The 72,089-nt window shown below is 48.1% G+C and overlaps 2 protein-coding genes across 2 annotated transcripts; both read right to left on the reverse strand.

Moving 5' to 3' along the window:
• Window positions 1-21,545: 21,545 nt before the first annotated feature.
• On the reverse strand, window positions 21,546-50,946 carry LOC144148312 (uncharacterized). The gene is made up of 2 exons (XM_077679865.1): window positions 50,146-50,946; window positions 21,546-21,620 (listed from the first exon to the last, which is right to left on the reverse strand). Exons 1-2 carry the CDS (start codon window positions 50,944-50,946, stop codon window positions 21,546-21,548), a joined length of 876 nt encoding a protein of 291 aa, XP_077535991.1.
• Window positions 50,947-52,855: 1,909 nt separating this feature from the next.
• On the reverse strand, window positions 52,856-53,659 carry LOC144148313 (uncharacterized). The gene has a single exon (XM_077679866.1). It carries the CDS (start codon window positions 53,657-53,659, stop codon window positions 52,856-52,858), a length of 804 nt encoding a protein of 267 aa, XP_077535992.1.
• Window positions 53,660-72,089: the final 18,430 nt, after the last annotated feature.

Below are 72,089 nucleotides of genomic sequence, written 5' to 3' on the forward strand. Positions count from 1 at the left end.
ACCGCGTTCGCATGGTTGAAACCTAAGCGCAACGCAGAGATCTCGCGAGCCGGATAGCTGACACACTCAGGCTGGTCAACGTGGCTGCCTTAGTCGGCTAGGCCTACATAATCTTAATTTCAGTGTCCCCTAATTGCGTCGTCACGACCAGTAAACATAATTATGGTACTTTCCTTCCCTATTAAATTTGTTCTGGTGGCTCCCCCACTTTTTATTACAACGAAATCTGAAAACGACAGTCTTGCCACGTCTTCAAGAGACCGGTTTTTCTGCAATGTTGCAAATTCCCATAACACGCCCTCTCTGTCAAAAGAAGCGAGAAATCCGCCCACAATTGTATGCAGCCCATAACTTAGGCAATAATCCTAAGAGCAAATAGTGTATTTTTTCTAGGAACCCGGTTTAAGCAGTCTGTTTTCCCACACGGAGTTTTCGGTTTGTATCCTCCTTGTAATGCCAGTAATTTTAAAACTTTTTTATAGGTTCTTTGATGTCAAAATTTTAAATTATTTGTTTTTTGAAGGTGCTAGAAATGTTTACATGTATATTTTTTATTAATACTTCTGCGGCATCTCGAAACAGTAATAAAATTGTATAAAAAAATGTCAGAGTTGCAAGAATTTTAAAAAAGGAACTAGACCTTGCTCGCATTTTTTTATATCTTTTCCTCAATAAACCAGAACAAATTTTTTTAACAAGGCTTTTTTCTAATCATTGTTATTCGTGCCTACGAAATGTGTATTTGAACGCTCGTGGCATTCATGTGGACTGATTCTCTAGTAGGTTGTTTCCCAATAACAGACATCTGTTGAAGTGTGGTGAATGCCCGCACTATTTTATATGTTGTTATCACTCTTCGCTGCGCCCTGATATGTATTTTGTAATAAACACTATATTCACACCTTTGTTGTTTGAGGCGATTTATTCAGAGCCTGCTTTCTCAGAGAGATATTGGTTCAACGCTGAATAATCCTGGATCGTGAAATTCTTGTCAAGGGGTTTAAACTATGCTTACACGGCCAAAACTCCTAACACGCCCACCACGCTGCATCCTCAGAGCAGACGGAGCTCGCACACAGGCGGCATTGAACATTCAAATAAGCATAATTAGGCCTTGAATTCCTTTAGTCAACCAGGAATAGTGTGCCCCTTTTTTTAAATTACACGCGCCAGAGAAAACATATTGTCCTCATATATGCTTGTTCAGCTAAAATATCGTCAAAAGAACAGTCTTCTGCCTCCCCTCCACTTAACCGACTCTCCCTTCTCCCCGCCCAACTCTCATGCTATTCCCCCTTCTCAAGGTCTTTCGATGACAAACACTCAGGGGTTTTCCTACACCGAATTCAATTAAAGCGGATAGTTGGGTGAATTGGTTGCTGCTGACTAATGAACGCATACTGCTAGCGAACTTTAGCACAGGACGAAGAAAGAAAAGACGAAACACGCGCTAGTCTTTAACTTGGTTTATGCAAAAGGAACAGGAAAACAAGCATATATGTACATGATTCGAAAAAACAAAAACAAACAAGAACATGATTCCGCAAAAATGAAACGGCGCAATGTTTTCACTCGCTCTTATCACTTTTCCATTGATGCACAAACAACGCCTGGTCACATTGCAGGACATGATCTTCACGGACACGTGTGCACACCAGTCGCCGATTGCGCGTGATCATGGGACACCCTCTCTCTTACAAAAAAGTGGATTTCACTTGTTGAAAGTGACAAAAATGGGGCACTGACGCAGTTCTCGCCCTGTCTGGTAATCACAAAGCCTCGAAAACTTCTTTATCAGTTTGAGACACGACTTCTAAACAAGACGCTCGTCTGCATGAATTCGGGCGTGCACCCGCACCTACGCCAATGGTCAGCAAGGTGGCCAGCTCCCGTCTGCGCACTCACAGCTGCGCAATGCTCGTCCAGCCCATCGTTGAGGCACCTGCCGGTTTGACCGACGTAGCACCGTTTGCAGTCCAAAGGCATCCGGTAAACCACACCGGTCGCGCACTCCAAAAACTTTGTTGCATGTTTTGTGACGCAACAGGGCTCATTGCATGGCTCATTCCCCTTTCGTACCATCTTGGAAAGTTTCTCTCTGGAGCCGAGAAAACCATCTGCACACTACATTTGCCACCGACCTTCTTTAGGCGTTGGGACACCTGGTGCACGTATGGCACAGCCACGACCGGGGTTCTCTCGCTCAGGCCATCCACACATGGTGCTTTTTCGCTCTTCACCGCCTTCAAATGGCTCTCCGCCCCAAAAACCACCATTTCTGATGGGTAGCCCGCCATTTGCAATCTTTCAGCTTGCTGCAGCAAGCTCGCCTGCATTTTGTGTGGGCAGGACCTGGTGAGTTCCGCCTTCATAGCATTCTTTGCTGTTCCCCGCTTCACGAGCTTCGAGTGGGCCGACCGGTGTGGGGGGATGCCTTTTTGGCGACGAGGAGCATATCGCCAAGACGGCTGACCATCACCAACAAGCAGGCGCACATCCAAAAACTCCAGAACACCAGATTCCGGCATCTCGTGGGAGAACTTCAGACCCTCTGCGCACTCAGCATGATGACTCAGCATGGTCAGCATGATGACCTAGGCCACTTGGCCGCCCACTGCGCCAGACATGGGTGCATTTTACTAGCGAAACATAGACGCGGACGGAGAAGAAGTACACAGGACACTCGCTAGTGTTCTGTGAGTGTCCTGTGTACTTCTTCTCCGTCCGCGTCTATGTTTCGCTAGTAAAATGCAGTCAGATAACCAACTAGCCCAACTTTATGCCTTAACTGAGACATGGGTGCTCTGCGAAATGTGAAAGCACCACGATCCTCTTTAAATCTTCAGAAACGATCACCCGCGAGATATGGGAAGCCTACGCCATCCGAAAAGAAAAAGGCTGTATAAGTTCGCCATCGATTGCACTGTCGACAAATGAGATGGCACTACTTGACAGTTCGTAGGCAAGCGCATGCGCATGACAAATATTGTATACATTTTCAACGAGATTGAGTAACTCCACCTTTCACGTCAACTGATTTTTTCGTTTATAAGTTGTGTTTGTGGTGATTAATAAATCAGTTGGTAGTGTGCGCTTAATTTGTGTGTAATTCGTCGTCTTTGTCCCGCATAGCGCCAGCAATGTTCCGAATAAAAAACCAACTAGCCCCATTTCAAGCTCCTGTTTTTTATTGGTCATACGAAGAACCCACAAGGCATCCAGCGTGCGACCGCGACTGGTTACTGCGTAGCTGATGGTGGCTTATACCCACCTATGTTTTCAATCCAATTTATTTTAACAAAACATGTTGGCAAACGGGGGCGTACACTAGGTAGAGTGGTTAGGGCACACGTTAGAGCCCACGTACGTGTGCGACTGCGTCGCAATAGACCAAGTCACGCGTAGGAACGCGGAAAGGCGATCGCCCGAAGGCATACAACAGATACATTGCTGCCGACAATGTTGCACTGCGGAAGCTAACCTCGCGGGCTTGTTCAAAGGGCGCTTACGATCCGTCAATGCTCTTCGAGTGGGCACGTCTCGGGAAGCGGTCTCTCATTCGCTACCATTGATAAATCGGCATAAGCGTGAAGCATTTCTCCACAAAATTATGTGGTTTTTGTGCACAGCCACGCATAGAGGGCACTTACCAGACATAGAGCAGTCGATACGGTGTGGGTGCACTTGCGTCGACATCCACGGCGGCAGCCAACTGCAGTGTCGGACGTTTGTGCGATGTACTGTGCCGCGGTTTCATCCTCCGGTGATGCGAAGTGATCGGGGGCAGGTAGAGCGCCACCACATAATGTGAATGCGATTAAAATATTTTTTCATGCCAGTACCGATAAATGGGTTAGAACACGGGTGACGATAAACGAGACCCAAATGTTCGTTTTTCTTCAAGGTACGGGCGCGGAGCTCATGTTCTAGCACAGTGACCACGGACATGGCGGCTTTCAGTGATGCCAAGCGAACGAATCACCCGCTAAATCTTTCTCTGCATACCACCTATAGGTGCCGTACCAGAACAATGAATTCAAAACAGTGGGCGTAACGGTTAAGGGAGAATACCTCCGTAACCTCAAATTTGGTAATGACGTTGCTTTGCTACGTATTTCTGCGGACGAATTCCAAAGCATGATTCCCGCACTGTACAATCAGAGTGGAATTTTGGGTCTGAAAAGTAATATACAGAACAGAAATGTAATGCTGCATAAGCTTCAGAGAGCACAAACGTTCGAGGCTGGTTGCAATGTAGTTAGAGTAGATATCACATACATCTAGTAAGGCCAATTCGTGACCCCAGATCTCAGCCTTGGGGCAGATATAATTGGCAGAATAAGAACTAGTTGGAGTTGGTTAGGTATGTATTCTCAGATAATAAACGGCCGCCTACCACATTCTTTGAAGAGGAAATTTTATGACAGCTGCATTGAACAGGTACTCATCTACGGGGCAGAAACTTGGAGGATCAGTGATGACTCACTGAGGAAGACTCAGCGAGAAATAAAACGGTAGATGAAAGGTGTAACATTAATGAAGAAGTGAGCGGAGTATGTCACGAAAGACGAGTGGGATAGGTACATATGAGGTTGAAATTAAAATAAGAAATGGAGTTGGCAGAGAATGTAATGAGAAGCAAGATAACCATTGTTCAATAATGGTAACTTATTAAATTCCCATAGGAGGCAAGCCTTGCAGCGGGCGGCAGAACGCTATATATACAGATGAGATAAACAGGTTTCCGGGGATATAATGGTCCCAATTAGCACATGACCGGGATGTTTCAAGATCTATGGGAGAGACATTTGCGCTCAAGTGGGCGTAGATAGGCAGGTGACGATGATGATAGGTAAGCGTCAGAACAACCGTAGCAACCGATGGCGCGATCGGACAGGCTTTCCCTGCGCAACACAGCAGTCACCGGATGGAAAAGAAGTCCTGCCGCACCTTATCTGTCTTGAAGAAGCTCCGAAGAGCTATCTCCCGCGGGAACTGCGTTGCTCGTCCCAGCGAGATAGAGGTTGTTTACCGTCCGAAATGCGCCCAGGAGGTCCAGTTAACTACCGAACGGGTGGTTCTGTGAGTTGATTATCGCGAAATGGTCGCTGCGCAATCACGTCAGTGGGGACTTCGGACAGATTTGCACGGCCCAATGGATTGTGGATTGGCGACGATCTGAACTGGGCTTTGGGAAGAGGAGAAATTTCCGCGGGGCGCAATCTCAGCTCACGATAGGATACGCACAAGTAGGAAACGAGGGATGTTTTGTTCGATCAAATACTTTTGCCGTGGCTTACATACTGGAACTACCCGCCCGTCATCCAACAAGAGCGGAACGTACAGGTTTTGAGGCAATCTTACGTCTTGAACGACGAGGTCATCAACCCGCTTTTATTGTTACAGAGAGAGTGCGATGAGGACTCAATGTAAATGACTAAATTATTACTGCTCTTAAAATTAGACTTTGAATTCTGATATTTTAAACAACACCGATAGTTGAGAGGGGCCAGCAACACTGTTGTTGGTTGCCCTCCTTGATACCATCCTTGATAAACATGCACGGGCGTTGCCCCCAAAACCGGCGCGGTGTACAATACCCCATGATTGTGTGCACCGGCACGGACCGTTGACCGAAAACAAACTCAGTGGTTCCACATTAGCGCCAGCTCAAGGGCTGTTAAAACAACTCATAAAACCATTAGTAAAGCAACTTAAAACGACGCCAGATGAAAACAGCCAGATAATATTGAAAGCAAACGATGATATATACATACAACTTATATCCCTAACTCATATGCGACAAGGTGTTTCCACTCTTCTACGGAACAACTACCTACAAGCTGCTTCTCGTCTTCTTTCTGCGATCCAGAACGTGAGTTCGTATCCTATTATTACACGTTCCCCCCTGCCGCTACGCAAACCATGTGGGCCATTTTATGCTCAAGGCACTACATTTACTGTTCGTGATAATTTAATCGAACGAAACAGATGAAAGCTGCAAAATTACTTTTACTGGCTGCCAGGCAGCCTTGCTTGCTGTACAAAACGTTTATGCGTGGGAAAGTATGTCGGCGTGCTCATTTCAATCTCTGGCTGTTATTAGCGTCCCGTACTGAGTACATTGCATCATTGTCTGATGAATTCGCAAGCAGCTCCTCCTTGCAGCTACAATATACAGCTGATTCCGCCTTTAGGGGAGTGCGCTGATGCACCATTGGTGCAGCAGACGGTGGAGGAAGCCACTGTGCCAAAGTTGTTTGCGATGCCTATTGGGAATGCACCCTGGCACTCCGTCGCCCTTATCGGTGCGCGACGGACAACCAAAAATGTCCCCGCAGCAGTGCACACCGGTTTATCGAGGACAGATGGTGCACATTGGTGCGGTTTGTCGAGGATAAACAGACCCCTAGTGCGCCATGGTGAACACCGGTATGGTCTATCGAAGATGCTATAAAAACTAAAAGATGTATAAAACTGAGAAATTTCGAAGCAGTAGTTGTATGCGGAGTGCATTCAGCACAGCAACACTAATGGAAGATAATGTTCACAGGAGATACATCCTACAGATGCGACAGAAAAAAATCCAGGGGAACACACGCGCACTTGTAGGAATTTACAATCAACCCGTTTGCGGATGTCAGCAGACAATAAGAGGAACACCCCAAAAGACGACGTAGCCAATGACCTCATTAAAAAGATGTAGGGGACTTGCACATTGCACTTTAATACCAAGCCCTTGCCGCAAACAAATAGCCTATGAGGCTACTGTTGAAGGTAACTAACAAATGCCGCTGCTCAGTGTACTTATCTTTTGCTCATAAAAAAAACAAATGCGGTACTTGTTGATTCTGCCTTACATGTGCGGTCTACTCACATTATTTACAACTTGAGGGGACCTGGAGAGTAACTTTGAATGACAAGAAGTTATGATTTATATGACTCCAGACAGGAAGACAATTCACGTTATGGTTGGGCACGGAAGTAAATCACATTTTTATACACTTTCACAATTCAACTACGCAAAACAAAGAGAGCAGAGGTGAAAAGCACCCAACTAGTTTATTGGAAGTCTGCTGCTGATCCAAAACCAGGAAGCATGTGCCTGTATCACATGACTGGTCATTTTCAACCTATGAAGTGACGTCAAAAATTAGTGTTTCAAGAATGGCCAAACTCTGAATACGGTGCCCTCTGAATACGAAACTACGGTTCAGAAAGTTGATGTACACTAAGTTTTTGCTTGATTTTAAGGTGTGTTTGCCACCCGCAAATTGTTTCTTTTTTAATACTAAGTTTTACAACTCCCATAATGTTAAAAGGACCCACATTTTTATCTGGTGGTGCGAAAGTAGCAGGTATTTTCCAATGTGGACAAGTGAAATTTTGAATCAACTGAATGACTGAGTTCATATTGTGTGGCCTATAAATACATTGAATGCGTAAAGGCAGGTTGAAATAAAAAATTTGAATTTTTATAATAAATGAGAACTACAAATTATAATTTTTTTAGTGTACGGCGTCTTGAAAAAGTTGCCATTTAAGATTTGTTCTCCTGTAGTAACAACTTCCTTCTAATCTAAGAACTTTTGTAGGAACTTATCCTGCAGTACAGGTGTCCACAACCTAGATGCATAAACAGCTGTTCCCCAATTTTGAAGAAGCAGCAGATAGGTGTTTGCAAGGCATGTTTCCAGTTCTGTGAAGCAAAAAAAAAAAGAAAAAAAAAGGCGGCGTGGTCTAGCGGATAGCGCGTCGGGTTCCTCGTGTATGATTCCGGGCGTCAGGGGTTCGATCCCTGCCGGTGCTGGCGTTTTTTTCTTTTTTCTGCACTCTACGCAGTTCGTCCTTGGGGAGTATCGGAACGGACCATCCGGGTGGGGGACTAACCGTTCGTCCCCTCGCAGTTAGTCCCCAAAGGGACTAATGATTGTGGCAGAGGCCGTTAGTCCCCGAAAGGACGAACTTTTAGTCCTTTTTGCCTAAGAGTGTAGGATATGCTTCAAAATCTTGTGTTTGCCAAACATGCCAATGCTTGTAACAATGAGTCGTCTACTTTTTTAAGTACTAGTGTAATTCTATTCGATGACGCTTTTGCTTTAAAAAATACCTTATAAAAAACAGGGTATCAAACACGAAAGGGTTTTAATTCTTTCAACTCTAAACTGGTGGTATTGTTTGTGCAAAATTTAATAAGGCATGCCTAAAACGCGTTTTTTGTCACAACTTCCGCTCACTTCTTGGTCTCTGGTGATTAAAGGTGATTTTCGTATTTCCGCCGGTGGAGGGTATTTTTTCAATGCATCAATGGAAGACGTGAATATAACGCATGGAGGCGCAGCGAAGAAACGCACAGGACAGCGGCTGGTCTCACAACAGCGCCTCTCTGCGCAGTATGTTTTTCGCATTTTTTCTGCTTTGCAATTCGTCTCGCTTTTTGTTTCGTAATCGGTATAGATTTCCTCTCTAGGTAACAAAATTCAGTTGTTAGTCCAGTGACGGTCCAGTGTGTTTCTTCTTCCCGTCTCCGTGTCTTTTACGCTGGTTTCGTTCTTGACGTGTCTTTCAAAAAAAAAAATCGCCAAAATTGCCATATTTGTGGAGTCAACTCTCATTCAATACGGTTCGTGGAATTTTTTCCCAGTAATTCCAACTCTTTACACAAGGAAACCGCGCTGACCGAGTTTTACACGATTGCAACCTAAGCGCAACGCAGCGAGCTCGCGAGACGGTGTCATGACACACTCAAGCTGGTGATCTTGGATAGCTAAGCCACCACGGTAAACATAATCGTAACCCTAGTGTCCTTTAAATGCCTCGCGAGGACCAGCATGACTATATTAGTACAGTTGTTTTTCTTTTAAATTTATCATGGCCGCCCCTCTACGTTTCAGTACCACGAAATCTTCTACCCCTAGCCTTACCACATCGTACCTCCGCTTTCTTCTGCAATATTGCAAACTCCGACGAGACGCCATCCCTTTAAGAAGAAATAAAGAAAATTGTGTACCCAGTCGTATGTAGCATATATACATGCCATTGGCCATCTAGAAAACAGCCACCTAGAAAACATTGGCACCTCGAATTTTTCTCTTCTAGAGAACCAAGTTAAGCAAACTGGTTTTCCCCAAAGAATTTTCATTCACACTTCCCGTTAACTGGGTGTAATTTTGAAACTTTTTAAAATACGGCTCCAGATAAGGCATGAAAAATTATAGTTTTCTAAAAATAATTAAATTGTTTTGTTATTGTGTCTAATTTATAATTATGTTTGAACTCCGCACAGCGTTGCAACAATAAAAACAATTTTGAATATTTCAACAAAGTAATACAAAAAATAGTATTTTGTGGCTATTTTCGTGACATCTGGTTCTTAGTTGAGTGTACAAACTATTTATGAAAAGTTTGTGAATACACAGCACTTTTCTACTCGGCAGTTTGATGTTGGTTTGGATAAAATGAAATTTCTGTGTATTTATGAGGTTTATTATTTGCGGGGATTAGTCTGCGTGTTTAAGGGGTAGACAACCGGAGACAATCGCTTAAGTTTGTTGAATGCCGGTGACAATTGGAAAACTGTTTTAGTTCCGTTTTTAGGGCCGCGCACTTGCCGCTATTAGCTGCACTCTGTTATGGTTTCTGTTAAATTCTCTTTTAACACGTGTGTTGTTTGAGACAATTTAATGGGTGGCTGCTTTCTCGGTGTATTGTTGAGACAGCGTTCCTTCATTCTGGTTCATAAATCTCTTTCCACGCAGTTTCAGCTCTCTACACAAGGCAAACGCGCGGACCCCCTCCACCGGGCTGCATCATTAGCGAAAACAACGCGAACGCGAACAGACGGGTTAACACGTTCAAATGAGCCTGCTTTGGCTTTGACATGGTTCAGCCTTTCAGGGCAGTGTGCTGTTAATATGATGTAGAAGCGACACAGGAGAAAATGCCCCAATATCTGCTTGTTCGGCTGAAATACAGCCAAAGCAGGCACGTACCCACAGGAGTGCAGGAGGGGCCGGCCCCTTGCCCCCCTCCCGAAATTTTCTTGCGCCTTAGTCCCTCCCTCCTCTGGCCACCTCGTTTCTCTCCAGAACACATTGTAAAGCGCCGCCATAAAACTCCTGGGATTGTTAGGTCACTTAGGCGTTTTTGTTTTCGAACTGAGCGAATAACACCAATTGGAATCGTAGAACAAGACGTACGTTTGGCACTACACTTAAATGCAATCATTTTAAAACTACTAAATAACATGTTTTACATGGTAGCGGAAATTAATGGCGACGAATAATTATAAATTATGCAGAGAATTTGAGCATAATTAGGGCAAACTCGGATTTATCTTGTAAGTCAAGTTGGTGCAGCATTTTTATAAAAACATTTTGCAGTTGACTTCCAAGAATGGTACAATGCAGTTTTAAGAAGAAAAAAAGGCTTCAAGAACAGGAAAACTGTGCATGAAGAGCCAGTGAGTCCTTTTGCAGCATTAGCAGCTCTTTTCGAATTATTTCGTAGGGCACTTTTTTTGGGCACGTATCAAGACACTCAGAAATCTTTTCATTGCCTTGCCGTAACTTTCCAAAATGCTTCACAAGAATTCTGCTCATATCTTCTTCACCTTAATGAAGCGGCTCCTGCGCATAGGGAGGGGGTGTTTGCCACGGTTTGTAGGCGGCGGAAAATTTATTAGGTTGCCAAATGGTAAATATGATAGTAATACTTACATTACTAACCAGATTCACTCGGTAACGACAAAGGAGACGAGATTGGTTCCTTTATTCGTGGACGTCTGGCGGCTGTTCTTTTGACAATATCTTAATTGCTGTCTCAACTCATAAGCTAGCTCCTAAAGCCAAAAAAGAAGAATCTGATACAGACACCAACAAGACAGCTCGAACAGTCATGCGAAAGCGAAATCTTATTCGGCGAATGAATTTGGCTCATTTTGATACATGCCACAGCAGGATTTGGCTAATTTTCGATACGGACTTCGATCTGCGTACACGCTTGCAGGGCCTCATCTCGACTATTTTTTGTCACATTTCTACTAGGGGAAAATTGCCGGGATTATTTTGCCAGTGCAGTTTTATCTGACTTACTTTTGGTTTTCTTGATTTGGCTCATTTAAAAAAAAGAACGCCTCATTTGGTGGCCAACGTTGGAGTTAAAAAAAACCGCGAAGTTTATTTGCTCCGTGCTATGTGGTAGCAGTAAAGCACCAGAGGGCACAATCGCCGTGCCGTAATCCTCCCCGATAAAAAGAGGTGTGCTCATGAAAAGCGCCTGCAGTCTTACCTTACACTCTGCCAATAGGAGTTCGCCACGGCTGCTATGACCGGACTGCGTACACGGCGCTACAAAGCATTAGGGCGTTCGTCGGTATCGGCTCGCGCCACGTGTCAAACCCCATTGGTAAAAGTGTTTCATCAGCCCTGCGTGAACCGTGCCCCTTCACCTCTAAGTGACTTTAGCGGGAACGAGCAGACATGTCAGGGCACGCGTCTTCCTGAGCCATACCCGCCTCACCGATTCCGGTGAAACACCAGAAACTTGTTCGGAAGAGCGGACCATGAAATCTGTAATCTGCGACCACGGTTGCTCAAGCCTCACCAGGGGCACTTCGTACGGAGAAAAAGGGTCTTCTCGTGCCGGCGGCCAGTTCCCATCCTCTCTCTCGTGGTCACGTGGGACAGGAACCAAAACAGCTTCGCACGACGTCGGTTTCACTCTGCGTGAGATTGTGGGTATGTGATTAGACCAGACATTTGGGCGTTGAATTCGATAGGAGGACTCTAGGTACTTTTGCTTGACCAAAAAGATGGTGTTGGTAGCAGCCGAGGGTTGCTTGTGTCGCTCTTGGGGTTCCTGTGGCTGTTTCTAGCATAGCATCCTAACTTGTACTCAACATGTAAATACGTGTATAAAGATTTTCTCCTTCATCAGCAAACATCGGTATCTTTATTAACGTCTCCGGTAATCAGATACGCTACCAATATGGATTCCCGAACCTCGCAATCGAGACAACTAGTGAATGCAGTGGGGTTAGTCCACGCAAATCCAAACACGGCAGACACGCCACATATCGGAACACGGTGTTGGACTTGCTTTAGCGTTCCCACATCGTTGTTGCTTCGACCGTGTAGTATACAGTGGATTTATTTGGATCGACCATTTTTAATAAAAAAACCGTAGATAAATTGCCCTCGCAGGTACAGGGTGATTTTATGTATTTTAAGTTACGCTTCAACAGTTATCAGCCCAGTCACCCGACGTAGGCACATATCTGCTGTGGTTATGTGAAATTTTTTCCTAATTTTGTGCCACTCGCGCAGTATTTCTAAGACCGCGGCGTCTGGCGCTCTTCGCTGATGTACGGTGGCACAAGCAACTTCCTGAATAACCTTACGATCCGGGTTTGTCACTAAATATGGTAGAGGCGTAAGCAAGGGATACAAACTAACTTTGATCGCTCCGCCAATGTATCTTTCTCTCTAACTCTTCCAGAACTAACTACAAACCACTAATCGATATCTTTATTTTCCATTTTTGCTTGTGGGTAACTTTTCTTGGCAGTGTCGTTTCTGCATGTCTTCCTGTGACGAGTCTATTCGATGTGATTCGTTGTTTCCCAAATAAGGGTACGTGTATCTTGCAGTCGTATGTATAAAATTCAAATAATTTGATTGATAGATAGATCGATTGATTGTTTTTTTTGTGGTGTAAAGTGTCGATGCTACTCCAGCGATGAGACACGCCGTCGTGGAAGGCTGCGGAATAATTTGGCCGCCTGAGGATCTCTAACGTGCTCCAAAATCCCAAAGACACGGGTGTTTTCCCTTTCCACTTCATCACAAATGCAGATACACTTCATTTCATTTCTCTTTGCAGGTTTACAAGCATTTGTAGTGAACGGTGGCTGTTCATCGCGTTTGTACTAGTAACGATCGGTGCCCTGGCCCTCCCCCAAATCACACAGAATGGCAACCTTGGGTTGCGCCTCCCCCTGAAACATATTCTGGGTACATGCCTGCCCCAAACGATGTGTCTTCCGCCTGCCCTGCCACGTCACTGCCACTCCCCTCACCACCACCCACTACGAACGCTGTTCTCACCTGTCTCTGACATTTGATAATAAACACGGAGGAGGTTTCCTGAAGCAAATTCAATCATACAGTGCTCGCAGTTGCGTGCTCATTCTGTAGAAAACTTTCGTTGCACATGGCACTCCAGCCACAAGATCAAAGTTCGTGAACTAGGCTTTTCGGAAGCGAAAGTTTTCTTTGAAGGGCCAGAGGTGTATGTCCACGAAACTAGTGCATACCTACATAGACTGGTCGGTCGACTGAAAGCTCTGATAAGATCTCGGGACACACGGCGCCTGCGTGAATCCTCACTTTCATTGTGTCACAAAGGCTACTTAGGGCCCTGTTCTCGGTGCACGAAATTCTCCGTGAACTGTGAATTTGCCGCAGGTTTCTCTGACTGCATACAAATTTTGGTCCCGTGCTTTCCGTCGACAATGTCGTTGTGGGTGGTTTCGAAATTTTGGCATTTTTTAACATTACTGGCATGAACAGTTCGCCCTATTTCTCTCTTAATAATTCTTATTTGATTGATTGATTGATTGATTGATTGATTGATTGATTGATTGATTGATTGATTGATTGATTGATTGATTGTAGGGTTTAACGCGCCGACGCAACGCAGGCGATGAGGCGCGCCGTAGTGGAGGGCTCCGGATTAATTTTGACCACCTGGGGATCTTTAACGAACGCCGAAATCTCGTACAGACGGGCGTTTTTGCTTTTCGCCTCCATCAGAAAAGCGGCCGCCGCGGCCGGGAATCGAACCCGCGACCTCGTGCTCAGCAGCGCAACGCCTTAGCCACTGAGCCACCGCGGCGGGTAATAATTCTTATTTGCTGATTCTTAATAATTCTCGGATGGCAATGCAGCACTAGGCGAAATGTGGTGTCCACGATAGCGTATGCCTGTCTTTGATATTCAACAACAATACGGATTGTAAGTCACGCCCTGTCTATCATTGGCTGAAAAGGCGTGACGGACTTGAAACTGTGTTGGAGGGAATGTTTATGTCACGCGTTGGCAACTTCAGCCTGCCTAAAAGTGACGTGTTGTTACGTAAAAGCTTCAAAATGGCGACTGCGAATGACGTGAAATAGAGCAAAATAATGACACAGACAATCGGGCCGGTGAAATCCCCATGAATTTGCAGCAGGCGCAGTTTCACACGACGCACGGTTTAAAACTGTTTTCTACGACAGCAATGAGTTCCACTCTTTCGAAGTTAGCTATAGCGGAGCATAAAAATAACGTCCTGTTTTAAAGCGAAGCTTTTTACCTCTACCCCAGACTGGCTCTGTCGCGAGCGTTGGTGTCAACAGAAAACTCCCGCAAACACAAAAAATAATTTACTGGTGCCACAAGGAATGGACCCCGGAATGAATAAAGAAACGCAGTGAGAGACCGTTGTGTTACTGATGGATCTATAGGCCCATGCACGGAAGTGAGATAGACGGCGCACTCACCGACGACATCTGCGGGTTTATACCCTACGTTTTGCAGAATGCCACGTCATAGCGTCAAGCGACCAGTGACGCGGCTGTGCTCTCCGCCCACGGAACGTGTAGTGGCCGTGTGCGCACCTTGCACATGCTCTAAGAGACCATTAAAATTAAAGGAAGCTCACACCAACGAATGGCACATCACTTCTGCTTCTTTGCCGCCGATATCTAGCGTACATCGGCGGCGGCAGGCACGAAGGAGAAATGAGATCGTGTACCACCTGGTTTGAGCTTCCCTTATTTTATTAAAAACAGTTTTCAATTATTTGCCGCACCAATGCAACTCAACCAACCACAATTCATGAATCTTGCAATGATTGAGTGTTAGCAAATATTATCGCTTCGAAGCAATAAAGGGCGTAGTTAGATGCATTTCACTTGCCTCTCCTTTCACTTTTTGAAGAACCACGGGTGTGAATTGAAGTGCCATCGCATGAGTAATCATTGTGGCCGTTGTTTACAGCTTCGCTTTCCAGCCGCCTTCACAGTGTAAATTGGCGCCCTTTTTTCTATATATGTTTGGCAGTTTTTTTAAACATATTTGTTTGGCGTAAGAGCGACACAAGAGGGCAGTACAAGTTTACCGATTACAAAGGATCGTACGCATGCAATTTGTGCAAATCCTCTTTGTAAGCTGGTGGGCCACATGAAGAAATTCAAGAGAAGAAACGCAAAGAAAGCTTAATGTTTTCTTCATTACTGGGCTGATTAAGTTAGAGTTTGACGAATGAGTGAATTGCCAGCATCAGCACGCTTCGCCGTTATCGGGTGTAGCCCTTCGCTCTCTTTTCGCGTCCTACGACTGACACTCGCGCCCGTCTTTTTCTGTGATAAACCATAAACCTGCCGCATACCAGCAGACGATATCCTGATGGTGGTGTCGGGTGGGAAGGAGATAACGCTCCAAAGCTTGCTTTTAAGCAGACAACCCAGCTATGCTACTAAAGGCGATAAAAAGAAATGAAAAGACGAGGCAAAAAGACTAACTGATAGTCTTATCTTAGCACCCGCCTTTCCACCGCTTTTGTATCACTGTTACTTGATCGCCATGTGGTGTTGACGGCCAATTTAACTTGAAGAACTGCGTTTGTTTTACCCGCCTCAGCCGCCGTCCTAATTTAAAAAAAAACATGCCAGGTGTTCTTATAGCTTTAAAGCGCAATATTTGGTAATTTGTTTGTGATCTTTTAAGCTTAGCATCAAATTACAGTGCTGCAAAAGGAACGTTTGACATCTACCTAAATATCGTCGATTAACACGTGTCATTCACTTCGTGTTGTTGATTAATTCGCTTTCGGCTACAAACAACTAGCCTCCTGGTTCGGTCAGTTGGTGGAGGGAGTGCTACGGGTAATCGGTGGTCCCGGCTTAGAATCCTGGACCAGGACGAAGTTTTCTTCAACTCCGAAGTTTCTGAGGAAGCTGTATTAGCATTCCTTTGTAGCCGTACGGGTGCATTCAGGTGGATGTCAAACTTTTTCTTGCAAAAACGTACTCTGCCTCAGAGATTTCCCCTAAATCTGCTCGAAATTACAGTGAATGTCCTTATAGCTCTACGCGTCATACGTCAAAAAACAGGGCGCATTGGCCGGGAATTCATGCAGCCGCCATTAGGGCGCTGGAAAATCGCGATAAAGCAAAAGCTTTCACATAAGACAATCCACCCATCCATCATAAGGAAGGAGTTTAATCGTATGCCTTTGCCTGATAAACCATGTATCAGTGTTCATTTTGATCTTTTGTGGACGCGTTTATTTCCTGCGCTAAAAACGCAACGTGGGCTTCTTTTTTCTTTGGTGATTTCGACTTTTGAATGTTTGACGACCTATTGCACACCGTTTTACCGAAGGTTGGACCCACTTTTTGCGCAGTTTTGATCTGAGAAGGCGTGCACGCTTTCACACGTTTCTGCAAGAGGGGATGGTAACATTTATTTGAATTTTGATGTTAAAATGTTCTGAAAGCATTGTCTTCCGTTTGCTATTGCGAAAATGGCGCACACAACCATTTGTATTTCAACGGACACTGCATGTACGAGTCGTGTATTCCGGTTATGCTTTATATATATCTATCAGAATTCCTCCTTGCTCAAGCGTATTGGCCGTACAAAATGTCTACCAGAGGTGGTAGTTTGGAAGTTGTTTTGCGCGTACAATAATCTCTTTAGCTTCTGGATAGACGGTTGAATCAGCGACAGACCAAATGAAACACTTATTGATCAGAAATGTCGCGTTTAAGGGTCCTAGAAAAGACATTCGCCTTGGAAACTGGTACTTTTTTGACAGAATTTAGGAGCTATGGCCTTGTTTACATTGCTCTGACTGAAACCCCACAAGCGCTACTGCGAAACACTACCTCTGACGCTGAAGGTCATCGAATCCTCCATGGCTGTGACGATTCCTTTTCGTTCGATTGCTGTGCAGACCACCGTATTGAAATTCCTCTTGCCACCAACTGTGCAAAACCAACAACATCTGAGAAGAAAGAACATGAGAGGCGCTTCATGCAAGAGCATATGCTGACTGGGAAGCAAGACAGTTACACATAAAGTACAACACCGTGCGAATACCAAACACAAGCTTTTCTGTCCTGCTATCCCACGCCGCAGATATTACCAGGACACGCAATTTCTCTAAGAGGGCAAAGTCAGCATGGCCATTACAACGGGGAGACCGATCGCCTGATGCAAAACGCAGTCGCTTTCTCGTGCACGCGCTGGTTCTTGTGCTCGTACTTCCCTATTGTAGACTTTTTCTTCCCTAATTTGATGTTCACAGATCTCTTCATCCGGCCTACATAAATTCGATGGTTAGATAAAAGGGTAACGTAAGCCCTGATAACAGAAAAAGGCACATATATCTTCTCTTTGGCACTGCAGCTTGGCTTTTCTGCACCATAGCCTTCAGATGCCCCAGTTTTCAGTACCCACGCATAATGATTTCCCAACGTAATGTTTGGCAGAGAATACTACACGTGAGCCATCACTCATTCCATAACCCCTGAGAGAGAGAGAGAGAAATAACATTTATTTGGTATCCGGCATGTGGGAAGTCTCCGGCCACGCAGGGCGCGGTTGATCCCTGTCTTTGAACTATGGCTAATACGCCCTATAGTTCCGGGCTTAGACCCCGAGGATTAACCCCTCGGGGTCTTAACCCCTGAGTCTCTGTTATCGGCATTGAATAGCTCTAAGGTGTCACCACGGGTGTTCTAATACATTTGCGCCGTCGACTCGGGCCTTGTCTTCCTTCCTAATACGAGAGCAAATTTTTGAAGTTTGTGAATTAGGACTTCGGGAAACCGGAATAACTGAATAAACCCCTTCGGAAGAGACACTACTTTGCATTATGGGCTCGCACGACATTGAATATGGCAAATTCTAGCAAGTAAAAACGATGCGGTTATTAACGGCTTGAGTGTTTGTGAAAGGAAACTTTGAAACGGGTCTTTGACATAGGCAAATAGGCCCACCAGACGCTAGCGATTTATAATATCGCTGATTGATTGTGAGGTTTCACGCGCGGAAGATACACCGGGACGATAAGGTGCACGGTAGTGGAGGGTTCGGGAATATTTTGGCCACTGTAGATTGTCAACCTTTGCAAAATCTTGCCTCATGCATCCTTCCACTTGTGAAAATTTTTATGCCCAGCCAAAAGACCATCCACGTCCCGAAGGATATAGACTGAGTGCGCCCAGTGTGTTGCCTAAGTTATAAAATTTGGCCACCTATTTTCTGCATCCTCCAAGTTTCCTTTGTGTTTCCATCCTCTATGTGTCCAGTAGATCTCCCAAAGGCAACAGACACCATACGTCCTTTTTAGGTGCCCTGCATATCTCGAAGGCAATAGACAGCATTCATCCCTTGTGTGTCCCCTATATTTAAATTGGGCCCCTGACTTTTTGCGTTCTCCATGAATCTTTTATGTTTTCATCCTCTTCGTGTCCCACAAGCTTCCGCCTTTCGAGTTCCCTTAGCGTGCAGTCGAATAAACGCGCACTGTAGCCAGCTACCTACAGAAAAAAATCCGGCACCTCGACAGTCCATGGTTCATGCTGCAGTTGTTTGCATAAAGGGAAGCCGACGAATATCATATGAAACAAATTTGCTCTTGCACACCTCACGATTTTATTCAGGTTGGATCCATAAGTGCTGTTGGCAGCTGCCACACCAGGCGTCTCCTCATCTTCAAACTTATAGTTGTTATTCTCGCGCTTGCCACATCGTTTGTACCACCCGAACAATTCTTCAGTGCCCTACGACGTATGAAAACTTTCTTTGAAGGACATAGTGACAGGATACGTTGGTTCATCTACTGCTATCATAGGTTTACGGTGCACTGATATCCAGTTAAGGTTGAGCATTCGTAATTCAGAAATTTGAAGAACTGACAGCGGAGAGGTTGTCTATGTTTGGCCAGGAGGCGGACTCTTAGCCTTCAACCCAGCGTCCGGGCTAATTGTGACCCATGCGGCATATTCTCCCCTGGTGAGCATGGGGAAACATCACTGCGTTGTTGTTGCCCTAGCAACGCCACCGCCATGTTGGCATTGAAGGCGTTATATTTGCCATGGTAACAGTGCGAGGGCGCGCAGCTTGCGTGGGGGAGAGGTAACGCTCTCCCCTCTCATGTCGGTTGGATTCCTTCCCCGCTCCCCGTTTCCCCCCCATTCCCACCCGGCAACCGCCGCTGCCGCCGCCGCCACCCCGCTGCCTCCAACGGGCAAGCCTCGCTCCGACGGCACGAAGCCACGCCGCTTGAGCAGTAACGACGCCAGCTCGAATATCACTTGAACACTTCATTCGCGTTACGTGCGCGAACGCGACGTGCGGCGAGAAACACTGATACAACACCCAATACAACACAGAAACACCGAATACAATACAGACAAGGTTGCCTGTCTTCAAGCACAGCACACGCACGACACAAGTCCTACCCTTCAGCTCAGCTTCACGTACGGCATACGAACGACGTTCTCACCTTTTGCTAACAGCACTCAAAGAGTCTTCGCGTTACGATGCATCCTGGTGTTCTTGGCGTCCCTTTTGCAGCACCATAATGTCCGAGGGAGCACATACGAGAAATCGCCCACTACCTGAGACACGCGTCGGCCTCGCTGCTCGCCGTGCGGAAGCAGCCACTGCGGTGACCGTTATCGCGCATGCGCGCCCCCCAGTCGCGCCGGAGAGAAGCGGAAAGAAAAAAATGAGCGGAAGAGTGTTTCCCCAGCGCCACTGCCTCTAGGCGCGCAATAATAGAACCGAAACTAAAAAAAGTAGCATTGGCCTGGTTTGGCACCGCATGACAGTATTCACCAGTTCGACCGTCACGAAATAGTACATGCTACAACTGTAGAATGATTACCTTTTCTTGCAATTTCCGAGAATATTCATGGGTAAAAAGGTATGGTTCAAAAAACTAAATTATTTACGCAAAGCATTTGTATTTCCCAATGTTTTGAATTTTATATGGGTGCCTTATGGTGGCCGCTGTAGAGAAATTGTGAGCCTGAACTTGGCATACGGGAGGTTTAGCAATGGGAGCGGCCAATATCGCTTTCATGCTTCGTTGTGGTTTCGACATAGTGCGCTATCATAATCTTATTTTCATCTTCCTTCTCGACGGGTGATCATCATCTTCGCTGCAGGAACGGTTGCTGTTCTTTCGTGGCCTTGCCTTGCGCTCGCAAATAAAGCGGGCCTCAAGCGTTCTCGTCGACTCCCTCAATTAAAGGAGGGTGCATTTGATCCCGCCGTCTGCCTCTCGCGGTCGGCCCACTGGAGCCCCCATCAGGTCCGCGGTTACTACTGCCCACCATCTCTATGCAGCACGGGAGCGCCCATTCGGGCAGGAACCCTGCGGCCCCGGTCCATCCTGCCATCATAATCACTACTTGTCAGCGCGATCCTCTGTCTTTCTCGGCCTCCGGGGTGACGATGTTGAATATTGGCTGGATCAATTCAATCGGGTAGGTGCTTTCAACTGATGGGACGATACATTCAAGCGGAAGAATGTCTCCGTTTTCCTGACTGAAGTAGGGAAGACCTGGTTTCTCAACAATGAGTCAGCATCCCTGATTGGACAACCTTTGTAGAAGAGCTCCGTAAAATTTTCGTCACGTTGTCGACACGGTACGATTCTGCCAAAAAAGAAACTCGCGGCCAGGCTGCAGCAGCCGTACGAGACCTAACCCTTGGTATATCGAAGATGTAGTCGCGCTTTGGTGACGAGCTGAAAGTACATCACGTCATGAATGGAATCTTTTCTCTTCCCTTTAATGCTTAGGCGGTACAGAACCCTACCACGATTGCTGACGTGCGCACAATCTGCCAGTGTCTGGACCACCTGCAGTCGAATCGCATTCAACAAGATTGTTTCCCTACCAGCTCCTTTTCGGATTCTGAGCTCCGTACTTTGATGCCGAGTGTCATCCGTGAGGAGCTACACCAGTGTGACGGAACCTACCTCCAGAACACTGACGTCCACTCAAACAGCCTGCGCGACTTCATAAAGCAGGAGCTGGCATGTATCAGCACCGTTCGACAGCCCGGTCCTCCTGTTTCGCTACACCCCCAGTCCTACTCTAAAGCTCTTACGAGACCAACCCTGGCTATGGAGCAAAATCACTCCTCCGACTGATCATGGCCAATTTACCGCTTTTTCTGCACCTGTACCTTCGCCGCCTTCCTTTCCATCATGGCGAGCAAACCGGCCAACGAGTGACCGGCCAGTATGCTACTACTGCAGCATACGAAGCCACATTTCACGTTTTTGCTGACGACGCCAGCTGGACGGGCGCTGTGGTTACGCACCATATCAACGCGACACCTGCTGCGGCTACGCCCCTTGTCAACGCATCTACTCGCCCCCTCCGCGCAAACGTTTTCCTCCTCGTAATGCTACCAACTTTTCTCAAGACTCGCGCCAGGCTAGACGTCGCTCTCCTTCCCCCTACAGTCTCTCTATCACCCTTGCGCCCGGCCTCCCACGTTGGTGAGCACCGAGTGGGAAGCTAGAGGCGGCAGTTTCTGGGGGTGAAACTGCGTCACAAAGGAACAGTGCGAGTCCCCCTTACCGGCCATGAAATACGTTGACTGTTGCAGTTGAGGACATTAGCGTTGAAGCAGTTGTACACACTGGCGCCGGCATTTCGGTAATTAATGAAAGTCGGTGCTCTAGACTACGCAAATTGAAAACTCCTTACTCTGGTCAGCTTTATGTGGTGCGAGTTAGGCTATGATTTAACCCTCAGGACATTGTACAACGGGCGTGCTCATCAACGGTAATCTTCATCACGTTAAGTTTGCGATACTCTCTCCATGCCCTCATCAAATCATTTTAGGATCGCACTTTTTGAGATCCGCATCTGCTGTTATCTCCTATGGGAAACCGACTATTGACATCACCAAAACAGAACTTGGTAGTGTCGCTGGCGATCGAGAGCTACGCTCGACATCTACTTCCGACTTTGCCCTGTCTCCGGGCGAAGAAACCGTAATCTCGATATTTTACGAGTGAAAAAACAGCGCTAAAAAGACAGGACAAGAAAGGACACAGGACCACGGCGCTGTCCTGTGCCCGTGGTCCTGTGCCGTGGTCCTGTGTCCTTTCTTGTCCTGTCTTTTTAGCGCTGTTTTTTTCACTCGTAATCATGAACCAACCAGCCCAAATCCGTACCTTATTGCAGCTCCATAGCTTGAGCCGACATCGTTGATGGTGATGTGTTATTTGCGCCAATCGGAAATTTCTTCATGAGAGGACTGCTAATACCCGCGAGTCTTGTCTGCTTTTCAAGTGGGTCCGCCTTTCTCGCAGCAGTCAGTAGTACAACCAAGACAATTTTGGTACCTCAAAACGCCACTATTGCTTTCTTCCCCGCGATGAAGCTGCAGTAGTTCTTCCTCTCAGCTCCTTATCACCTACGAATAATGCATGACATCCCAAATTGTAGTCTTTCCCCGCTGGTGCAGTTATCAACCCTAACTTTACCACAGAGAAAACCGGACAACTGTTATCCTGCTTGCCATACACCAGACTACATTGCACTCTCACAATTCGGTTCTTGGGCAGACTTCAGCTGCCACCCATCGGATTAAAGCGGTCTGTTCCTGCATCGTTCGCCCAGGCCCGTACCGTGTTCGGAAAATTATCAAAGAAAACATCGACGACGTGCTGAAAAGAAACATAGTTCGTCCTTCCGCGAGTTCCTGGTCATCACCCGTGGTACTAGTTCAAAAGAAAGACGGCTCTGTAAGTTTTTTGTGTGGATTATCGGGCACTCAACAAAATCACACAAAAAGATGCGTACCCGATGCCTCGGATGTATGATGCTTTAGACACCTTGCAAGGAGCAGAATATTTTTCTAGTCTTGATCTTGGATTCGGGTACTGGCAGATCCTCATGCATGAGGCGGACAAAGAGAAAAAAATTACGATCACCTCCCCTCGCGGGAACCCTGGTGTGATGCGACGCTGAGGGGGGTTCAAGCGCAAGCGGAGAGCAACCGTCGAGCGAAAGGCCGCCGGAGAGCAGCACACCGGTTATATGCGCAGCGCGCCCGAAGGAGAGGAGACCGCGGAAGAGAGAGTACTGAACATGCGCCGGCGCCAGTGTGTCTGCCGTGGCTATGACGCAACACAATCCAACACAATCCACTACAATCCAATCCAATCCAAATCCAATCCAATGCAATTAAAGCCAAGCCAAGCCAATCCATTCGAATTCAATCCAATGTCCCTCGCGAGAGAGGGGCATCGGAGAGGAGAGGGGGGAGAAGCAGAGAGCGCAGCTCGCACGGCGAGAATGGGGGAGGAGCGAAAGACAACAACGCCGACGACGCTGCATGGACAAGGCGAGTGAATGAGATGCAGTCGCATCTAGAACCGCTTTCGCAACATCTGATGGACTCTACAAATTTATTGTAATGCCGTTTGGGCTTTGCAACGCCCCGGCCACCTTCGAGCGTATGATAGACGATGTTCTCTGTGGATTGAAATGAAAATCGTGTGAGTGCTACCTCGACGACATTGTTATTTCTTCTTTTCTTCCCCGTTTAGACGGCACCTCCAGCGCCTGGATCAAATTTTAAGTTGCCTCAGTAATGCCGGCTGCAAATCAATGGAATAAAAAAGTCAGTTCGCAAGTAAATCCATAAAAGTGTTGGGTCATATTTTGAACAAAGATGGAATTCGTCCTGATCCCGATAAAATTACTGCCGTCATAAATTTCCCCCAACCCCTCCGTCAGAAAGAGCTTCGTTGCTTCTTTGGATTGGCGTCGTACTTCCGCTGTTTTAATCCAAACTTTTCTACAATTGCTTCCCTGTTGCACAAACTCCTCGCTGCCAATTCATAATTTGACTGGTCAGAAGATTGTCAGAAAGCGTTTATGAAAATTAAGCAGGCCCTCACTTCTTCTCCTGTGCTCCGCCATTTTGATAAAAACACCCCAACAACAATCCACACTCACGCCAGTCGCCATTGTATTGGGGCTGTGCTCTTCCAATGCACTGCTTCTTCCAGGAAACACGTAGTTGCGTCTGCCGGTCGCAGCTGATGCGAGAAAAAGCTATACCATTACCGAGCAGAAGTACTTCGCTTTTGTTTGGTCTATAAAAAGTTCCGGCCCTACTTGTACAGACGTAAGTTCACTGTTTTGACCGACCACCACGGACTCTGCTGATTTTTGTCCATCAAAAACATAACCTGATGCCTTGGCAGCTGGATACTTCGCCTACAGGAGTACAACTTTACCATGATATACAAGACCAGCAGGAAACGCGCTGATGCCGACGCTCTTTCGCGTTGTCCACTGTCCTCCAAGGAGGACAGTTGCTTAGCGACGGCTCAGGAAGTGGCAGCTATCCCTATTGCCATCGCGGAACATGTCAGTACGGAACTCCCATCTCATCTCGTCTCTTTTCAGTGTTCTGACACGTACTGCTGCCACCTGGTTGACCTTTTGGATGGTTCAGCTCGACCATCCAACAGTTGGTCACGCCGCCAACTTAAAACATTTAGACTCTTGAATGGTGGTGGCCTTTACAACTATAATTACGACCCTACCAGCGACAAGTGGGTCTCCGTCATGTCCCGCTGTTTTCCGTCGCACGTTTTGCGATTTTTTATGACCACAATACGGCGGGACACCTTGTCTTCCAGAAGAAGTACGACCGCATCAAAATCTGTTGTTTTTAGCCCGGCCTATCAACCAGCGTTCCGAAGTATGTTGCGTCATGTGAACCATGCCAACCCCGCCACAGCAGTGGACCACTTGACCCGTTAAACCTAAACTGCGGCTGTTCCCTCGAGTAGCGCTTCACACGTCGCATACTTCTTTTTGCGAGCCATCTACCTGCGCCACATCCGCAGTGAGTTGTTCTCAGTGACCGTGGACAAACGTTCCTTTCTGCTCTACTTTCCGAAGTGCTCCTAGCCGCTGACACCGCTCACAGAACTACGTTGATCTACCACCTTCAAACAAACGGTTTGACGGAGCGCTTCCATCGGACTCTTTCGGACATGCTTTCCTTCACCATTGGCCCTGACTACACCAATCGGGACACCATGTTAACGTTTGTTACCTACGCCTCCAACACTGCTGTGCAGCAAACTACTGAATTCTCCCCATTTTTTTCTTGTCTATGGCCATTTCATTCTTCTGTACTTGATGCATCTTTCCACTCCGCACCTATTCTACAAACGGAGAATCTTTCCAACCATTTTGTTTTACGAAGGGCTCACTGACACTGTCTTGCCCGTTTGAACACGGCGGCCTCTATAGAAAACCACGTCTCTCCACGACGAGAAGCATCATTCTGTAACTTTTCAACATGGTGAAGGAGCTCTGCTGGCCCCTCCCCTCCGTATTCCCTGATTATGCCAGGAGATGTTTCCCCGATTCATCGGCCCTTGCATGATCCTGGAGCAAACCTCACCAGTGAATTATCGTTCGACGCCTAATTCCGGTGTAACTGACCGTCGGTGGCGTGGAACTGAGATCGATGATGTATCCCGTGTGAAGCTTTTCGTTCCGAGAATCCTCGCCTTGACAGTGCCGACCAGGATGGCCGCTTCAGCAGAGGGGGAGTAATAATGTGCGCGTGAACTTGGCATACGAGAGGTTGAGCAACGGGAGGGGCCAATATTCTTTTTATTCTTCCTTGTCATGTCGACATTGTGCGCGATTATCATCTCATTTTCACCTGCATTCTGGACGGGTGATTATCATCTCCGCTGCAGGAACGGTTGCTGTTCTTTCATGGAAGTGCCCGGCGCTCGCAAATCAAGGGGACCTCAAGCGTTCTCGTCGACTCTCTCAATATTAATAAGTACATGTCATACTGACCACGCGACAGGAAAGAATTTTGTTCATATACTGTCCGAGGTTATGATGAAGACAAAACTCTTGCCCCATTTGGAACATACGAGTGGAAAATTGTAGTTGTACTTGAGCTAATTATAGATATCCTGCTTCAGCCTATATGTTGTATTTCACCCTTTTTTGTGATTATTAATTCTGTAAGCTTTGTCTTCGTGGCATGGATGTGCAGACGTTGTATGTTCACGGTAAGGAGGCGTATAACCAGATGATCTCAGTTTGTCCTACCCCTCAACGAATCGGGTTGCTCTTACAATATACTTGTACAGCATGTAGTGCTTTTTTGTACATTGACATTAATAATGTACATAATTTTACGGGCTACCGTTGCATAGTTGAGAGTGCACATTTGTAATCAAGACACTAAGTAGCTTTATGAGTGCTGTCCAAGCGTTTGTTATGTTGGAGTAATCATTGATTTTATTTTGTTACGTTTTAGGCCGGCTGTTCGGCTGGTTCATTTAGTCTAGCCATGTGCAATACTGCATAAGCACGAGTACTGAAAAAAAGGTGCGGCGTATCTACGGTATGATTTTTGTTGCTCGCCACAAAAAAAATAGTTCGGGCACCTCTGTAGGAGGAAGTTCAGCTTAAAGGCGACCTTCAAAGTCCACGTCATCGTCCTATACTTCCTCGGCGGCATACAGGAATACGGGTTGTCTGGCATGTTGCAAATTATAAGACGAAGTTTAACCAAGCTAAAGCTTAATTATCCAGCGGGATGGATAACGCTGCGCTCCCAAGGTTAACGTAATGCAATGGTTTTATGAAGCTAAGGAGAGCAGTGGTAGGCGTGGCTGCAGGAAATTAGAGATTTGTTACTGCTCAGCCTGTCGCCACTCCTGTCCTGACATGGTGGCTGACCAGTTCGGTAAGCGCCTATATTTTTTTAATGCCAAGCGCAACCCCTGCTTCACGATTACAGCGATTACTGTCTATGCTGAGCTGCTCCAGCTAAATGCAAAACCGAGGCAAGCGATAAATCGTACGCCTGTGAAAAGTAAAAAAACTTAACGGGCAACACCAGAGACACGAAAATACTATCCTCCAATTCAACTTTTCAACCGGCAACCAGGATAACACTACAGCTTTTTCACTAGAATACCCAAATTACCAAAACCGTACACTATATGTTCGCCATGCTACAACAAACATATTAATGGTCAGATAAATTGGAAGGGCAGGAGAAGAAAATCATTGCTCGTAACCCTCTCTCATATCTCAATCCTTACAGCAGGTCGTCGACCATGCCAGATGAAGTAACAATAATTATTGCACTGCAGAAGAATAGGCGCACGTCTCAGTAGTAATGAAAGCTTACATAATGGCAATGGAACTGTATGGGCTAGCAGAAGAAGTCCAGCTGATTTCTTCAAAACATTGCGCCCCTGTGGACTCATCTGATAGCAACAGTCTTGCCAAAATAAACTCCCCTGCGGAATGTACTAGCTTTGGGACCTAGGAAGGTCAACTCACGATCTCTGTCTCCACGCCAATAAGAAACTATTGACATACATACAGCATCCCCTCTACCAATCGAAGAAGATAGGGAGAGCCGCACAAATCATGGCGAGCACAGTGAAATTGGCACAGAACCTTTATTTATTACAGATAACTAATCGCCCTACAGGACAAGAAACTATCCTTTGTCATGTCGTCAAACAAGCAAAGCACATGACATCCTGTCATCTACATGTCATCATGGTCGATTGTACCATGGCACATCCGTCCTGACGAGACAGCTTCACTAAAAAAGAGGGACTCCTTTCCCCTCCATCATGAAAGATGTAAACTTAATTCTGCTATCGAACTTGTACACGCACATGCATTTGGAAAATAGTGTCTGCAAAGACACGCTCCCTGATCTTTTGATAACCAAAGGGAACAACAAGTCTATGCCGTCTCATACAGGGGAGCCCCTGGAAAGCACACAATCTCCCCGCGCCCACAATAGATGGAAATATACACGCTGACCAATTAATTAATGCTGTGCTCATAGAATGGCCTAAATTTTGACAGTGACACAAGCCCGACTTGACGGGGCAACCAACCAATCCTGCATGCTAGACGAGTGTCCAAAGCTAGCGAGAACATGAATTGCGTCACAAAGAAGATTAACAATACCACGTCACCCCCCTGTGGAGACCCCGACATTCTCCGCTTATGGCAAGCAAGAAGAAGCCTCCTTCCATAAGCCAACGCGGGGTACCAATTAGCTATCTCGTAACCACCGTATATGAGACATGGAGGAGAAGCAAAGAAACACACAGGACTGCCAGTGACTGAGAACTGCGTATCTCGGCACCGTCCATTTTTGCATTTCTTTCTCTTTTTCGTTGCTTGCGTTTAGGTTTCCATATACTTTTCCTTTCTAGCGAACAAAATTCAGTTCTTAGACCAGCGGCGGTACTGTTTGTTTCTTCTTTCCGTATCTGTATCCTCTACGCTGGTTTCGTTCATTAATTGGTTTTACAACTCCACCAACTTGCAACACTTCTGGAGTCAGCTTTCATCCAACTTTGATGATGCAAATCTTTACAACCAATGTCAGCTCTCTATATAGCAACCACAATGACCACGTTCACTCGGTTGCAACCAAACTAGAACATAGGAAGCTCGCGTACCGGTGAGACGACGCGCTCAAGCTGGTCAACCTTGCTTCCCCAGCCACCACAACAAAGGATATCTTAATCTAAGAACCCTCTAATGGCATCAGTACGACCACTTAAAACATATTTTAGTAAAGTTTTGTTTTCGATTAAATTTGATCTGGCCGCTCCCCCCCTCTTTTCATTACAACGAAATCTTGAAACTCTGGCGTCACGACGACTCCAAGAGACCAGTTTCCTGTGCCATATAACATACTTTGATTGGACACCATTCCTTTAGGGTGAGATAAAAAGAGTGCGCCGAATAATATGGAGCACATGAACATGGCTAGCAGTCATCCAGCGAACAATTAAATATAGCATAACAGACAACGCGTGCCATTTGGGTGCATCCAATTGGTTTTTTTTTGCCTTCTATAAAGCAGGTTTAGGCAATCTGATTTTCCCCTCGCAGTTTTCACTTTGCGTTTCGCATGGGTTGTGTCCAATATTAAACTTTTAAAAAAACGTTTCATTTACGCAGTTTAACAGTGTCGTTTACAACAGTGTTAAAAAGTTTTTTTTTATTTTTTACATTTGCTGAAAAATTACAGTGAGCAATTTAAAACTAATTAGCATATTTCATCAGCATTTTACAGTGAAAACGATGTTTATAAGTACAAAAATTGAAGTACCAATAATAAGTTTGGTTTCTAACTTTTTAACATTTAGGTCTTTGTAATGTGTTAAAAAAAGTCTCGCAAAGTTACGATGTCACCTGTCTATAAGGGCAATAATCAACGTATATAGTATGTTCGAAAGCGTTATGACTTGCAATTGAATTAGCTCATACATTTGATAAAAGGGGTTAAATGATCATTATTTGGAAACTGATTGCTTTTTTTTTTTTATGTTTGCTCTGTTGCCACTACTCGCTGCACTCTAATATGAGGTTTGCAACAATTCTCTTTGCCCACCTCTGTTGTTTGAAGAGATTTATTCTGTGCCTGCTGTCTCAGTGCATCATTGAGTCACCGCTCATTTTTCTGGATCGTCAAATTCCTTCCAAGCAATTTCAACTCTGTACAGAAGGCCAACACTCTGACCCAAACAGCGCAGACAGCGAGCTTGCTAACAGGCGGTATACCACGTGAAGATAAGCCTACGTAGGCTTGAAATTTGTTTTGTCTAATAGGCCAGTGTGCCGTTAATATTGCGGGAATGAGCCCGTGACAATATGATATAGACGCGACACAGACAAAAACTGGGCCCATCTCCCCGCGAGGGGGACTCGAGTAAATGCGTCGCATAGGGGGGTGGGTGTATTGAGTTAACGTTTAGTGTTTGGGGAGTTGGTGGTATTTAATGCGTTGTATCAGCAGCTTCTTGACGTAGTTGGAATGAGTCAAGGATATGAGGCGCGTTCGTAGCCTCCCATTCTGTGTCGGCTTTGTGGCGCAGTGGGTAGAGCACCATGTACATTGCGTTCCGCCCGCAGGGTCGGGGGATCGAAACGAGGCGCCGGATAGTGTTTTTTTTATATAGTGTAGGGGGAGGGGTGCGGACAACGACGGTGCGGACAACGACGGACGTCAGCGCGAGTGACATCGTGAGTTAATGAAATGCTCTGCATTTAAAAGCCCGAGTATCTGTAAAGGCCGAGTATGTCGTCACAGGAGAAGTCTTCTGCCCACCCTGCCACGTAACTGCTTTTCCCTCTCTCCCGCCCACTTTCCACACTGTTCTCCCCTCTCTCTCTCCTTCGATGATGAAAACGGGGTAGGTATGCTAAAGCAAATTCAATTTTGAAGCGCTCGCACTCTTTGCGCACTTTCTGTAGAAATGTTATGTAGCGCCTGGTGCTCCAGCCACAAGATCGAACTTTGTGAGCTAGCCTTTTTCGAACCAAACGCCTTTTTAGTAGGTATTGTGGTGTAACAAATGAACTAGCACGGGCCAAAAACCGCCATACCCACAAGGGTCACAACCCTTCTAACCTTTCCCTGGATACGTTGGCCCCATCTTCACATCCCTCAGCGCTTCCCGACCTACTCACCCAGGCGCGATGCCTGCTGATATCCCCCACTAAGCTAGATATCACAAGACGCCTGCTTCCAGCGCGATGAAGGAACACCTCCTGGCAACCTTGGCCCTCTACGATGTCAGCAACCACGGGACCAGATAGCGCTCGTCATAAGCAGCACAGAATCGCCGACTGTTCGGGGCACGGAAGCGGCAGCCCCACACTGGTCACAACGATTTGAACCTTTCAGGTTGGTTACTATGCTCATTCAAAACATTTCAGCAGTTATGACAGATGTATGGTGGCGGTGTTGTTGCCCTACGACTTGAAGTTCGCGGTTTGACGCTGTTGTGCCGCCATGCGTTTGCCATTAGGTTGTTGTGCGACATTATGTTATTGTTGTCTAGTGATGTTTAGGGCGACCCCCCCCCCAACCCCTAGTGCTCAACTTGTACGGGTCATCGACTCTATCAAACAGCTCGAGAGTGTTCAAGCCGCAATTCGTGTCGAGCTTGACCAAATCAAGTCAACCCAAACTGCCCAAGAAAACGTTATAGCTGAAATTATGACACGCTGTAACATCTTAAATTCATGCTAAGAAACACCGAGCACCTCAACCGTTGTCACCATTATAGGCCGACTAGAGCGTGTCATCCCTACCTTCAAAGCTGCGAATATTGACTCCACCAACCTCATGAGGCGAGCAAACCTCGTTTTATTTGACATTGACAATTGTGAAAAAAGAACGTTGGACCGATTCGCAAAGCAATGTACTAGACTTGTGCAAAAATATTCTAGGTGTATCGTTCAACGCCAGTGATATCGAATGTGCACACCGCGTGGGCACATTTTCTGCAACAAAAAATGACCTAGAATATAAAAACTGGCTCACTTAAACACGAAATAAAACCTAATGTAATGTAAGATTAAGCAAAAAGACACTTTTTGCAGTCACAGAAGGTTTCGCTCCAAGTATGCCCGTTGCACGCTCGAAAGTGTTAAACTTAATCAAGCCCTAAAAATGCGCGTACAAGCTCACCCTTGTGAAGCTGCATGTTGGTAACGAGAGCTATCATTGCGACGCTGCATCCGGCAGCGTTATCGAACACACCACAACACCTATCAGCAGTCAGCAACCAGCTCGAAATGATAACTCACCTGACCAGCCCGAGTGACGATCAGGAAAATCTGCGCCTGCTCCCTTCAATAACCGGCCTAATTCATTTCCTAAAGGGGTGGTGAAGAACTTTTCAAAAACAATTTGTTGGATGCAGTATATTATGGTTTTGTTGACACTGAATTTAAAAAAAACTGGTTTATTTTATGTGTGAATACACCCAAACACTTTTTTGGTTAAAATAAATCACCCCTGCCCGGAGGCGCGGTTACAGCCCTGGCTACCTTTCGCGATTGGCCGGCTGCAGATGACATCATATTGCCGCGAACCATGCATTGGGTTTGTTTATTTGTGTTTTGCTTTTACCGCCCGGCTGCACCGGTCTGTGTTATCTCCGTGCCAAGGGAAGCCCGTGTTCCATTCTTTCTTTTCGTGCCGCATGTGTTATCTGTTCTGATAGGGAGAGCATTCCGATCTAACGCGAACATCCCGGAATAATCTTCTTGCATCTACAATGTTCTCGATGCGAATCGACGGTTCCAGAACCACGCGCGCCGAAAGATAAAAAGCCTGCAGAGCAGACACCAGGGCATTCGATTCTGCGACGCTCGCTGACGCAAGTCACTTTGTTGACCGCTGCTTCGCCGCCTCTGTATTCTTTTGAGTTGTTAGGGGAGCACAAGTTCGCTCCAATAAACTTGTTTCTCCTGCAAGACAACTGCATCGTCCTTGGCTTCGTGACAATATTCTGAAGGGCCGGCGCTCCGGTGACCGCGTGGCCTGAAGATCTGATTCTGGTCCCGTTCAGATAAAGGCCAGAAGGTCTTCTGGTGAATGAAGGGCTCACACAATCTTTCCTTGGAATAAGAGAGCCTGAGGGAAGTATAAACGCAACAAGATCGGACGCGGCGAGCTTTAGAAAGGGGTTCTCCCCAGACGACTCATGGCTGAATTCTGTTTCTCGGGTGCAATGAAGTTGTGAAAATATTGTTTCGTCGCTTTGACTAACAGCGCTAGTCACAATTCCTAGCACAATTTCTCAACACACCATCATCTCCCTCCTCGAATACTTTGTTTTTACATTCGTAGAGGGGGAAACAAGCTTTGTGCAGCGGCCGGCGTTGCGCGCAGGCAGCAGCTAGCGATGCGGCTGCCGCCGGTCGCCGCACCACGCAGAGGTGCTGGTGCCAGGTCGATGCTCGGCCGGCCGGCGGAACGTAGCTTTGCTGCACGTACGCAGTTTTCGAATAGGGGACCCGAACGCTGGACGTCCTCGATGAGCTTTAGAACAACGCCTTCCCGAACAGATCCAGCCGGCTTGGGTTGCACGGATCGCCTCGGAATATTGTGAAATTTACCCTAAGCGCCGAAACATATTTTTGGTCAATGCTATCTCTACAATTCCGGATTACTATCCTTAACGCAGGTTTTCACCACACTGTCATCGCCTTTCTCGCATGTGGAACACTATTTTCACGTTGATAGTCCTTCTAGCGATCGGTGCTGTGTTCCTGCTTGCGCGCAGGTAACACCATCCATCGGCCTATCCCCGTATGACGTGCTCGGGCAAGTCATTTTCTGCCATCGACGAGCCTCCGCGACCTGGCGGTGGTCCGCATCGCGATACAAATTCCATCACCTCTTTCAAAATCACCGTAGATGACTATCCCCCGCACCATTTTTCACCGCACTATCATCCACTCTCTTGCACGTTTACCTTGCTTTTCGCGACGGCCTTGATTCTGGATGCCGCAAAGGGCGGTTGCTGCCGCAGCGTGCGTGGTCCAAGCCTTTTCGGGGGCTGTACGGGCATGCACGACCGACGAGTGTACGGAGCGCTTCACCGCGAACAAAACAATTCAAGTTGCTTGAATTCTTCTTAAAATTCACCTACTCAGCTAAGCTGTCGTCAGAGACAACAACGTTGGCCGGAAAAAGGAGTAGGAGGTTGGGGAAGCTCAGAGCGCTGAGGTCGCACAAATTTTCTAATCTTCATATAATAATAATGGATCACGAACTTGGGGTACCCCCGTATTTGTTTGAGCCGGCCGCTTCGCGTATAAAGCAGAGAACACCCGACGACACGGCCGGCCCCCGCGACTACTCGTAAATGCAATGCAGTAGCCACGGGCGCTCGTGCAGGAAATCTCTCGTATCTAGGAGTCGCTTTAGGGAATCACACAGTAGCATTACGGTTAAATGTCGATGCGGAAACAACTCTAGACGATATAGATAAATAAAGTGCAGATTACAAGCCTGCTTAATTCGGAACTTTGCCGAGAAAACCGGGACCGCATGGACAAAGCGAAGTGGCGGCGCACTTCGCTGGCAGTCTCCCGAATATGATGCTACTTCCGGTCGCTGCCTCCCGATTTTCCACTCTTCTGGCGATGCGGCAGGAAGCAGTGGGCGGGGCGTAGGGTAAACTTTGTCGACCAGTGCTGCTGTCCCCAAGCTAAAAAGCACGAAAAAAAGTTTATAGGCACCAACTCACCAATGTGAGAATTGTAAAAAGTGGAGTTTCGCACGCTTTTAAAAGCGCTTCAGTAGCCCTTTAACATTTGCGCAGCTTTCACTAACATCCGCAGTATACTACCGAAGCCTGTCGCACTGGAAAGCTCCATGGAAGACAGCCCTGCTGGTCAGGAACGTGGCTGAATAGTGATGTCGGCGTCAATGAATTCTCTCCATCTTACCCTAACATAGCAGTGTATTGACGTGATCGAAATGTTAGCCGAGGACAGCAGTACTAATAGCAGTTAGACACTGGTTACCGTCCTCACTCATCTTTCACGACGAAAACATTGAACTTTCTTGGGTATGCCTAAAAAGCGCCATTGCCAAAATAGCGTTCCTAATTAGTTACCATCTACCAAACACTAACCCCTATATCTGTGACTTCTTACGCCTTGCCCTAGAAACCATAAAAAAGATATGCCCACTGCACCTGTCTTAATTTTTGTAGATTTTATTCTGTCCAGCATTAATTGGCCGCTGCTTAGGGTGCTCCACCAAATATCACACAACTAAGACAAACAGTTTCTGAAATTACTTTAGACTGAACTACATCAAGCAGTAACACGCCCAACTAGGGGCATCAAAAGCCTGGATCTCTTGTTATCATCTAGCCAAGGCAACATATAAATGTGTATTTGCTCCCTGGCTTCAGAGACCATAGCCTACTGCTTACCGGAATTTCCTTGGGTATAAAAAGAAAGCCTCCACGCGAAAATTAATCACCGATTATAAAAACGCAATCTTCGACGCATTCAACCGCGAACGGCCCCTCTTTAAGAAAATTCAACAGTTTCACTCTGCCCGCTCGGTTAATACCAATTGGAAATTTTACGAACAGGTAATGTTTAACCTAAAAATCAAATATATTTCTGCTATCCTTGTAAGCACAGATGAAATAACCACTGGTTTACGCAGTGTCTGGAGCGTAATCAATAGGAAAAAACGCCATTATCGAAACACAAATCTTACAAATAGCCGCAGAGCTTTGCACCTGTACCAGACTAGTGCTGACGAGGACGTTGTGGAACTGAATGCCTCCAAAGACAATTTTTTGGACTTATTTGTTGTCAATCCTCCAGTCCAACCTCTTAAATTATTTCAAATCATCTTCACTCCCAATCACCAAACGCACCTCCAGCTATCAGACGACGACAACAAGCTGATTGAAACTAAAAAATGTACTGAAGCTCTTAACGATGATTTCACATCAGTTTTTCATCTGCTGAAAACTCCAGTTTTACGGAATTATCACAGCAATCGGCGACCGCAATGCCCAATATACAGAATAATGCTGATGGTATAGCTTAGCAAATCAGCTCCCTAAAATTTTCATCCTCAGCTGGTTGTGATGAAATATGCAGCAAGCTGCTCAAGAACACTAATTCACTCTAAAGCGCAATACTAAGTTTAATCTTCCAGTAATCAATCAGTACTGGTAAAGTCCCCCACGATTGCAAAAATGCTCGAATAACTTCCGTCTATAAGAGTGGCGATCGATCAAAAGCGTGTAATTATAGTCCGATTTCACTCCTAGTCCAATCTTTTGAAACATCGTAACAACCAATATAATAAAATAAATTGAATCAATTATTTTTTTTACTTGCAACAACATGATTTTAGAAATCTACTATCAAATGAAAGGAAGCTCTAGAGTTTCCCCATGATTTCTTACAACGCATGGAGGATCATCTATAAACTGATGTCATCTTCCTCGACTTCTCGAAGGCCTTTTATCGTGTCCCACACAATCACCTTCTTGCAATGTTATTGACTCTTGCAATTCCTTCAAACCCACTTTCTTCGATTGAACATTTCCTGACAGGACAAGTACAATACACATCCGCCAACTCTCACGATTATCCAATTTCGCGTGTTACATTCTATGTCCTCTATGGAGCAAGCTTATCAACCCTATTTTTCTTAATCTACCTGAATGGCCTGCCATCTAATACAAAAACAAGACCGACCTTTTTATGATGACTGCAGCATATGCAACGGCATCCATAACACTAGTGATTCCATCGACCTTCAAGGAGGCATAGACACTGTCACTTCACCGTGTGAAAAATGGCTCATGCCTCTATACCTTATTAAGTGCCAATATACCTCCGTTTCCCCTAAGCGCAGCAGCACAAACCCCTCACATCATATAAACTCAACCAGAATACCTCGAACAGACTGGTAGAAATATGTTTCCTAAACACCGTCATCATCGTGGGTTACTCATATTGAATAAATACGCTCGCACACCTCACGCACGCTTGGGATTCTCCGTCACAATTTCAGATACACATCGCCCGCTATAAAAAAACTCGCACATCAGACATACCTCCCGCCTAAACTGGAATACCTTTCATCCACCTGGCGCTCATCGAAAGCTTAATTAACATACAAATTAGAATCCATCGAGAATCGTGCTGCGCGCTTTGTCATGTCAAACTACTCGCGCAAAACCAACATCACTGAACTAAAATGAACACTCGACCTTCCTAGTCTTAAATCACGTCGTATCATCTCGTGTCTCTGTATACTTCACCCTTTCTACCATCACCCAATTGGACCACACCCTCGACTTTCAGAACCATCTAAAATCTCCCCACACCTCAACCACAGCAGTCCAATCGCACCCATTCACTGTTGCACATCTGCGATGAAAGATTCTTTTTCCCAACTGCGACACAACTGTGGAACGGCCTCCCCAAAATTATTTTTTCGACCGCCGATAGCAAGGCCTTCCACGAAAAACTAACGAATCATTTTACTTAGAAAGGTTTTGTTACTAGCACTCTCTTAATATAATTGTTTAATCGTGTGCACTGCTTGCTTTTTTTATAACTGGGATTTTGCTTGTTGAACCATTTGCTTCTTCCTGAGCTTTGTTCCTTCGTTCTTCGTGTGCACCACTTTTTCGCCTTTTCTGCATTCTTTTTACATATTAAGAGCTTTTCAAACATTGTTTTCCTCCGCCTTACGTAATGCCTTTGGGCCTCTTAGGCTTCAATGAATGAAATTAAATCAAATTCTTCCATAGACTGGTTGGTCGACAAAAACCTCTCATGACATCATAAAAGGATCATGAGGCAAGGAAACTGCATAACTATTGCTTTATTAGTGGTGGTGGTCTCTGGGTCATTAAAGAGTTTCGTGGTTTTGGATTCGTTCGGCTTTGGCGCTTTGGTGTTCGCAGTTTACCCACCAATGATCACAATTTTGGTACGGGGTGGGCAGCATGCCGCCGGATGGTAGGCGAAGCGACGCTGTACTCGTAAATGCTTAGGAAAATTCACACATCATGTGGTAGATTGTTCCATGAGATTGGTGATATACGCAGGTGCGCTGTATTAACAAGGATGAATAGCGTGGCCAGGAGTTCTATTGCGATGCGTATAGCTTTGATGGTCCCTGTAATAAGTAGTCGGGTTGGGCAGGGTGGGCGGAAGGTTGGGAAGGCAGGGTGGGAAGGTTGGGAAGGCAGGGTGGGCGGAAGCGGCTGGGGCGAGGGCGCGTGAAATATCATTGTAGTCTTCCTCAAGATCATTCGCTACATTTGTCATCCTAATAGAAGCAGCTGCGAAGATCCTCCTTGTTAATTGATTGAATGTTTATGTTGATAAATGAAAATGCAATTTTCTACGCCTCCAGTTCCTGGGCTTTGTCTTCTCATGCTAAAGTAGCAGACAAGGTAGAGAGAAATAGGCAGCAATGTGCCTCATACCTGCCCATCATAAACGAAAGGAACTTTTTCATGTTTACTGGTAGGAATTTCATGAGGTTTTATAAAATATTTGAAATGATGTGGCAATCGTACAAACACTTCATTGCGACTTAGTGCATGCTATTGTGGGGCATTCGCAGCTATCATACGACGATCCAGAGGCACTCAGATGAAATATAAGGGCCGTTAAATGACATAAACAGGGTTTTATTTGACCATATAAGATTTCACGACCGCTTCCAACGCATGCGCGGTGAACTCAGCAGATGGGCTGTCGAGGGGGACATACTGCTGCTCGTTGTTGGCGGTCGGCTGAGGTCGAAGCTGTGGTTCAGGCCGGCGGCGGTCTTGGTTGGTGCCTAGGTCGACTTTTGCGTTTGGAATGTGGCGCCTGAACATCGCTGGTTGTGGCACCAGACCGACACGGCGCTTCCCTTCACCAAGAATGGACAATCGTCCTCCAGTAGTGCTAAAATCGAACGATTTTGATTGCTCATGCAACACGAGATACATACAAGCGATGAAGAGAGGAGCGGGAGGCTGTTGTGAATATCCACGCTTGGATGCTCGCTGCGGTTGAATTTGTGTCTAGCCTTCCGCCCCGTCGGTGCCGTCAACTTGGGAGACAAGCATGGAGGATTGTTCGAGCATGAAAATTTCCGAGTGAGTATGTGGATATATGCGGAGACGGTACACAGACAATTAAGCATGCTGTAGTGGACTGCTCTGGACTAATTGTGACCACATGGGAATGTTTAACACGCGCAGAAATGTCGAACACATGGGCGTTTTTTTGCATTTAAACAACAACGAACTCTCGTCCTCACTCTCGGTACCACAATGCCTTCACCAATAAGCCACCGCGAAGGGTCGGTGACTATTTCTTCATTTTGACGTCGACCACGGGGCTTCGACTGTAGCTGCAGTCATGACTAATTGAGGCCATCTAGTGGAGTGACAGGAAAGTGATGGGTAGTAGCCCTCTGCGCGCCATACTGGCCCGGCCATATGTCCTGCAGGCGGCAAACCATGCCGTTGGCTGTACAAGGAGCGGGCAGCGGGTGTGAAGACACAAATATTCACTCTGAATTTCACACTACAACCCTCCAATGTAGAGGCTCAGTGCTTCCTGGTGCAACGTATCACAAAGAGCAAAGAGGATGTTGAAGGCTGATTTTCCCTTTTCACTCCGAGTGGTGCAAAGATCGATTACGTCGCGTCTTCACCGCTGTGTTCTTGCCTGTTGTTTTCGGAAAGGCGGGTTAGGTTCAGCTTGAGAGTTCTGTAGCCCACGAGCATTAGGCCACCTTCGGTCATGAGTAGAGCTCGGAGTGACTCAGCAGGGCTCGTTTTGACGCTAGGTGATATCCTGTACTTCCATGACGACGTCAGGCGAGAGTAAACGAAGAGGTGCGACCGCAAGCCGCCTGTATTCGATTGGGCACTGGCTCTACGCAGCCTGTCTCGTTGTCACCAGTGTATAGGGGTAATGTTGCCAGTACCCGTAAGCCTGTCATGTTGTGGTTGCCACTGCTTCTAGTACCACCGCCAGTCAGTTGCGAATACCTGGCAGCTTGATTCAGCTGGCGCACCGTTGCTGAGGAACGTACCCGCTCACAAAAGACTCGAATGGGTATTTGAAGCCGACACCCCACAGCAAGTCAGAATAGCTGATTCAAAGTAGGATTTCCAGCACGTCAGCCTGTTCGCAGAAATTAGCTGCCCTTTTCCGATAATACAAATTGCTCTCATGAGATTGTAAAATGGGAACCCAATGTACCAGGATAGCACCTGGAGTCAAACAAGTTGGCATACACTGCCGTGAATAGACATTGAAAAGGCGGCAGCTAAACGCCCGGTGGTGGCTACGGGGAAACGTAACACCTTGCACAATTAGGCCGCTGCCACCAATTGCTTGGCCGGCCCAGATTGCTGGCGCAATGGAGAAAAAAGGGTATATAATAGCAAAACGCGCTCTCCACTTATTATGTGTTACAGTGTTTGGGCTTCTTTCTTTTACCAAACGTGCCCCCCTTCTTGTTTAAAAGGCAGCCTTTCTTGAGATGCGCAGAATGGGAGTAATGCAGCCCCATCTGTGGTAACTATAACAGACCACGTAGGAATAGTTGGAAGAAGCACCACGTGGTGGCGTGACCCGCCCGGAAGAGAAGACATATAATCCCCCGATTACAAACCGTATACCCTATACGATCAGTATTAAATAAATTCCAAAGAGACTCGTGTTCCTGTTTGCGTTCGCAACCATCGCGTCCTGCATGTCTTCAATGCCAAACGTATCAGCGTCGGGGGCCGAACAATACCCTTCCTCCCCCTCCTTCTATGCTCTCCCAGACGGTGGTTTTCCCAGTGCTTTCATCACGTCACGAGTAACTCTTCGGGCTATGCGACTGTATTAGCGCCGACATTAGGATGAAGGACAAAACGTCTTCGTAAAGCAGTCAGCCCTGTGCCAGGGTCTTCATTGTAGGGTCCCTTGAGTCCATCCGGCTTAATGGGCTATCTTCATCAGGCAAAGCCGGTTGTCGGATTCCGGGCTGGGGAGTGCTCTCTCTTAGTGCTCAGTGGAGGGCATAGGCAGGGGGTAAGGGGGCTACAATCCGCAGCACCACGTGATACGGCACATGGTTCCCTGAGCCTTCCAGGAGTTACATTGCGAGAATTGTAGGACGAGGGCAAGATTGTGAGCTATAGTTTAGTTGGAAGCAGTGTTCGTCTGGATTTCCGGGTTCTGTAGGTGTTGTTCTTTAATGATGCTCTTGTGTGCAAGGGGGTATTGCTTGTATTTACTGGCGGGGCTTGCATGCAGGCGACCGTGTGAGTGCGCCGTCCCTCGTCACGTCGGGCTCCGTGGGATCGCGGTACTTGCCCGTGCTAAGCACTTGACTGTGTTGCACGTTTACAAATTCTACCTCACAGAACGCTAAGTGTTGCCTCGAGTCCGATGTGAGTGCGGCTAATAACATCTCTGTTGACCCCTCCGTCGAGAATCGAATTGAAACTGAGCAGACGACGCACGCCGGCGTTTGTTATCATCGGCGTGCGGTCGCCGTGGCCCAAGCCGGGCCATGTCCATGTCGCATCCTCCATGTCTGTGGCCGTTTCCTGTGTTGCCAAGCGAAGAAATTAACAGGTAAACTTTTCAACGTGTACCACCTATAAATTTCTTTCAAGAGGGTAATATTGGGAGATTTCGCAGAACGACCACAGGGGACCAACTTGCCACTACCCACCGGACCATGTCACCAGACCAGAGAGGGAGAGAAAAAAAAACTTTCACTTAGCACATTTCAGGTGACGCTCGCAGGCGTCAGATGGGGTGGAACCCTATTCACAAGTCCCATATGAGTCCAATAGCTCCTGGCCCGTGGACTCGAGCTCCTGCTGCGTCGACAGGTCGGGGCTGGACATCAAGATCTCCCATCGCTCGGGTAGGGGGGAAAGAGAAGGGGGAGAAAAGGTAGGGGATTCTTGAGCTGAGTACACTCCGCCAGTATGTGCGGCAGGGTGCCTTCAGTCTTTTTGCAGAACGGGCAGATGGGGTCGTGCTCTGCCGGGAACATCTTGTGCAATAAGGAGGTTAACTCTCAGGCATACGGGTGGGCAGCTTCATTCCCATACTTGGCGGAATGGGCTGGAGCCCAAATAATCGTAACGCGATGTCCCGCAGGGTGCAGGAGAAGAGTTGTTCTGGAAGGTCGTTATATGAAACGGATGGAAAAGGCTCTACATGCTTTATGGCTGCCAGAGATGGTTATTTCTGAAGAATTTTGGTAATAGTTAGGGAAATGACTGCTTCATCCGAGTGCAAGCCGCGGGTGGTACAAATTGATGCGCATGTTAGGAACGAGTCAGGAACTTCGCAATGTTATGAAATTTACCAGTAGAAACCACAGCGATGATTGCTTTTGGTCAGGGATTCAAAGGGCTATATGTATAGTCTGTCGAGGACATTTGGCTGTAGTGTTTAAGAATCGCTTTTGCTCGGGCTTCTCAGTGAGACTGATGGTGTGTGCAGGCATACTGCATGGCAGTGGGGCCGCATGAATTAACTTGAGAATTTCAGGGGAACGCTGAGTTGCACCGGCACGGGGTGTGTTGCAAAGGAAAGCGCAGACAGTGCGATCTAATGGCTCAACCCGGAGAAGTAGCGCTGGTGCGTAAGAGTTGGCTCAAATAGTAGGCTTTGAGTAGTTCATTGTATACATTACGAACTCTCATCGGGACAGCCTCTGCGTTGAGGTGGTGATAAGTTGTGCCAATGCTAGTTTGTACGCCTTGCGCATCAGAGCTTCCACCTTGTCCTTTAAGAGTAAGTGACGATAGATGCGAGAAAGGCTTGAACCGGCCTCAGTATATCATTTTCCTGAATACCTCGCCTCTGGCCCTATTCCTGGTGATCTTGCGGAAGTCTTCCTCTATGGTTTACTAAAGTCTGGTGAGCTGATCGATGTTCGGGCAATCCGCCTGGACACCATCCCGTAACTTCTGATTTCTGGAGTCGCAACATCTCCATGGTCAACTCTATTAACGGAGATGTTTGGGAACCAGCAAGGGCGTTTCTTGGTTCCTAAAACGATCGGCAGCTTCGTTGTTTTGGTTTGCATTCTAGTCCACACTGCCATGCGTTTTTACTGATAATGTCAGCCGCAAGTCGTATACTGTTGGCAATGCATCCTACTGACCTATGGATGGCCCATATATAAAATAAGAGGAGAGACCAAGGGCCGAGACGTCCCGGTGATGCGATGGTGGTTCTATTAACAAGATGGCGGATGGAGAAAAGACGAAGCAGCTCGAGCGAGAGCTGCTCACGAGAGATTTCGGGCACCGATGATGATGTTCTCATCGGTGCCGCGATGATGATTAGAAAGTTTCTACATCTTCCCCGGCCCCATTTTCCCCGCCCACAAAGTTGTCGTGGTAAGTCCGCGTCCCGTAGGTGCCTTCAGTTCGTTCGTTCTTTTCGGATACTCTGAGGCAATGGATAGGCGAAGCTGCAGCTGGGGCCGTCTTCGGAGCACATGCCGGTAGAGTCGGTGCAGGCGACGCAGCCATGCCGAAATTCGAAGCAGATCTTCGACGCCTCTGAACTCGGATGTGTATTCAACCAATTTATATACATCTCGGCCTGAAAACACCTTCGTAGCTCCTTGAGTCTTCTTTCTGGATCTTTGCACTTTCGTGGTTGAAGAATCATTGTGTGATGCATTCCCTTTCTTAAAAGAGCGCTTGCCGCAAACTCTTCGGCTCTGTTGTAGGATGCGTGCAACGACAATCCTCTTGAGGTGTCCGTCATGATGGTCAGTACCCCGCTCTTCAGCGTCGACGATCGACTGTCTTTTGGTTGCCAAAACGTATCTCTCATTCTGCACTTTGAGTTCTCCAGGGGGTAGGTCCGTTATCTCAGTTTGGAAGCACTCCTGATACATGGCTTGCGGTGATGCCAAGGGAGTCGAGGAGATGCCTGACTTGCTCATGCTAATGTCGGCGGTCTCTTGGAAGGCACACAATGTCAAGGCGTCTTCTGTCCGAAGATCACGCGCAGCCAACGAGGTTGTCGCATTGTCACGCTGTTCTTGCGGTAGGAACGGTGGCACATGCAAAGTTTCTATCGCAGAGGCTTCTTGGAAATTCTTCACATGAAGTGGGTCATATAATCCTTCTGTCAGTGTGCAAAACTCATTGAAGTCTGTAGAGGAATTTATTATCTCGTCGATCTGGCTCGGTTTTGCGGCGTCGTACCTTTTGTATTTCAGTTCATAGTAGATACGGATCATGACATGAGTTATTTCATCTTGATATTCTACATCGGTGGCATATTCCTCATCCAGGGAGTCGCTGTGAATAAACGGTTCGATTTCTTCATTCAACGTTCTCAATACAATTTCTGTTTTCCGTAGCTGTCGCATCAATTCCTTCAACCTGTCGGCAACACCACTCGTCATTACAGTCAACAGTAATGCGGATTCTGCGTTTCTGCGTACTTCACGAGCGTATAGCCGCACCTTTTCTCTTTTCGTCTTCAGTTCGTTAAGGCGCATCGTATTGTCAAGACTACTCTGGTCACACATCAAAGTTACTGCGTCTTGCATTGCGCGATCAGCGGCGGCATTCCCCTCACCGTTCAAGGAATCACCGCCCATCGAGGGGTTCGTCGGAGGTGAGGATCCGTCGTCGTCTCGTCCGCCCATCGCCTCGGTCACTTTCGCATACCACCACCGGTTCAGTCCATCACACCGGTCCGTCGTCGGTATCAAGGGGTCCTCCTCCTCGAAAAGGCCGAAGTTCGGAAGACTCCGAATCGCAATAGGGCCTTCTTCCCGGGTTTATCGGCACCATATAAAATAAGAGGAGAGACCAAGGGCCGAGACGTCCCGGTGATGCGATGGTGGTTCTATTAACAAGATGGCGGATGGAGAAAAGACGAAGCAGCTCGAGCGAGAGCTGCTCACGAGAGATTTCGGGCACCGATGATGATGTTCTCATCGGTGCCGCGATGATGATTAGAAAGTTTCTACACATATAGTATTGTTGTCCGCATACAATCCATGGCATATGCCTTGTATTGCCGCCAGGAGTAATGGGGCCGAACGAGGGCTATGGTTGTTGCGGATCGGACACCTTGTTGCAGATGCGCCGCCAAGAAACGAAGCCTTGGGACCCCTGATCGAACGACCCTTTTAATGGCGATGACTTAGTTACAATGATAATGATAGTAGTGCACGCTCCGTTTGAGCGCACGATCTCTTCTTCGTCGCCCGCTAGTCTCCAACATCCTTCGGGGCCTCAAGTGTGGCGGGATCCAGTTCTAGACGGCGTAGCTTCTGTACTGGCCTCTTGATGATCTTGCCTCCTGGCAACCGCACTGAACAGGCTCGAAACAATCCGTCAGTGCCTAGGTACACTTCTTGAACCCTGGCTAGTGGTCAGGATACCTTGGGCGTCTTAGGAACGTCGACCAGCACATGTAGGCGACCTTTAAATTTGTTGAGCGATGCCTGGGCAGGCCAATGCTACTTTTTCTAGTTTCGGTTCTATTATTGCGCGCCTAGAGGCAGTCGCGCTGAGAAAACACTCCTCCTCTCATTTTTTTTTTCTTTCCGCTTCTCTCCGGCGCGACTGGGGGCGCGCATGCGCGATAAGGGTCACCGCAGTTGCTGCTTGCGCACGGCGAGCAGCGAGGCCGACGCGCGTCTCATGTAGTGGGCGATTTCTCGTATGTGCTCAATGTGCTCCCTCGGACATTACGGTGCTGCAAAAGGGACGCCAAGAACACCAGGGTGAATCGTAACGCGAAGACTCTTTGAGTGCTGTTAGCAAAAGGTGAGAACGTCGTTCGTATGCCGCACGTGAAGCTGAGCTGAAGGATAGGACTTGTGTCGTGCGTGTGCTGTGCTTGAAGATATAGAACCTTGTCTGTGTTGTATTGGTCATCGGTGTTTCTCGCCGCACGTTGCGTTCGCGCACGTAACGCGAATAAAGTGTTCAACTGATATTCGAGCTGGCGTCGTTACTGCTCAAGCGGCGTGGCTTCGTGCCGTCGGAGCGAGGCTTGCCCGTTGGAGGCAGCGGGGTGGCGGCGGCGGTTGCCGGGTGGAAATGGGGGGGGGGGGCACAGGGGAGGGGGGAAGGAATCCAACCGGCATGAGAGGGGAGAGCATTACCTCTCCCCCACGCATGCTGCGTGCCCTCGCATTGTTGCCATGGCAATTATAACGCCTTCAAGGCCAACATGGCGGTGGCGTTGCTGGGGCAATAACAACGCAATAATGTTTCCCCAGGCTCACCAGGGGAGAATATGCCGCATGAGTCGCAATTAGCCCGGACGCTGGGTTGAAGGCTAAGAGTCCGCCTCCTAGCCTGGGCGAGCGATGCGCTGATGGTAGCCGCAAGAAATATTCATGTTTCCACCGCTTCCAAAAATCTTCCATCATTTTCTGTCGATGTTGAAAGCGCTGGCGATAGTCATTTCCATCGTGCGTAATCATCTCGTTCGACTTCCACATTGCTTCATGTAACGTAGCCAGTGACTGGCCAACTAACAAGTGTGCTGGCGTGATGGCTACAGGATCGCTTGCGTCATTCTCACTGTATGTGAGTGGCCGTGAATTAAGTTCCGCTTCAATCTCGGTCAGAATGGTTGAAAGTTCTTCCGTGCAGAGGCAGCTTCGCCCTCAAACTTTGCGGAGTGCTGTTTTCACGGTTCCGACTAACGGTTCCCACCACCCTCCCCACCATGGGGCCGTTTCAACTATGAACTTCCAACTAATTCTCTGATTTGCAATGAAATTCTTGAAGTCGTCTTGTTTGATCACTTCCCACAGTCTTTGTAGCTCCCGAGACGTTCTCTTGATGGTTAGGGCATTATCGGAATAAATTGTGCTTGGGAGCCCCCTTCTCGCAATGAAGCGCCGAAAAGCCAACAGGAATGCAGGTGACGACATATCCGAGACCAGTTCCAAGTGCAATGCTCTTGTTACAGCACACTTGAAAAGTACGATGTACACCTTTCTGTCGGAGCCCGCTGACGACCTCGCATAGAACGGTCCGGCGAAATCAAGTGCTCTAGTGTCGAACGGTTTCGCCTTCTCCACCCTGCAGGTGGGAAGTGGTGGATACGGCGACATGATGGGTTTAATGCGAAACCGGGCGCATAGCACGCATTGATTGATTACTTTCTTCGCCGCTTGTCGTGCTCTTGGGACCCAAAATCGCTCTCGTACGCTGTTTATCATTGCCGTCACTGCTCCGTGCATCACTCGACGATGGGCATCCACATATACAAGTTTGGTAAAGCGATGTCTACTTGGACGTAGCATCGGATGCTTCACATCCCAGCTGTCGGTGAGGTTTTGTAGCCTTCCCCCGACGCGGAGAATACCATGATCATAAAAAATGGGTGTAGTTGGGCTATCCATGACTTACTCGCCAAAGGCGAACCTTGACCTTGACCTTCTTTTGCCAACCTCTTTCTTTGGGAAACGATTTCGTTTGAACATGGTGAATCCAGTATATATGGCTGCCAATATTTCTTCTGCAGAGAGGACTTCAGCTTGCTTCGTCTGGCATTTAACGTTGGAGACAAAGCGTAATATCCATGCAGTAACCCGGATAAGTTTGCGCAGCGCGCCAAACCTGGCGGGGTCCATAAGTGTGGCTAAATGCACTGTGCTTCCCGCTGCGTGAAGTGTTGTAGGAGTTGCGGCTTCCATGCAAGAGGTTTTGTTGCTTTGGGGCTGTACATGAATGATGTCCGGCCATTTCTATGAGGTCTTGCTCAGCCAAGCTGGTCCTTGCCACCAGTGCACGTCGGTAGCCAGTGCTTCTAAGGAGACCCCTCGGGTCAGTACATCTGCAGTGTCGGTTTCCCCTGGATAATGTCGCCAGCTACAGCCTGATGTGTTGGACAGGATTTCCTTGACACGGATTTTCACAAAGACGTCTAGGGTCGGAGTTGTTCGATGTAACCAGCCAAGCACTATGGTCGAGTCCGTCCATATGAAATGTTGCGTTCTTGTCATTAGGTCGCTCCAGGATTCTGCTAGGTACTATAACAAACTGCTTCCTGTCAATGCGCCCATTAGCTCTAGTCGTGGCAATGACAGCTTTCAGAGGGGCTATCCTTGACTTGGCTACTATTAGAGCACTAGTCACTTTGGCACTGGCATCTTCTACCCGGAGATGCGCACAAGCTCCGTAAGCTTTCAGTCTCGCATCGACGAAAACATGTAGCTGCATGTCACGTGGTTCCGCAACTCTGGGCTTGATGCTTCGGGTAAATTGGATCTTTGGCATATGTATCAATTCGTTTCTCCAGTCACGTGACTTATCTGCAATATCAACAGGAACCTCTTCGTCCCAGTCCACCTTCATAAGCCATAACTGCTGAAACAGAAGTTTTCCTCGGATTACATACGGTGCGAGAAACCCTAACGGATCGTAGACCCGCGATACGGTCTGAAGCACAAATCGCTTGGTGTCCTTTGCGTTTACCAAGAAAGTAAAAATGTTCTCCGGGTTGTAGATGAAGGTGTCTGTTTCCTTTGACCAACCCAATCCCAGAACCTTTGACTGGGATGCAGATCTTTCAATGCTTAGGGAGGCATGAGCTCTGTTGGAATCGAACACCTTCTCTAGTTGCCTGCAGCTTGTTCTCCATTTCAGTAGAGGCATTCCAGCGTCGTCCATCAGCTCTCTTGTGCACATGTAAAGAGTAGCCACTGTTTCAAATTCATCGGCGCCGAACAAGAGGTTGTCTACGTAGAATGACTTCAGAAGCAGTTGTGCTTCCTTTTGTCAGGATCAACTTGCGTCTTCAAGTGATGTTGTATAGTAGCCGTGAGCATGAATGAACTAGCTGTAGATCCAAAGGGAACTCTAGTCATCCGCCAATCTTCCACGGCATCTTCGTCGAAAGGAACAGTAGATGTTTCCTTACACCAAAAAAATCTGAACAGGACCGGGTTCGCTTTTCGGATCGCTACCTGCAGGAAGGCCTTCTCGATGTCTGCTGTCTTTGGTATTAAGCACTATCTGCAGCGAAGGAGAACTTGAAGTAGATCCGGGTTAAGGTTCGGGTGGGCTTCCAGACAGCCGTTCAACGATCTCTCTCCTTCGGCGTGGGAAGACGAATCGAAGACTATCCGTAGCTTCGTCGTGAGTGAGTCCTCGCGGATGACTTCTCTATGTGGCATGTAGTAGGTATGCCCGTCTACCAATTCCTTGTCAAGTACAACTTCAGCATGGCCGGAGACAATGTACTGACGAATCGCAGAATCATATCTCTCGAGCAGTTGTTCGGTCTTTGAGATGCGTCCCATCAGATTTCGTAAACGGTTTAGTGCGATGCCGTAGTTTTCTTGCAGCAGCTCGATATCCGGTTCATTACAAGGCACGGCTACCTGATACCGAGTCCCAATCTTGGTGATTTTTTCATTGAAAAAAGACAATGTGTCTGCTCTGAAACAAGTTTCTTCAACTGGCGCTGCACCCATTGCGTCGAGCGACCAAAAGGACTCCAGGACGTCGTGCTCCAATCCTTTAGCTTCTGCTTGCACGCGCATAACACAGACCATGACCTCGGATGTTCCATCCACGAAGCTTGTTTTCTTAGCAGGACCTTGTAACGTCCATCCAAGAGTGGTCTTGATCGCGACCAATCCTTGCAACTCCGTGCAGCATAATATATCGCCGCTCACAAATTTCCATAGTTGGTCCGATCCTATCAGTAGACTGATGCCTTTCTCTGCACATCCTCGAGGCAGGGTCAGTTGGTCGGCAGGCCGTAGCTTTGCCTCCGCAACTGATCTGCGAAAATGCATTCCATGTCAGTAGCAGGGATGTCGTGGCAGATTGTCGACATTGCTACTGCCTCGATGGTGTACTCGCTGGCATCAAACTGGCTACGTATGCAAAGCTGGACTACCTTGCACTTCCTAACACGAGAAGGTGCATCAGACGCGAAAGTGTTCACGGCGATGCGTGTCTCACTGACGACTTTCAATCCCAACCTCGCTACGACATCTTCTTTGACGAACGTGCGTTGACTGCCTCCGTCGAAAATGCCTCTGACATAGGACGTCTCGTTGGTCCCGACGATACAGCAACGCAAAGTCTGTAAGTGCACGTCCTCGTAAAGTTGGCAGCTTGGGACGACAGTCCAAGGCGCACCGCTTTCTTTCACTGGCCTTGTAGCAGCAGAGACTTTCATGTCAAGCTTGTCGCTCCACCTCGCTTGGAAATTGGGATCGCACATCGTCGAAGCATGCCTGCTTTTACATGTCTCACATACCAACTTCCGCCGGCACTCGTTTGCACGATGGCCCGTCATAGTGCATCGGTAGCACCGCCTAGCGCTAGATAGTCGTTCCTTCTCTGCAACTGTTAATGAAGCGCTGCACGCCTCATTCGCATGTTTCTTAGACCGGCAGAATAAACACGCACTGGGGTTTTTCTTCGCTTCTTGCGATGTATGCAGGACTGATGACGAGGGCACGTGCTTCTTTCTGTAACCGCGGCTGATGGAGTTGGACGTCGCTGGAACATTATGCTCTTTGCTTCGAGCTCTATCCGTACATATCTCAAGGGCTGCGGTAGCTTCTGGCAAGACGCTGTGGCACTGGTTGCCTGTACTGAAGCAGAAGGCACCGCTCCCTGCGTATCACCTTGAAGACGTCCATGGCGGTGGAATGCCAAGACGATTACCTTCGGCAGCGCCTCCAGCAAAACATCGTACAGCATTGCCGAGAAGCTGCTTGTGGGTACATCCACTACGTTTAGGCAGCGGACATTCAGCTGAACACAGTCATAAAGCCTCCGTAGCTCCTCGTCCTCCGAGTCACACGTCACGGGCTGTAGTTCGCGGGGGTTTCGAAAATGCCGCTGTATGACACGGCTCTTGTCGCCGAACCTGTCCTTCAGCAGCTGACCGGCCCTTTCATAAGAGTACTCCGTTGTTGGCAGCCCGGCGATGGCAGCTGCTGCTTCACCCGACAAGTAGTTTCGGAGGTAATAAAACTTATCGATAGCGGTGAGAGCCCGGTTGGTGTCGACTGCGCCGTTGAATTGCTCCCAAAACGACGTCCAGCTACACACGTCTCCATGAAAGTTCTGGATGGTGAGCATGGGCAGACGGGTTCGAGAGATCGGAGATGGAACTGTCGTTGGGGACTGCGGCGTGCTAACCGCAGCCGAGGGGGCAGGTTGCGCCGTGTCGCTGACACCGAGCTCCTCTAGCCCGTACGTAAGCCGAGTCAGAGCCTCGAGTGTCTTGTCGTTGTCATGGGCCGCCGATTCGTACTCCCTTTCCAGCTCCTCGACAGGGACCGCGTCCTCGACCTGAGCGTCGATCTTACTTAGCTCCTCGGGGCTAGCCATGAGCTTGTCCAGCACCTTTCGGAGTGCGAGCCGGTCCGAGCAGCCGCTCTTGATGAGCGCTGTCGCCTCGGTCAAACGTTTTGTCGCTTGGGCTCGCCTTGCAGCGTGTTTCGCCTTCAGCCGGTCCATTGTTAAGCGAAAAAGTCTGGCTTACTCGCTTGGTAGGTAGCCCGGTCCGCGCGTTGTCTTCCTGGGTGCGGTTCCGAGAAGGACGACGAGAAGGACGACGGAAATTTGTGAGCGGCGATATAATACGCAGCACGGAGGTGCATGGATTGGTCTCGGTCAAGACCACTCTTGGATGGACGTTACAAGGTCCTCTTAAGAAAACAAGCTTCGTGGATGGAACATCCGAGCTCATGGTCTGTGTTATGCGCGTGCAAGCAGAAGCTAGAGGAGTGGAGCACGACGTCCTGGAGGGATTTTGGTCGCTCGACGCAATGGGTGTAGCGCCAGATGAAGAAACTTGTGGCAGAGCAGACACATTGTCTGTTTTAAATGAAAAAATCACCAAGATTTGGACTCGGTATCAGGTAGCCGTGCCTTGTAAGGAACCGGATATCGAGCTGCTGCAAGATAACTACGGCATCGAACTAAACTGTTTACGAAATCTGATGCGACGCACCTCAAAGACAGAAGGACTGCTCGAGAGATATGATTCTGCGATTCGTCAATACATTGTCTCCGTTCATGCTGAAGTTGTACATGACAAGGAATTTGTAGACGGGCATTCCTACTACATGCCACATAGAGAAGTCATCCGCGAGGACTCACTCACAACGAAGCTACGGGTAGTCTTCGATGCGTCTTCCCACGCCAAAGGAGAGATATCTTTGAACGGCTGTCTGGAAACCGGCCCGAACCTGAACCCGGATCTACTTCAGCTCTCCTTCGGTTCAGATCGTACTTAATACCGATGTCAGCAGACATCGAGAAGGCGTTCCTGCAGATAGAGATCAAGATCATCCAAGAGTGGTCTTGATCGCGACCAATCCTTGCACCTCCGTGCTGCGTATTATATCGCCGCTCACAAATTTCCATAGTTGGTCCGATCCTATCAGTAGACTAATGCCTTTCTCTGCATATCCCCGAGGCACAGTCAGTTGGTCTGCCAGGTTGTAGCTTTGCCTCTGCAACTGATCTGCGAAACCGCATTTCATGTCAGTAGCAGGGATGTCGTGGCAAATTGTCGGCATTGCTATTGCCTCGATGGTGTACTCGCTGGCATCAAACTGGCTACGTATGCAAAGATGGACTACCTTGCACTTCCTAATACGAGAAGATGCATCCGGCGCGAAAGTGTTCACGGCGATGCGTGTCTCTCTGACGACTTTCAATCCCAACCTCGCTACGAGATCTTCTTTGACGAACGTACGTTGACTGCCTCCGTCGAAAATGCCTCTTGCATAGGACGTCTCGTTAGTCCCGACGATGCAGCAACGCAAAGTCTGTAAGTGCACGTCCTCGTAAAGTTGGCAGCTCGTGACGACAGTCCAAGGCGCACCGCTTTCTTTCACTGGCCTTGTAGCCGCAGAGACTTTCATGTCCAGCTTGTCGCACCACCTTGCTTGGAAATTGGGATCGCACATCGTCGAAGCATGCCTGCTTTTACATGTCTCACATACCAACTTCCGCCGGCACTCGTTTGCACGATGGCAAGTCATAGTGCATCGGTATCACCGCCTAGCGCTAGATAGTCGTTTCTTCTTCTCTGGTACTGTTAATGAAGCGCTGCACGCCTCAGTCGCATGTTTCTTAGACCGGCAGAAGAAACACGCACTGGGGTTTTTCTTCGCTTCTTGCGATGTATGCAGGACTGATGACGAGGGCACGTGCTTCTTGCTGTAACCGCGGCTGATGGAGTTGGACGTCGCTGGAACATTGTGCTCCCTTGCTTCGAGCTCTATCCATACATATCTCAAGGGCTGCGGTAGCTTCTGGCAAGACACTTTGGCACTGGTTGCCTGTACTGAAGCAGAAGGCACCGCTCCCTGCGTATCACCTTGAAGACGTCCATGGCGGTTGAATGCCAAGACGATTACCTTCGGCAGCGCCTCCAGCAAAACATCGTACAGCATTGCCGAGAAGCTGCTTGTGGGTACACCACTACGTTTAGGCAGCGGACATTCAGCTGAACACAGTCATAAAGCCTCCATAGCTCCTCGTCCTCCGAGTCACACGTCACGGGCTGTAGTTCGCGGGGGTTTCGAAAATGCCGCTGTATGACACGGCTCTTGTCGCCGAACCTGTCCTTCAGCAGCTGACCGGCCCTTTCATAAGAGCACTCTGTTGTTGGCAGCCCGGCGATGGCAGCTGCTGCTTCACCCGACAAGTAGTTTCGGAGGTAATAAAACTTATCGATAGCGGTGAGAGCCCGGTTGGTGTCGACTGCGCCGTTGAATTGCTCCCAAAACGACGTCCAGCTACACACGTCTCCCTGAAAGGGCTGGATGGTGAGCATGGGCAGACGGGTTCCAGAGATCGGAGATGGAACTGTCGTTGGGGCCTGCGGCGTGCTAACCGCAGCCGAGGGGGCAGGTTGCGCCGTGTCGCTGACACCGAGCTCCTCTAGCCCGTACGTAAGCCGAGTCAGAGCCTCGAGCGTCTTGTCGTTGTAATGGGCCGCCGATTCGTACTCCTTTTCCAGCTCCTCGACAGGAACCGCGTCCTCGACCTGAGCGTCGATCTTGCTTAGCTCCTCGGGGCTAGCCATGAGCTTGTCCAGCACCTTTCGGAGTGCGAGCCGGTCCGAGCAGCCGCTCTTGATGAGCGCTGTCGCCTCGGTCAAACTTTTTGTCGCTTGGGCTCGCCTTGCAGCGTGTTTCGCCTTCAGCCGGTCCATTGTTAAGCGAAAAAGTCTGGCTTACTCGCTTGGTAGGTAGCCCGGTACGCGCGTTGTCTTCCTGGGTGCGGTTCGGAGAAGGACGACGAGAAGGACGACGGAAATTTGTGAGCGGCGATATAATACGCAGCACGGAGGTGCATGGATTGGTCCCGGTCAAGACCACTCTTGGATGGACGTTACAAGGTCCTCTTAAGAAAACAAGCTTCGTGGATGGAACATCCGAGCTCATGGTCTGTGTTATGCGCGTGCAAGCAGAAGCTAAAGGAGTGGAGCACGACGTCCTGGAGGGATTTTGGTCGCTCGACGCAATGGGTGTAGCGCCAGATGAAGAAACTTGTGGCAGAGCAGACACATTGTCTGTTTTCAATGAAAAAATCACCAAGATTTGGACTCGGTATCAGGTAGCCGTGCCTTGTAAGGAACCGGATATCGAGCTGCTGCAAGGTAACTACGGCATCGAACTAAACCGTTTACGAAATCTGATGCGACGCACCTCAAAGACAGAAGGACTGCTCGAGAGATATGATTCTGCGATTCGTCAATACATTGTCTCCGTTCATGCTGAAGTTGTACATGACAAGGAATTTGTGGACGGGCATTCCTACTACATGCCACATAGAGAAGTCATCCGCGAGGACTAACTCACAACGAAGCTACGGGTAGTCTTCGATGCGTCTTCCCACGCCAAAGGAGAGATATCTTTGAACGGCTGTCTGGAAACCGGCCCGAACCTGAACCCGGATCTACTTCAGCTCTCCTTCGCTTCAGATCGTACTTAATACCGATGTCAGCAGACATCGAGAAGGCGTTACTGCAGATAGCGATCAAGACCATCCAAGAGTGGTCTTCATCGCGACCAATCCTTGCACCTCCGTGCTGCGTATTATATCGCCGCTCACAAATTTCCATAGTTGGTCCGATCCTATCAGTAGACTAATGCTTTCTCTGCACATCCCCGAGGCACAGTCAGTTGGTCTGCCAGGTTGTAGCTTTGCCTCCGCAACTGATCTGCGAAACCGCATTCCATGTCAGTAGCAGGGATGTCGTGGCAAATTGTCGGCATTGCTATTGCCTCGATGGTGTACTCGCTGGCATCAAACTGGCTACGTATGCAAAGCTGGACTACCTTGCACTTCCTAATACGACAAGATGCATCCGATGCGAAAGTGTTCACGGCGATGCGTGTCTCTCTGACGACTTTCAATCCCAACCTCGCTACGAGATCTTCTTTGACGGACATACGTTGACTGCCTCCGTCGAAAATGCCTCTGACATAGGACGTCTCGTTGGTCCCGACGATCCAGCAACGCAAAGTCTGTAAGTGCACGTCCTCGTAAAGTTGGCAGCTTGGGACGACAGTCCAAGGCGCACCGCTTTCTTTCACTGGCCTTGTAGCCGCAGAGACTTTCATGTCCAACTTGTCGCTCCACCTCGCTTGGAAATTGGGATCGCACATCGTCGAAGCATGCCTGCTTTTACATGTCTCACATACCAACTTCCGCCGGCACTCGTTTGCACGATGGCAAGTCATAGTGCATCGGTAGCACCGCCTAGCGCTAGATAGTCGTTTCTTCTTCTCTGCTACTGTTCATGAAGCGCTGCACGCCTCAGTCGCATGTTTCTTAGACCGGCAGAAGAAACACGCACTGGGGTTTTTCGTTGCTTCTTGCAATGCATGCAGGACTGATGACGAGGGCACGTGCTTCTTGCGGTAACCGCGGCGGTTGGAGGAGCACGTCGCTGGAACACTGTGCTCCCTTGCTTCGAGCTCTATCCATACGTATCTAAACAGCTGCTCTAGCTTCTGGCAAGACGTTGTGTCACTAGTTGCCTGTACTGAAGCAGAAGGCACCGCTCCCTGCGTATTACCTTGAAGACGTCCATGGCGGTGGAATGCCAAGACGATTTTCTTCGGCAGCGCCTCCAACAAAACGTAGTACAGCTTTGCCGAGAAGCTGCTTGTGGGCACATCCAGTACGTTTAGGCAGCGGACATTCAGCTGAACACAGTCCTAAAGCCTGCGCAGCTCCTTGTCCTCCGAGTCAGACGTCACGGGCTGTAGCTCGCGGAGGTTTCGAAAATGCCGCTGTATGATACGGCTCTTGTCGCCGAACCTGTCCTTCAGCAGCTGAACGGCACTTTCATAACAGGCCTTCATTGTTGGCAGCCCGGCGATGGCAGCAGCTGCTTCACCCGAAAAGTAGTTTCGGAGGTAATGAAACTTATCGATAGCGGTGAGAGCCCGGTTGGTGTCGACTGCGCCATTTAATTGCTCCCAAAACGACGTCCAGCTACACACGTCTCCATGAAAGGGCTGGATGGTGAGCATGGGCAGACGGGGTCCAGAGATCTGAGATGGAACCGTCGTTGGGGCCTGTGTCGTGCTAACCGCAGCCGAGGGGGCAGGTTGCGTGGTGTCGCTGACGCCGAGCTCCTCGAGCCGGTACGTAAGCCGAGTCAGAGCCTCGTGCGTCTTGTCGTTGTAATAGGCCGCCGAGTCGTACTCCTTTTCCAGCTCCTCGACAGGAACCGCGTCCTCGACCTGAGCGTCGATCTTGCTTAGCTCCTCGCGGCTAGCCATGAGCTTGCCCAGCACCTTTCGGAGCGCGAGCCGGTCCGAGCCGCCACTCTAGATGAGCGCTGTCGCCTCGGTCAAAATTTTCGTCGCTTGGGCTCGCCTTGCAGCGCTTTACGCATTCAGCCGGTCCATCGTTCAGCGAAAATGTCCGGCTTACTCGCTTGGTAGGCAGCCCGGTCCGCGCGTTGTCTCCCTGGGTGCGGCTCCGAGAAGGACGAGGTTGCTTGGGCGATCGCTTCTAGAAGAAACTCGTCGTCGCCGTCGCTCGTTGCCCACGTCGGTGGGAGCCGCTCGTTTCCCCTTGGGATTCGGCACCAAATGTTGCGAATCGGACACCTTGTTGCGGGTGCGCCGCCAGGAAACGAAGCCGTTGGACCCCTGATCGAACGACCCTTTTAAAGGCGATGACTCAGTTACAATGATTATGATAGTAGTGAACGCTCCGCTCGAGCGCATGGTCTCGTCTTCGTCGCCCGCTAGTCTCCAACAATGGTTATTAGCAATGGCGACAGGACGGCACCCACGGCTCTACGCTTTTTGCGGAGGGACACAGGATCCAATGTCAGGTCACCCACCTTAAGAATAGAATTTCTACCATTATTAAAGTTTCTAAAACAAGTGTAGGCACGTTGCACACTGGTTAGGTCGTTCAGCTGTTTGAGTTTGTCTTCGTGGCTGGCATTATCAAATTCTCCTTGTGCAACTACCGCCAGAATCCCTTTTCGCTGATCCTGAGATGCTTTAAGCCTTTTTTTCCGCGCCTATGGAAAACAGTTCAATTTGAACAACACCCTGGGAGCCATTTTTGATATTGTTTCAGGCGTTTTCCGGGGCAAGTAAAACTCTTTGGGCTTAGGTGAGGTTATGTCTTTATTTTTCAGTTGAGTTTTTATTTTTATAGTAAAACTGATTTTTGACTCACGTTTGCATCACCTTGGTTGGGAAAAGGGGCGTGGTCGTCGCGTGTGAGTGCAGCCAGGGAAGGCTGCGGACTGCTCGTAATTACTCGGCGTCAGCCTTTGGTTTATAATATCAGCGTCCGAAATGTAAATCTGAAGATTTTCTATTGTCATGCTTGCGCTTTGACAGTATTATTCCCTGAAATCGGCTAAAAATATCATCCGGCAGTGCCTGTTTGCAATATTACCCAATGATCTTAGGCAGTTTGATTGCCTTTCTGCACGTGGATCTAAGTAGTGTTGTAGCTCTACTTAACCCAAGACCGTTCGAAAACAGTTTACAAAAGCTTCAATTTCGTTTGTGACTCGTGAAATTCAGATTTGGTGGTACTACGGAGTTACCGAACTTCAGCCTATCTGCCATGGAGCCTTGGGTGTCTACTGCTGATCCTCGACAAAGGCAAGCCGCTCGTAATTTCACCCTACCTACAAAGATTTTTGCAATGAGAGCTCGCGATGCAAGTTAAAAGATAACACCCTGTTGTCGTATATCATTTCCTACAAGGAGAGCGCTTCAAACCAGCTTTGAACACCGCCAGCTGTTCGGCAGCCAGTTTCGTTTCGTTAAGATGGTATCACCGGGGGTGTAGTATTGCTCCTTAGTATAACTGTCTATTTGTACGGGGTCTCCAACATGTACGGTATTGTTTATTTCCGATTATGTTAGATGGTGCTGCAACGCAAAAGGCCTCTTAGTGCGGAAATGCTCATCGCGCAACAGCGTCTCGGAGAAGCTTGTAGTCCCGATCTTAGCGCATGACACCTCATTCCTGCTAGCAGTGTTACAACAGCGAAAATGAAGCTACTACTAAAATGAAAGTATAGGTTTTGTGGGATAACTGACCGTGAACTATAACAAGCATCAACCGCCGACTTTTGTGTTTTTAATCAATGTAGATTTTTCATCATTACGCGCTTGTCCCGAATACTGTGCTGGTTGTAAATTCAAATTCAAAACATAGCATTACGTCAGGTGGGGACGAATTAGTGCCTCCAATAATCTCTAACCGCCAGATTTATTCTGGGGAACCACACAAAATCGCGTATTTTGATATAAGGGTTAGGCGTCATTTCATGGCGAGGGCACCGCGCGTTCTGATATTTTTTTTTTATTTCACGAACTGTTCTGTGAAATTCGACATTTTTGGTACCTGTTTTTGAAGTATGGCTTCTAAAAACCTGACCAAATCCTCTTCAACATGTTTAACCTTAAGGCAATGGCTTTGACTCCAACAATCTGCAAACTCGCCCCGCGTCTCCTAAATAATCCCATGAAGCACCACACGGAAAGCATTTACAAGCCAGCGAGCCTAAAACTGGATGTGGCCATTTCTTGGTAACCGCCCCAAACCCCTAAGCGCCACACACGCGAGATAGAGTTCGGAGACATGAAACCTGCACAGCGGCCTGCCTCAAGGCTCTATCCTTGATCCTGTGCTTATGAATGTGGCAATCACCTGCGTTGCATGGCAACTAGAAAATATATAGGCTGCAGGTTTCTCGATATATGCAGATCATCTTACGTTATCGACCGAAGTTGCAGACTACACGTCAACTGAGGACAACTGAGTTGCAGGGCGGAACCCATAGCCTCCCGTCGAACATTATAACATTAGGGCTAGACCTGGCTCTTCGAGAAAAAAAAAAAGAGTTCGGGTGTGCACGCGCGGATTATGCCCACTGATATGCACACCATCTAGCTATCTGACATACAAATTAGGTGCCACACATAGACAGGTGGGTATCCCTTTGGCCAGTCATAGCGGCGCACGGGTGCTGGATAAAGCAACATGAGGAACCTGGAAGGGAGAGAGCAAACGTGTTTATTGGGAAAAGCAATGAGGAGGGGTCCTCAGTCCAAGATCTTTTGAGCTTTTGCACCATCAACGGCCCTCACCACCTGCAGCCGCTGGTCATTGGGGCCGGAGCATCTCACAGCTTTCTTCCCAAGCTCCTCAAAAGAAATTGAGTGATTTCGCAATTGTAGTTCGGTGTGGGCGCAGCCGCTATTATACCAGGGGTATTACAGAAGCGGCATCGAGGCATCGGGGAGACTATGCGGAGGGGTGCAATATATGGCATTTTGTGGGATGAGGAAAGGTATTCGTCTGGAGTGCACGGAGGGGCCATTCCTCCTTTTTCATTAGGTGTTTATGCGGTGCTGGGTAGGTGATACGTCCTAACTTGCAGTGCGGTGTTATATGTTATACAATATCAACGGAGTTTGCCTCTCCCTGCTCCCTTCCCAGGAACGGCGGGATAGCTCTCGTGCTAACGGGTGGACGGTTTCCTTGCCCAGAACAGCAGATGGCGCGGGTGCCTATATTGTCATGATTCATCTGTCTGGGGGACCAAGACAGATGACTTGGTGGGTCGTCCGGTGAATTCGCCCGCGCGAGAAGTTACGACACGCTTGCTGCGAATCTGTTGCGACTACTTTGGCTTTAGTTTGCGTCATGGCGACAGCGATGGCCGCTTCTTCCGCTTGTAATGGGTCGTACCCGGATACGGTTAGTCTAAAGACTTCGCTATTATGCGAGACAACCACGCCTGTCATTGCTCTTAGGCGAGGATAATAAGACGTGTCCGTGTATTTTGTGGTGGGTTCCCTTCCGTAGTAGGTGCGGATGGCCTTGGCTCTTGCTTCCCTGCACCCCGAAGAATGCAAACGGTGCATGTCTCTATGGGGCGGTAAAATGTTTAGCTGTTTCCTGATATTGTAACGAATATTTGTCATTTCAGATGCGTGACACTACAGAGTGGATGTGAGCCCCATTTGAGAGAGAAGAATTCTCCCTGTGTTTGTGACTCCCAAAATCAGTCTTTGGCTGCAAAGATGGTCTTCTATGGGCATGTAGCCCGTATTCCGTAGGCCGAGCTTCAAAAGCTTGTCGGAGGCCAAGCTGACGGAAGTCCGAGGCCTGTTTGTAGGCCTTCCGAACGATAACATCCAGCCGTTCCATTTCTGACTTGGAAAGAAGATCATAGCGTTTGGCGTATGTAATTCTTGAGAATATGAATGCTTGGACGAGGCGGTCCGCCTTGGCGCATTCGCTGTGCCTTAGTGGTTAAGCGCCTGTTCATATGTGTGCCTTTGCCCGAGGTATGTTTCATCCTGTTTATTAAGACGAAGTTTGTTCGATTTGCTTGAAAGGCCATACCAAGGATCTCGATATGCAAGGAGGGAACGACGGTGTGGCCCTTCACGTGGGTGGTGTCTCTGGGGGATCTCTAGAGGATTTGTAAAAACAATGAGGTGCTCTGATTTTCGTGGAGCACATGGAAGACCGCAAGACTTTGCGCACGGATTTAACATATTGCCTGCAGTTTTTAGGCACTGCTCGATCTGGCCTATGGGTCCTGTATTCGACCAAATAGTAATATCATCTACATACAACGGTGATTTATTCCTGGAATTGAATGTAATAGGAGAGGGTGACCGGTGAGCGCAATGTAGACTAAAGGGCCGACCCATGGGGTGTTCCGCGGCGTCCCAGCAGGTTCGTGTCTGTGGATACACTTCCCACTTTAAACATTACCCTACGATCTGTGAGGGAATCTCTAACGAACTTATACAAGCCAGCAGTCGAGAGTAGTTCGCGGCGAGACGATGGCGGTATGTTCAACATTGTCGAACGGCCCCTTGAGGTCCAGCGCAACGATGGCTGGGGATGAGTTGCGGGAGAAAAGCAGAATTACCTCTTCCTTGAACTGAAGTAAGATGTTTTGCGTAAGCAGACGAGGGCGAAAGCCAAACATGGTCGCAAGTAGCTTATCGTGATCTTCGAGGTACGTTTGAATCCTGTTTAAAACGATGTTTTAACAATTGCCCTACACATGATTTGAGTGAAATACGTCGAAGGTAATCAGTACATTGTGGTTTGGCCGCCTAGGTATGAGCCTGACTTCCGCTGTGGTCCATTCACCTGGGAGTAAGCCCGCCTGCCAGATGTGGTTGAGATAATTAGTTAGCTAAAGCAGGGAAAGGGTGTCCAAGTTATCCAGGGCGTTGTTGGTTATTTGGTCCACTCCGGGCGCCCTATTGCGGTGAAGCATGACCAGAGTGACGGTAACCTCATGCAGATTGATGTTTTCATCTAGGAGTGCGTTGGGGCTCGCAACCTATAGGGGAGCGGTCTCCTTAGGGAAAAGTGAAAGGTATCGGGCCCCAGGAGTGGCGAGCAGGTTTCGTGCGTTTCCCGAGTGTTGATGAAGGATATTTGTAATTGTGCGCTGGGATTCCCTCTTCCTCTTTCAGGAGTCTATAAGAACGTTCAGCAATTTCCACGTTTTGGAAGGGCTAAGGGTGTTACGCATTTCGTCGAATACGGCGAGCCCGTTTTCCTTGCACAACGAGGCGGTATAAGGCGCCGGTCCTCTATAAGCGGAGCAATGCGTTTTTTTTTACTTTTGATTCAGCTTTTGTTTCCGCCAGCATTTTTTTCGACTGCGCCGAGCTTCCCACATGTGGAGAAGCCACGCGTCCACGCATGGGGCAGCGTTTGATGCTCCGGGTGAAAAATGCCTCCCACAAACAGGACCACTCCACGACGCCATTTTCTTGGGGAGGCCGGTGCAATCCAGCCGAGCAGCTCGCAAGCGCTAATCTTTCGGCAGACAATGCCTCATTTTCGCACCACTCCAGTCACTGGCGTTGCAATCCAAGAAATGACATGCGTTACTCGTTTTTATGCAGCGGACACTGACCGTCGTTTTGGAACCTTGGTGCACAAATCCTGTAGTCTAGGCGTACTCTGAATAGCGCAGGAAGCAGGCACTGCCGCCGGACGCTAACAGCAGTGGTGTTGCCATGGGCCGATGTCATCCGGGCTTGCGGCGCATAAGGGGGCACCTCACCACCGCATCAGCAGCGGTCGGCTCACCATGGCATCTGGCTCGTCGGCTGAGAAAGCCTATCTTCAAAAATTGTTGACAAATTATCCAGAAAATGTATTTCTCTAATACCTGCCTCAAACATCTCCCATTACGCGTTACACCAGGTAAACGCATTTGGTTTCCACATTTACAAAGCTTTCCTGAATTAATTTCTTAGCCCCACGTTGCAAGCTAAAAAAGAAAATCTATGGGCGAGAGAGGTCCACGAGACAGCGGGTAAGGAAGCACGTCAGAATTCCCACTGCAACAAACAATCAAGGGCGGGTGAACGCTGACAGATGCCAGCAGATGAGCATAGAAGCGATTTATTCAATGCGGTAAAAGCGTACCGTCATGATTTTTGTAAACGGCGGTATTATTCCTTGCGTGAGCAGAACAGCCACAGTATAGCAATTACGCTAACAGTGCCACACTTCGTCAATAGCAAGCCCACAACCTCGCCAAAAAAGTGGGCTCACCTGAGTCTGATGACGCTGCCCAAACCAAACTCGCCGTGCCAGAGACAAGCTCGAGCTCTTGAGGGACGCTTGACTGGGCGACAACCGTTTCCAGTTCCGATTTCCTGAGTAAAACGCGACTTGGCAAAACGCTGCCCACGTGTACATTCGCCCTGAAAGCATTCGAGCAGCCCTCCGAATTTGTAAACAGACCTCGAGGCAAAGCCGGGAGCTCTTGAACGGCAAGTCATATCCATCGTGCGCTCTGCCTTACACGCCGAAATGGTCGGTACATTCCTGTGATGAACGGGATGTCGGCTTTAAAATTAAAGGCGTCGCGTGGTGGCTCAGTCTATCGCTTGTTGCGATGCGTGGTGCAGGTTTTACGGTCCACAAAGAATACATAATTCCGAAATAAAATAATCCAAACGACCCAGAAGAGATAACGCTACTTAACTCCTTAATCAGCGTCCCACACGACAGGCCACACAAGCTGAACGCTGGCCAACGGACGAGTTAACAATGTTTGATAAAACGCTCGGCCCCCTGCGCCCTCCGCTACTCTTCGAGCTTTGTTGCAACGCCGGTGGGCACGCGCACATTTTACCCACTTTAACGACCACGTGTTAGTTGCTCTTTCGGGGGCTAACCCCGCCACCATCCCGAAATCTTGAGCGAGCCTCTAGGCATAACCAAGCAGAAAACTCTGCCGATTCCCCAAGCATCACCACGCATAAAATTAGCCGTAGCTGAAAGAGGAAGAAAGTTAGGCGAGAGCGCCAGCATTACAGTTTACCCATTCTTCCCGCCAATAAAGCCAAGGTGTCCCAATTTTTTTTGGACACTGTGATGCAACCAGAACATAAATCTTTTACGTTTAGAAATGGTCCATACAACTTGGTGGTGTTGACTTGTAGTGGCACTGCAATTGGTTAAAACAGATATTACGTAATCATACTAGCGCTTTCGCCTATTTTAGCGCATTTGGAAGTTTGGCACAAACACGCGTTGAAAAATGACAATACTTTCATAATTTTGTTTCCGTAAAACTAAGAAACTTTCTGCTAATAATTACGTTAACAAGTTGAACCTACTCTTCAATGATCTCGTGAGTTGTGTGCTGAAGCATAGTTTGTTTCATCGATTGTGTGAATAAATGTCCGTGAAGGTTGGGGCAGTTTCCGTACGCTCTTCAGTTTAAGTACCGTGGCCGTCCGCTGCCGGAACTGCCCTGTCGTTTAGCCACGGCTAGACACCCAGTGTCGGATTGGACAACCTGGACTGCCACACAATGTAAAGCTGACAGTAGCGGACATATAGCAGGTCTCAAAGCGTGTACGTCTTGACTGGACTGCTATTGATGCTGGTAGATTCCGGGTGTACCGCATTATTTTAGGCAATTTGCTCGAACCTATTTGTTTATAAGCGTACCTATGGAGAGAACTATTTTTTTTTTGTCCAGCTTTCTCGGCGGAGGCGGCTACTGCTGGCGTTCTTTGAGTTAGTTTTCCATGTGGCCCCAATTTTTTTTAGGTATTGATTTGTGGGTCATAAATTGAAACGCTAAAAATGCAGTGGGAGAAGGTGTACGTTCTGTGTTCGATTTGCCCGCGGGGTAGGTCTCTTGGTTCCCTGCTGCGCTGCATGTCCTGGCGTACAGATGATGTCGGTGTAAGCAGCTGGCTATGCCAGATCAGTACATTCTGCCAGGCACTGCCGAATATTTCCTTCTTGTAAACACGCCCCTCCTGTTGCGCTTGTGGGACTATTGCCACTCTTACCAGTTTCAGCAACCATGGTCATTAAGACAAAAACATTCTGCGAAAAACCGCTGCTCTTGTTGCCGTTGTTATCCCGTAAAAATTTACCGCATCTCTTTAGGGTAAATAAGTACCTAATGCATGCGTGCACCGAAAAATTTTAACCTGGCTCTCCATAGTGTCAGGCCAGTTCTCTACCTAACGTGCTATTTACGCACTTTTTTAATGTTACATGGTCACCACACAAATTTTATGCGCTTACAAGGTGCCCTCACCTCCGTTTGGAGTGGTAGAACAAAAGTACTTGAAGCGGTTCTTCTCATTGCGTAACTCGCGCACGAGGGAGATCCGGAAGCTGAATCCGGAGCTTTGAGCTGCAAATTTGCCCGAAAAAAAAAATTCGCAAAACTGTAATTTCGGAATCTCAACTATGTAGAATACCGCATGTCTCTTAAATCCTGAAGGCCACTGAACGCGAGTAGACTACGTGCACGCCTGCCACACAGAATCCTGATTGTAGGGAAGCTGTGACAGCCCCTGCCCTAAGGGTCTTCGCCATAAGAAGAAAACCCAAGAAACATATTCGAGTGGGAACGCGGCGCGGAAGGTTTTGGAACCGCGTGGTGAGCCTTTTTCTTTGTTTCTTGTGGAAACCGACTTCTCAATAAATTTTAGCGCGTTTTATGCCCTGAAGCTAACCAATCGCTATGGGGCCCACAGTATTCTGCAAGCCGGGGTGTTCAATTTGTGTAAAAATATGAAGGTAAGCAAGTTTTCGTTTTTTTTCTAAGTGATAGAACGTACACCCGGTGCCGCGAACGAACCCGCATCATTTGGCTAAGAACCACCGAGCAGTACTTGCAGGTTATATGTATCCAGTATTTTGTTTCCAGTTGTGCGACTTATTTCAACAAGTTATTATATGCAACAAATACTGAAATTTCGTTTGCGGGCCGTCGCTTTAGCGCAATACAGCAGTACTACGGCGTGATTGTTCCCATAAAAACAATCGTGAGAAGGGGTAAGTAGACGTGTAAAATCACTTGCAAGCTGCCTAGAATTTGTTATTTTGTTGTGTCAGGTTTGCTGTGTGCTCACACTACCAGCAGCAGCACACCCTTTGGACATTAGTGGGCATTTGGGCTCTCATGCTGTGACGACGAAGAAAGCATTGATATTGTTTTGGCTGACCTGAAGCGAGAAGCGCGGGAGAAGTTGCGAAGCAGTTGACTGCGCGTAAAAAAGAGGAGACCCGAATGGCGTTCACCGGCAATTACCAACCAGCGGATAGTCGAACCATTTCATTGTGGACCGGTAACCGTTATTAATTCTTACGACTCAGTTCCGGTTCGGGTTCAGTGGCCCCGAAGCATGAAAGTTCGTGTTCGGGTTGAGTTTCGACACAAACCCCGGTTCAGTTCCGGTTCGTTTCTGTTTCGGATCGACACCCTGCTCCAAATTCCTCATAGCAGTAAAAAATTTCGCACTGCAAAGCTGTTAAAGCATGAATTCATTCAATGCCTGGCGTCGCTCAAAACTCCGTGCAGCATTATGCAGAGGAAGGATATGCTAGGCCAAGAAGTTTGAGAGAAAGTGGCGAGGAGACAAGGAGCCGAAGAGCAAGTGTGTGAAGGGCGCGCATCAAGAAAAGAACGCTTGCCGTTGTCGGAATAGAACCTGGGTCCCTCGCGTTACCAAACCAGCCTCCATCCTAAAAAAGATTCCGCTATTTATCGTGGCATTGGGGAACTCAGCATTTTGTTTGGGTTCCTAGCGCGGGCGCAGTCTTTGAGATTCGGCTTAGTTGATGTCGACAAATTTAGGGTGGGGAGGCGCGCATTGGGTGTTAGCTCCGCCTATTGATGACGTAAGCTCGGGCGTGAAGGTGTTCTCTTAGTTGAGACACGGCATGCGCTCGGTGGCATCAGTGTCCGACCTACGGATAAAATGGGCAGACCTAAAAAAACAAAACCAACGATAGTGAAGCCACCATCTTCTTCCCTGTTTCCTCCATCTTCGCATCTAAATTGCCCAGGTGGTCTTATTATTTGGTAGTTATTGCCAGGCTTTCTCCTTCAAATATTCTAAGCAGACTTAGGAGCCCCAAATAATTTTTTTTTTGTATACCGAGTTCCTTCTCTGACCATAAATATTCGAGACAGGGCGTATGCTATGGCGTTCTCTACGCTGTGGTCATCAACGACGCTGACAGCGCAGCCGTACAGTTCTGAGTGTTTTGTGGCGTACGTGTTGTGTACGTATATATGTGGGGGTTGTGTAATTAGGTGCATGTCGTTGTAGACACGGGATTCTTCTGTGTCATCGTTCTTTTTCGTATTTTCGTAATTTGGGTGCATATGGCACGGGATGCTGAATACAGAAACGCCTTTTCTCGTCTGGGGTAAAAGCCGTATTTGTGGATCTGAACTATATTCTATGCAGCAGCCAAGTCAGCAATAAGCGCTCTGCTTGTGCTTGATAGTTATAGGTGGTTTATCTGGCTTATCGCTCCATTTCTACTAGCGGTTCGCATGGGTTGTGGATTCCAAGTTTCAATTGCTTGTAAGATTGAGGTCGTTGGAAGATCAGAAGATAACCAAAATATGCAGTGCGTATTGAAATATTTATGCTAGCTTTTCTGCATGAGGCATTGCATATTCGGCATTGTATGTATTTTGTATATGAGTATTGTATGATTTTTACCGTGCCGTTTGTCTGAAGGCTATGGCGGTAGTGTGTAGTTCCTTAAAAGAAATTGGAACATTTAATGGTAAACCTTTCTACAAGGATGAGTGCAGGCCATTCGGATCGGTTTCGTTGAAATCGTAAGTTTGGTGGCCGTGGGTACTGGTGTACTGCTGTCTCGAACCTGCAAAATGGTACCTAAGGCAATGGTACACGGCTTAAAGGAGCCATTTAATAAAACTTGTTGTTGGGCTAGTTGGTTTATGTTTACAAGTAGAAATTTGAGCGCAAAAATTCGACAAAGACACAGAAAGACCAGACAGGACTAGTGCTCACTTACAACTGTGTTTATTTTGCCGAAAGCATCGATGTATAAGAGTCGACGGAGACCGTGCAAGAGAACATCATCTTTCAGTAACAAACGCAAAGGTGGCACACTTGCCTACCCACTCTAGAGAGTGTAGTTACAGCAATTGCACCCCTTTATTTCAGGAGATTAAGATTGCAGGCAGAAGCCGTGATAAGACAGCGCGAGAATTAATGGAGACTTATCATATCAGGAAAATGGGTGACAAGTGTGTTACCGACACTTCGGTATGTTTGCGTGGCAAAGAGCAAGCGTTTTTGGATCTTTTAAAAACGTGATAATGGGCTCCATCGACTCTTATACTTCGATGCTTTCAGCAAAATAAACACAGTTGTAAGTGAGCGCTAGTCCCGTCTGGTCTTTTGGTGTCTTTGTCGAATTTTTGAGCTCAAATTTCTACTTGTAAACATGAACCTTTCTCGCACAGTGGGCCCTATTTTGTGTCATTCTGAGTCTGAACGCAACGCTCTTTTCCTTGTGAGCCTCATTGCTACAACAACGTGCCGAGCAAGGATCTTCACCTACTGCCTGAAGAAGGGTCTGGTGCCCAGTTAAATTCGTTCTCTGTGTGGTTACGTCACGCCGTCGTTAGGACACACCAAGCGCCTTGTGAGAATCGTCAGGACAGAACTCTGCAGGCAAGTAAGACTGTTTCGTGACTGGTTACATGTCGTCTGCTTCAGCAAAAACCATGATGAGGCACCCTTAAGAAGATTGCGGTCTTTCAAGCGACTGGAGTCTCAAGCAACTGAGTTCTTTTGGCAAAACATACTCACAAATCTGCCGAGAAGCAGCACCAAGAAGATAGCCCAGCAAGAAGGACTCGTAATCCTGGGAGACGTACGGATTCCGGAGAAGTACTTGGCATTGCTAAAGAAGGGCCCCAAATATTATTAGAGCCGAACGTACCAGCCCATGAACTTCTCTCTATGAACCGACGTATCACGGATAAAGCTGAGCTGGAAGATAGGGAAAGATGCCTACTGGAGGGCGTAGACAGCCTGTTAAGGACAGTCCCAAACAGAGCAGCTATTCGTCAGAAACCTCCTACGGAAGGCATCGTCAAGCTTTTTTCAAGAAAATGAGTTGTGTTTGCTGCAAGACCACAAAGAAGGCGGTTCTGTGGTTATTCCCTCGGGCAGCTTTCAAGAAAAAGCGCTCCAAGCGGTTTCCAAGAACTTCGCTCCGCTGAAAGTGAACCAAAACAAGCGAAAAGCCGAAGCCACTGCTCTTTGCAACCAACTCAACTTGACAAGGCTAGCAAAAGACGTCAACGGCAGCAAACGGAATAGTCTTCAAATTTTCTTCTCCGCGAAGACCCACAAACCGAGCGTGCCATTTAGTGCAATTGTCATGGAACGCGATGCTTGGAAACACCAAGTTAGCCGGTTTTTATTCAAGCAGTTGTGGGGACTAGTCATTGAAGACCCGTTCGCCACGAAAGATTCCCTAGAACTAATTCAGTTTTTGCAGTCTGCACAGTCCATCGATAGTGCGTTTTCCGTCGATGTAGAAGATTTATTGTACTCCTTGCCCCATGAAGAGCTGTTTAGTGGTGTTAGGGAATGCGTACAAGACAACGGAGTGGTAGAGTTTCAAAACAGGGCAGGAGTTTCCCTGGACAACTTTATGACGTTGCTGGAGTTCTACCTTGCCTGTATGTTCGTGTGTTTTAATGACCGCCTTTTTATTCAGCGCAAAGGCATTTGTATTGGCTCTTGCGTTGCCCCCATCCTCAGCAACATTTTCCTTTCACGTATTGATCGGAACCTGGAACTAGCCCTGAGCAAAGATGCTGTTTTAAATGTTTTTAGGTACATAGACGATTTTCCTAAAGTTTTGAAAAAAACAAGATTTGCCTACGAATGACTCTTCAATAAACAGCGTTTTGTCAACGTTCCAACGAGTGGGCAAAGACCTAACATTTACCCACATACTTCCTAACAAAGATCGCTTACAGTTTTTAGATATTAATATCACCTTTTCGCACCACCATGTCTGCTGGTTTTACCAGCCTAGAGCCCAAAAGGAGTTTTTACCTCATGATTCAGCTCATTCAAAGACCATCATGAGGGCAATAGCGGCGTCATGCTTACAGTCATCCCTCCTGAAATCTTGCATCCATTCCGCAGACAAAAGCTTCAGAGTAAAGGTTACTCGGCTTGAAAAAGCCGGATTCCCTTGCACGGTACTGGTCGCAGTTGTTTAAACCCTCCTCCAGAACTTTGAGGGCAGAACTGACCACAGAACCGAGCCAGTGACGAAAGAAAAAATGGCGGCCGTGGTGCCTTATATCCACAAGGTGGCTCATAATTTGAAAAAAGTCGCCACCCGGCACAACGTACCCGTTGTGTTTTCTGCCCCCAAAAGGCTTGCGCAGCTATGTCCACGAACTTGCGCCTAAGGCGACAAGAAACAGGCTTGCCAAAAGCGGCATGCTAATCATTACGTGGACTGCGCAGTTGGAGTGGTCTACCTCTGACATGCTGCAAAGAATACATCGGTCAGACGGGAAGATGCGTAAACCTGCGCCGCATGAAAGCAAAAGGGTGCCAAAACTTTCGTATGTTCACTGGCTCTCTCAGAGCATCAATAGAGTGGGATCCCGATACGGCATATCGTTGTCGTTCTGCCGAGAAAAAAGTAGGCCAGATGTAGTCTGCTACTTGCAGACGCATCGATGCACCGGGGCGGCATGAAATAGGAGGCTGCCACGTGAAACACGGAAAGCAGCTCACAGCTTGTAGCCAATCACTGGTTGTGTCGCCTGCCCCTAGCTTGCGGCAAGGTCTACATCGGGCAAACAGGAAGATACCTGAACATACTGGTACGGGAACATCGCTGTTGGCGTCGGGCCGGCCTTACACGCACCTGGCTTCCCACTGTAAAATGTACCAGGTGCAGGCGTGGAAAACTTTTTTCGAAAAAAAAAACAACTGTGTTGTTCAGACACACGGGAAGGACGCAAGGTGAGATTATGGAGTCTTGGGAAATCACCTGGGAGGGACAAATTTGCGTGAGGCTGAATCATCCTTTGGTCAGTCTGCAAGACGCAGTGTAGGCATTTATGGGATGACACGTGGGGTGATAGTAAAGGATACCTGATAGTTTGTATTTTTTATTTCTGGGGAATTTATTTATTGATAATCTATGTGTGTCTTAATAGGTTGGGGTATGTCAGTTTGTTTCGATATATATTTCTGTTTCTTAATAATTTTTTCCAGTTGCTAGTAGCGCGTCGTCCTGTGTATTTCCTTTCTGGTCAAAATCTGAAGGAGGCGGAAATCAAAAACTCCCGTGTGTTCGATATTTTGGGGCAGGATAAATATCCCCATTTGGTCAAAAAAACCCCGAGCACTCCCCTACAGCGCACCCCATCGGCTTGTAGCGTCGGTACGTTAAATACCATTAACTCCGGAAACGGCCTTACTGGAACAATCCCCCACGCCTGTCTTCAACATCGACGGCGCCGAGATGGTGGAAGGCTAGACATAAACCCAGCCGCAGGAAACATCCAAGCGAATGTACACACAACACCCTACCGCGTCCTTCTCAATGTCTTCTGTGTCTCGCGTTGCTTGAGCAGTCAAAATAGTTTTGTGGCGGCGCCCCAGCAGCTTGCGTCGTCTGCGGTCGCAAACGGGCACGCTCCAGGAACGATGACGCTGGGGCTGAGCCACGAGTGGCGAGTGCTGACCACGCGCTTGCGGTGCGCGCTGGGCACGAGCGTGGAATAAAGCGGGGACCCCAGTTTGGGTCCACGGCGCTGTAGCGTGCAGACGTGTGTCTTCTCATCTCTCTGTCGCCGTCGCGACATTGGTGACCCGGACGTTGCAGCGGAGCCACGTACTCAGAATGGACCCTCCCCGCGACGCCAGCGGTCCTTCTGTGTCCTCCGCTGCCTCTTCACCTGGCATCTCCGCCGTCGCTTGCCGTTTGCCCCCCTTCAGCGCTAAGCACCCCGACGTGTGGTTCCTTCAGGCCGAGGCAAGCTTCCGAGTGAGTCACATCACGTCGCAAGAGACCCGCTTCAACCATCTACAACAGTCACTGCCTATTGAGATCGCGGTTGAGGTTCGTGACATCCTTGCCAACCCGCCTACCACGAACCCTTACGACACGTTGAAGGCTGCCATCTTGAGCCGCACGAGCCCTTCGGAACGGCAGCGTTTCCAGGGGCTGCTTTCTGCAGAGGAGTTGGGTGACCGTCGACCTTCGCAGCTCCTTCACGAACTGCAAACCCTGCTCGGCGACGCACCTTCTGCCACGGACTCCCGTTTGTTGAAGGAACTTTTCCTGCGACGGCTCCCCTCTTCTGTGCAGATGATCCTCGCGACTGCTTCTGATCTTCCCTTATCCGCGTTGGCCGCGCATGCTGACAAGATAATGGAAGTCGCCACGTTGCATCCGCCTTTCTCCACGGTGGCATCCGCTCAATCTTCCGGCCATACCACCGTGGCGGCGCCTGCTACTCCTTTGCCCTCACCGCTATCCGACGACCTCGCCGCGCTCCGAGAGCGCATGCAAAACTTGGAGGAGCTTGTCGCCTCGGCTGGTTACAGCTCGCCGCCGCCTTGCAACCCTCGAGCTCGCCGGTTTTGCCCTTCTCGCCATACCCCGTCTCCGCAAGTATTTCGCCAGGAAGGCACAACGCGCCAGCCACCTCAACACCCTGATTCATTGTGCTGGTACCATCGCCGCTTCGGTGCAGCGGCGCAACGTTGCACCCGTCCTTGCGGCTGGCC

The sequence above is a fragment of the Haemaphysalis longicornis genome, unplaced genomic scaffold (genome assembly GCF_048455015.1).
Source record: "Haemaphysalis longicornis isolate Haplotype H1 unplaced genomic scaffold, Haemaphysalis longicornis Haplotype H1 scaffold_8, whole genome shotgun sequence".
Lineage (NCBI taxonomy): Eukaryota > Metazoa > Arthropoda > Arachnida > Ixodida > Ixodidae > Haemaphysalis > Haemaphysalis longicornis.

What these genes read in the sequence shown, in the direction of transcription:
- LOC144148312 (XM_077679865.1), bottom strand. Translation starts at nt 50,946, where the DNA reads ATGGACCGGCTGAAGGCGAAACACGCTGCAAGGCGAGCCCAAGCGACA. An exon ending in TGCTGGAGGCGCTGCCGAAG is followed by an intron (nt 21,621 to 50,145) that starts GTAATCGTCTTG and finishes TTTGTGACGCAG; the next exon opens with TTTCACCCCCAGAAACTGCC.
- LOC144148313 (XM_077679866.1), bottom strand. Translation starts at nt 53,659, where the DNA reads ATGGACCGGCTGAAGGCGAAACACGCTGCAAGGCGAGCCCAAGCGACA.